The sequence below is a fragment of the Pseudorca crassidens genome, chromosome 18 (assembly GCF_039906515.1).
Source record: "Pseudorca crassidens isolate mPseCra1 chromosome 18, mPseCra1.hap1, whole genome shotgun sequence".
NCBI lineage: Eukaryota > Metazoa > Chordata > Mammalia > Artiodactyla > Delphinidae > Pseudorca > Pseudorca crassidens.
The window spans coordinates 45,937,186-46,009,274 of record NC_090313.1 but is presented as its reverse complement, the minus strand read 5'-3'; the positions used below and the strand labels follow the sequence as shown (position 1 = coordinate 46,009,274).

General features: G+C 38.3%; 1 protein-coding gene and 1 long non-coding RNA gene across 12 annotated transcripts; one reads left to right on the top strand and one right to left on the bottom strand.

Moving 5' to 3' along the window:
* Positions 1–7,895: 7,895 nt before the first annotated feature.
* LOC137211237 (uncharacterized) lies at positions 7,896–25,413 on the bottom strand. Of its 4 annotated transcripts, none has more exons than XR_010936967.1 (6): positions 24,898–25,413; positions 17,591–17,761; positions 15,313–16,078; positions 14,278–14,341; positions 13,877–13,987; positions 7,896–9,527 (listed from the first exon to the last, which is right to left on the bottom strand). It is a non-coding gene; the product is annotated as an uncharacterized lncRNA (long non-coding RNA). The 4 variants fall into 4 exon arrangements; XR_010936965.1 differs by having other exon boundaries at positions 13,881–13,987; XR_010936964.1 differs by lacking the exon at positions 7,896–9,527 and having other exon boundaries at positions 12,395–13,987.
* A 23,750-nt stretch (positions 25,414–49,163) lies between these two features.
* Positions 49,164–62,170, top strand: LOC137210854 (centrosomal protein of 78 kDa-like). Of its 8 annotated transcripts, XM_067712862.1 has the most exons (8): positions 49,164–49,652; positions 50,564–50,620; positions 51,562–51,660; positions 52,771–52,942; positions 56,321–56,529; positions 60,808–60,979; positions 61,302–61,349; positions 61,882–62,170. In XM_067712862.1, the coding sequence occupies exons 6-8, from the start codon at positions 60,827–60,829 to the stop codon at positions 62,131–62,133; spliced, it is 453 nt and encodes a 150-aa protein (XP_067568963.1). In that variant the 5' UTR covers positions 49,164–49,652; positions 50,564–50,620; positions 51,562–51,660; positions 52,771–52,942; positions 56,321–56,529; positions 60,808–60,826; the 3' UTR covers positions 62,134–62,170. The 8 variants fall into 8 exon arrangements, with proteins under 8 accessions (XP_067568963.1, XP_067568961.1, XP_067568962.1 ...); XM_067712860.1 differs by lacking the exon at positions 50,564–50,620; XM_067712861.1 differs by lacking the exons at positions 50,564–50,620; positions 51,562–51,660.
* The last annotated feature ends 9,919 nt before the right edge of the window (positions 62,171–72,089 follow it).

Here is a 72,089-nt window from a genome sequence, read left to right as displayed (position 1 = left end):
AAATTTGTCCTGCCAGTCCCTCTCGCTTGCAGAGTTTCTGCTGAAAGATCAGCTGTTAACCTTATGGGGATTCCCTTATGTGTTATTTGTTGTTTTTCCCTTGCTGCTTTTAGTATTTGTTCTTTGTATTTAATTTTTGATTGTTTGATTAATATGTCTCTTGGCGTGTTTATCTTTGGATTTATCCTGTGTGGGACTCTCTGTGCTTCCTGGACTTGATTAACTATTTCCTTTCCCATTTTAGGGAAGTTTTCAACTATAATCTCTTCAAATAGTTTCCCCATCCCTTTCTTTTTCTCTTCTTCTTCTGGGACCCCTATAATTCGAACGTTGGTGTGTTTAATGTTGCCCAGAAGTTTCTAAGACTGTCCTCAATTCTTTAGTTATTTCCACTATTTTGTCTTCCAGGTCACTTATTTGTTCTTCTGCCTCAGTTATTCTGCTACTGATTCGTCCTGCAGAATTTTTAATTTCATATATTTTGTTGGTCATCATTGTTTGTTTGTTCTTTAGTTCTTCTAGGTGTTTTTTAAACATTTTTTGTATTTTCTGCTATTTCCAAGATTTTAGATCATCTTTACTATCATTACTCTGAATTCTTTTTCAGGTAGACTGCCTCTTTCCTCTTCATTTGTTTGGTCTGGTGTTTTTTTTCCTTGTTCCTTCATCTGCTGTGGGTGTCTCTGTCTTCCTATTTTGCTTAATTTACTGTGTTTGGGGATCTCTTTTCCACAGGCGGCAGGTCCATAGTTCCCATTGTTTTTGGTGTCTGCCCCCAGTGGCTAATGTTAGTTCAGTGGATTCTGTAGACTTCCTGGTGGAGGAGACTAGTGCCGGTGTTCAGTTGGATGAGGTTGGATCTTGTCTTTCTGGTGTGCAGGACTGCATCCACTGGTGTGTTTTGGGGCATCTGTGACCTTATTATGAATTTAGGCAGCCTTTCTACTAATGGTGGGGTTGTGTTTCTGTCTTGCTAATTTTTTGGCTTAGGGTGCCTAGCACTGTAGCTTGCTCATCGTTGATTGGAGTTGGGTCTTAACATTGAAATGGAGATTTCTGGAAGAGCTTTTGCCGGTTGATGTTACGTGGAGTGGGAGGTGTCTTGTGGACAAGTGTCCTGAACTCAGCTCTCCCACCTCAGAGGCAAGGCCTGACACCCGGCTGGAGCACCGAGACCCTGTCAGCCACACAGCTCAGAAGAAAAGGGAGAAAAAAGAAAGAAAGGAAGAATAAAATTAAATAATTTTTAAAATAAATAACAAATAAAACTATTAAAAATAAAGAAAGAAAGAAGAAACAAAACCAAAAAACAAATCCACGAATTATAACCACTGCTAAAAACTATACAAAAAAAAAAAAATAACAAAACAGAAAATGACAAAAAACGGAGAGATAGAACACAGAACAAATGGTAAACACAAAGCTATACAGACAAAAACACACAAAGGAGCATACACATACACACTCACAAAAAGAGAAGAAGGAAGAAAATATAATATCGTTGTTCCCAAATTCCACTGCCTCAATTTTGGGTTGATTCGTAATCTGTTCTGGTATTCCACAGATGCATGGTACATCAATTTGATTGTGGAGATTTAACTTGCTGCTCCTGAAGCTGCTGGGAGAGATTTCTCTTTCTCTTCTTTGTTCACACAGCTCCTGGGGTTCAGCTTTGGTTTTGGCCCCACCTCTGTGTGTAGGTCTCATGAGGGTGTCTGTCCCTCACTCAGTCAGGACGGGGCTGGCAGCAGCTGATTAGGGGGCTCTGGCTCACTCAGACTGGAGGAAGGGAGGGGATGGAATGCAGGGCAAGCCTTTGGTGGCAGAGGCCAGCATGACCTTGCAACTGGCTGAGGTGTGCTGTTTGTTCTCCAGGGGAAATTGTTCCTTTATCACCGGACCCTGGCAGAGGCAGGCTGCACAGGCTCCCAGGACGGGAGGTGTGGATAGTGACCTGTGCTTGCACACAGGCTTCTTGGTGGCTGAAGCAGCATTCTTAGGATTTCCTGCCCATCTCTGGTGTCTGTGTTGATAGCCGTGGCTGGCGCCCACCTCTGGAGCTTGTGTAGGCAGTGCTCTGAATCCCCTCTCCTCTTGCACCCCAAAACAATTGTCTCTTGCCTCTTAGACAGGTCCAAACTTTTTCCCAGACTCCCTCCAGGCTAGCTGTGGCGCAGCAGCCCCTTCAGGCTGTGTTTATGCAGCCAACCCCAGTCCTCTCACTGAGATCTGACCTCCGAAGCCTGAGCCTCAGCTCCCAGCCCCACCCGTCCCGGCCGGCAGATGAGCAGATAAGCTTCTTGGGCTGGTGGGTGCTGGTTGTCGGCACCAATCCTCTGTGCGGGAATCTCTCCACTTTGCCCTCTACACCCCTGTTGCTGAGCTCTCCTCCGTGGTTCTGAAGCTTCCCCCTCCCCCATCCCCACCCCCATCTACACCAGTGAAATGGCTTCCTAGTGTGTGGAAATGTTTCCTCCTTCACAGCTCCCTTCCAGTCGCTCAGGTCCCATCCCTATTCTTTTTCTGTTTTCTTTTGCCCTACCCAGGTATGTGGGGAGTTTCTTGCCTTTTGGGAAATCTGAGGTCTTTTGCCTGCGTTCAGTAGGTGTTCTGTAGGAGTTGTTCCACATGTGTTTCTGATGTATTTGTGGGGAGGACGGTGATCTCCACGTCTTACTCTTCCGCCATGTTGAAGGTTTCTATCAAACTCTTTAACACATTTGTGACTCAGCTTTACAATAGAGATTACAGATTTTATCTGTGAGATTTTATTCATACTTCTACAAATATTTTAATGTAGATATTACCACAGGAGAGCATATATTGTATTGATTGCAATATAAATGTCAGAATCAAAGACTATATTTAGGCTTTCAAAAACCACAGGACTAATTTTACCTGATGTACTTAATCAACTTAAAAATTTAGAAGTAGTTCTATTGCCTTTTCTCTTTTTGTATTCCTCAAAAAATGTGAATTGACTGAGACTTTATTTAGATATACCTAGAGACAACTGAATATCATAAATTTAAAAATTATTTAATGTCATACTATTTGTCTTTCATTACTCTACATTAGCACCTGTCATATTGCTTAAGATAGGGAGGACTTCAATAGATATCTGCTTCTCTAATAAGTGAATTAATAAAGTATATAGTCACATTCATAGAAATTAATTTAGACTTACTCATCATCATCTCATAATTCTTATATGGGCCGAACAAAAAATGAGTGACAAGGAAAATTTGTATTTTAATTATTTGAAAGTCAGTGAGATTTTCTAGAGGAATATATCACCACATCTGTGTGTCACCATTATTATTTGTATCAATTCCTCTTTCAATGTGAGGAAACTGGGCTGAAAATTACTAAGAGTTTTTCTTGTTAAATATAAATCTTGAGCAAATTATCAGGAAATATTTTCTTTCTGCTTGTTTTTCATCAAGGTAATTATTTTATACATGATAAACGATTTGACATTTAGTAAAGCCTCTAGTGCATCAATAGCATGATAATATCATGTGTAAGTTTTACATATTTTATAGCAAATAAGAGTAACTTTTCATTATTCATAAATTTACCTAAATATCAATTAAATTTTCAAATTTACTTCAGTAAATTAGTATATAGATTTCTCATGTGTATGATGACACAAAAGAAACTTAGATAGAAAACAGTGACATTTATCATAGGTGTGTTTAATTTAGGTGACTATGATTATATGTATGAGAGAGAGAGGGAGAGAGAGAGAGGAAGATCTAAACAGAGTGTAGAGGAGAGAGATATTTAAATAGGGTGGACAAGTTGACATGTAAATTACTCAATGAGCTTATGCTAGTGAGTAGGCATGAGAAGGAAGACAGAAAACTGCTTTCTATTGGTTAAATTCAACTGCAGCAAGACCTGTAATGGTTTGAGCATCTCACAATGCAGTGTATAATGTAGAGTGTTCACATGTATGATACAGATTTTTCATATCACTTGCTTACTAATTTTACCTCTAACCATTTTAAGAAACTTCAATGCCAGAAGATAAACTAACTGTACAACCTAATTAATAGGGTTCTTTATGGTTGACTTATGTAGAAAGATTTTGCTTATACTAATTCACTTTCCATACTTAATTTCAAGCTTACTTTCCACCTTTAAACTTGTATTTATAACTCTAAGCTACCTTCTAAGGCAAGTGCATATTTCTAAATTTTAAAAATCTCTTATTTATTAAAAAAGCCAGAATAATATAGTATTATATTCTCTATATCCTTGAATAAAACATTCTATTGTTATACTGAAATGAAAAAAGAGAGAGCTATTTTAAGTAGTGTCTTGATTACTAATTAATAAATTACCATAGTGGTCCCCAAAATTCTTTTCACCACTCTGACAAACTTGAGAAATATTTCACAGTTCCCATCATGCAAGTAATTTTCAAATGGGAATTAAGCACTCTGAAATGAATATTAGAAAAGTGAAAGGACAGAGAACTATAACTAGGGAGGAGACTTCTCAAGTGATTCTTACATATTTTTGGGGAGTTCTCTTAAGAATCATTGACATGAAAAGATTGGCATATATGCTGCATAATTGATTCACACACACACACATTTAAGAAAGAAGAATAACAGTAAGGAGGAAAGGGGACAAAATGCAATGAAAGGCAAAAACACACAAATCAAATATTGAATAGTTTATAGCTTTGTCTAGTGGTAACTTATTTGTATCATCTGACTCATCTCTCTCAGATATTTTATGAAAATGTCTAAAGTGAAGGAATTTATGATAGATTCTTAATTGGAGGCCACAGGCCCAAGGAAGTAACACTGGCTGTGTGGCCCTTGCTGCTTTGCACTTTTCCCTAATACTTGAACTACCCAGTCACTCACATTCTATTTTAAATATCTTATCATACAATTGCAATAAAATACATGAAATATTTCTTCCTGTTAAGTAAATTATTAACAGCAAAACAAGTTAAAAACTCTCCAGGCTTCAAGGCAGATGATATATCCAGGGACACCAAACAATAAGCATAAAATAGAAGACTTTATGCATATGATAATGATGACATTTCATCTTGTCTCTTTAGCATTCAAAATCTTACAAATATTTGATGTCACTTTGGCTTAGGATTTATTAAGATTGCTGTCTTTTCTATTTACCCACAAAAGAATTTGCCAGAATATTAAAATCAACAATGCCATGGATTTTAAACTAACTGCAAGAGATAAAGTCCAAGAAGACCTTAACATTTCTATCAGCTTGACTAAACCTCAGGCAGGCTTCTTGCTGCTGTTAGGTTCCTGACCTTTTCTCATAGCAGCTCTTACAGATTCCAAATGGCCTAACCACAGAGGTCCCTCCTCTTCCATTTCTTAAACTATGTACTTGAGAAAACTTGTCTTTCTTTGTGCCTTGAAGTGTACGTAAATTCTTTCAAAAAGTTTCTTGCTGGTTTTACAATCCAGGAATGTCTTTTTCAAGGACCAAGGAGCCATCACTTTGAAATGTAAATATCGATCAAACAGTGTTCCCCTGTGCCAGTTTCTCTGGGAGGGTAAGGAGCCAAACTCTTATGACAGCCTTGCTTCAATTAGTAAAACTTCCTCCTGTCATGAGATATCTGGATAAGGCCAATTAGCAAACATAGATAGCCTTACAGTTCCCTCCACCCCAGCTCTTAAAAACTCCTGCCCTTTTTTCTGTGGAGTTGAGTTCAGAACACACTCTGGTCTCCCTCTAATTGCAATAACCTTGAATAAGTTCTTCCTTACCTGTTTACTTTTTCCAGTGAAATCTTTTCTTTGATAGTTATTATCAAGGTTTATAGAATACTTTGGTATATTAAAAGCCCAAAAGAAATTAAGTCTTGCTGTCCTCTGAATTCTAATGAAGAACATAATTTATCTGAAACCCATCAATGTTACGATTATTCATATATTTATTTTTATATATTTTGTATTAATATAATTATATTGATTTAAAAATAAATCTTCAGTGAATCTTCAAATTTTAAACAATTTCATTGAATACAAGTATCTGTATAAAAACTGGTAATAGGAGCTGAGATTTAATAAATAATTTGTCATGCAATATAAATTGTGCCTGTTTTCACACATTGCCAAATGGTATTCTTGTATCTCCCTGTAAAGGAGATACTATTATCATTCCAACAGAAAACTGAGGTTTAGACTAGTTAAGAAAATTGACAGAGGTCACACACTTTGTGAATTTTGAGCCTGAACAAACTTGAAGCCTGAAGTTTTCTATGATTTTGTTTATTTGTAGGGGTAATTATGGTATTTTACAATCATTTTTGGTTATTTCTATAATGATTACATCGGAACATATTCATCTCAGAAATGCCATCTCATTAACTGTACACACATTTGTTTATTCTAGGAATGATGTTTTCCACGTATATTCATTCTGCAAATATCTGAAATTGCACATTTAAGGCTCAACTTTGTTTTAATTATTTCTAATTAAAATTATCTTAGTTAAAAATACCTTTAAAAATATGATACAATGATACTTTCCATTTATTCTAGTCATATTTCAATGATATTATTTTTTAATGGTGTGTGATCTTTGATTCATATAAAGTGGTTTGTCCCTACATTAAATGAGTCCAAATTGCTGTTGATGTTTTGCTGTGCAGATTGATAACATATTCAATTTTTCTTCATTTCAGGTTTTATAAGCACTATCAAATAAACATGTTCCAGCTATGAGTCTACCATTCACAATAAGTAGGTTAAGACTGAAAAAGCTAAATAACCATTTTGTGCGAAAGGTAACCCTAATTAATATAATATTAAGTGAATTCCTGTAGTTTAAAACCATCTATGTATTTTCTTTGGCATATATATATATATACATATATATATATATATGTATATATATATAAACCCTAACCTAATTATATACAATACATATAGGCTTGAGGCAAATGAAATTGAGTTTCAATCCTCTCTAATACATAGTTTCATGTGCCACAAATTTTCACAGATACCAAAGAATCTTCCACATAATGGAAGTAAAAATAATAATAAACTTTCTATACAATAAGGTTATTTAAGATTAACTTACAATACAATACTATTCTCTATTTGTTTTTATCTTTACTTACTTTATTCTGCATCATTTTTTTGAATTTGTATAAAAATCAAATATATCTTGTATAGTCAGGCCTCTTTCAATTGCAACTAATGGAAATTCACTTCTAAGAAGCCAAAACAACAGAAGGCAATTATATTTATTAATTAAACAAAAAAGAAAAACAAAACATGATTTCAGAAGTGGCTAGCCCAAAGTTTTTAATGAAATCAGTGACTTTTTATTCTCTTATCTCTGTTTTTCGCTGATGGTTTTATGATCTCAAGTCAGCTGGATTCATGGCTGGCTATTTCCTAGGTTTATATTCTTAGAGTTCTGTGATCAAAGAGGAAAAGGAACGACTTCATCCTCAAAACAATTTGAAAATTCCTAGGAAAGGACACAGACATACTTGGATCATGTCGTATGCCTACAGCTTGAACCAACATCACTGCTGAAGAGGGGATGCATGTTTATCTCTGTAACAGGGATAGAATAGGATGAATGGATGGCTGGTGTGCAAGTCTAAGGGACTGGTTAGTGAAAAACAGTATACAAGTGTTTCATACTCTAGTAACAGAAATAAGTGACAGGGGTATATAGCAAAGAACTGAAATTTCCTCTGAAAAATTATGATGTGCTTAATTTTTATGTTCTTTATCAAGAATTAACATTTCATATACAGCATTGTTAATTGCAAATAAAACAACTTCTCCACGTAGTAATATAAATGACATAGGCTAGCCTCATTAGATTAATAAGCCAATGACTCTAATTTTCTAATTATGCACAATGCACCATTTCTTTCAAAATAAGACATCTTTTAATTAGATAAATATGTCATCTATAGGTCATTGACAGCTAAGATGATCACTGATGATTCAGTTTAGTCCAAGGTAACTTAATACTCCCATGGGATTTCCAGAAAAATTTCATCTTTGAATCAAAAAGTTCTTTTCTAGTAAAGGATAATAGAGAAGTAAAATAAATTTCCAAATCCTTAACTTTTTCATACAGAGTAATGTAACCCAAGAGATAAATGCAACATTTCCCAGAAACACGTGTGAAGATGTCCTTTCAGTGGTGCAAACTAATTGTCTGAAAGAAAGCATATGATTGAAAAAGAAAGATTTTATTTAAAAATAAAATATTTTTTATTGTCAATATTTAATAAAATGTCATTCTTCTTAAGAAGAAGAAATATAAAATGTACTCAAAAGAAAAATATTTGGACCACCAAATAGTCATGGAAAACAATCCTTTCCATTTTTTATGTTCATCTATAAGAATATTAAAATTGATGCTCTGGGAATATTTGCTAAATATATTCTTTTAAAAAGTAATAAAATAATAGTACTTCAATTGAATGATTGCAAGTGGTATAAATATTATTGCAAACACATAACAAATTGTCTATTTAAAACAAGTGTCCTGTAAAGATTACAATTAGAAATAGAACAAAAATTTTTCATTTTCCCCCCAGTCTTCAAGCCAGTTGTCCAAATAGCATAATGCCAAATAATAAACCAAATAGCATAAGGCCAAATAATGAACATGATTATTAATATCATAGAATATTTTCATATCTATAGTTCTTACACAGAATATTATCAAAATGTTTTATATTCTTACTTATGGTGTCTTATCAGATTTGGCATGTAAACTAATCTTTATAAAGTTACTTATTCCACAAATGATATTGCAACAAAACACACTTATTTATAAAGATAAAAACTTTAGATATGAGATTTGGCATAATATTTTCTGTTTGTTGCAAAGGGATAATTTCATTTTTTCTCAGTGTTTTAATATCCTAAAAGAACAAAACCTTATGTTATTTGTGGACTTAAAGTTTAAAAATCAGAATAGGGATACAATACATAGATGTACATCATGTTAATTTTTAATAAACCTCCTTTATAAAAATATTTTGGAATTATTATTCCATTTCCTTATGATATAACTAAAATTTGTTTTTCTGCTAATCTTTTCATTCAAAAGTCCAGTTTATTACCTTTTTTCTGTACTTATAATGCATAAACTTGAACAAAATATTCCTGTAAGAGAATATTGCTATATGTTAGCTGAGTAGATTCTTCAGGGATTTCTGGATTCTAGCACACATTTCCATGGATTTTTATCAAGCATCTCTCTGTCTATATAAAACAGATTTAGATCATATGCTCTCAAAAATAACTGAAATGTGAGAATAATATTTTGTTTTCCCAGTACGCGGGCCTCTCACTGTTGTGGCCTCTCCCGTTGCGGAGCAACAGGCTCCGGACGCGCAGGCTCAGCGGCCATAGCTCACGGGCACAGACGCTCTGTGGCATGTGGGATCTTCCCGGACCAGGACACGAACCCGTGTCTCCTGCATCGGCAGGCGGACTCTCAACCACTGCGCCACCAGGGAAGCCCAAACGTACCGTTATCTAGGATACAAATAATAACAAATTCAAACAATGTGTGAATAGAGAATACATACTAAAAACCTATCATGAAAGTATGATGGCCAAGAACTCTCGCGGTAAAACGTCAGACAAAAACCAAAACAAATGATCATGACTTCTAGTAGTTCTGGGGCTGAACAACCTACTCATTTAAACAAAAGCACAGGTATTAAAAACTATTACATGAAAGGAAACTATCATGAGTCATTTATTTAGGTGTTGAGTGGACCATCACATTAAAATAACTGGAGTCTTTCAACACCCCATGACATACAGAAATAGCAAGTCAGACATATGGATCTGACAGGATATGATACAACCCTTACAAACTCTCACTACAGAAGAATGGACACACGGTGTCATTAACCAACTAGCCAAATGAATACAAACAGCCAGTAAACCTCACCAGGAAATCAAATGAATACAAAATAAAACAAAATGTGGTTATTCTCCTATCAGATTAAGCCAAGATTCTGTAAGAAAAGTCTTCAAAATGTCTGTAATTTTTCCACGTTCTGCAGTACGCCATGGCCAGAAACCAGACACACCAGGTGGTAGAGGTTCAGGACCATAACATTCTTTACCAGCAGAGTGTTTCATTCCATTACTTACAGGTTGCTTTGCAGCCAAGCCTATGTTTGACAAAGCATGAAAAGAAGGAATCAAGATGCACCAAAGGCCTACAGAGAAACTGTCACATGTGTACACCTTGAAAGGAATCAACCAGGCACTTGACAATGATGCCAAGGCCATTAAAAAAAAGAGGATCGTTTTGTACAAAGGTTTTACATAAGCCAGCATCTTTAAAAAATATAAGTTCTCTACAGTAACAAGTTATTTTAACTAAAACAAAAGTATTGAGATGTGCAGAAATGCAAAAATAAATTTTTAAAATAATCCCAAAGTATGATACATTTTATGTATTATGCAGAAACACTCAAGTTTACTGAATCTTAGAACACCTTTGGCATTTCTGAATCTCAAGGACACACAAGCACAGATACACCCATGACTTCTGCCAAACAGAATCTTCAGAATTAGACCAAAATTTCAATTTAAGATGAATTTTTCTATGTAAAGACAATAAAAGTTGTAAGGCTGCAAGTTGCTGGGTGGCAGGTGAGTCAGTGTTACTCTCCTATAAGCCTGTCAACCTTCACTGCTCCTTTGATTTCATATAGAAAATACACAAAAAAACAAATGAAACCCATGGGATAAAAGAGTGAAATGTGGAGACTTATCCTATATTTCAGTAGTAAAGAGGCAAGTATCTTTATATGAAATATTTGGTTGCAAAAACTAGACCTACATGTTAATATTTTATTTAGAACAAGCCACATATTAAAATTCACATTTAAATATTTAATTTGAACTTACTGAAAACAAACATCATAGGTTAAAAGGGTTATATTTATCCTTCAAAGCTACTACATTTTGTGTTATTTTATTTATTTATTTTAATAGATCTTTATTGGAGTATAATCGCTTCACAATTCTGTGTTAGTTTCTGTTACACAACAAAGCGAATCAGCCATATGCATACACATGTCCCCATATCCCCTCCCTCTTGAGCCTCCCTCCCACCCTCCCTATCTCACCCCTCTAGGTCATCGCAAAGCACTGATCTCCCTGTGCTATGCTGTTGCTTTCTACTATATCTGAGCAGCATTAGGATGCAGGGTAAAATGGAGTGTATGTGGTAATATAGGACAAATATTTCATAGAGTGTAGCTTATTGATAATCACCACACGATCCTGTGAGATTTACATGCCTCTTAAAAATATATAGGAGCTCAGTTCATTTTGTGCTGTTTTATTATGTTTTTTAACTTAATTACCATCAAAAAAAATGTTCGTATGCATGTGGTTTGTATGTGTATACCCTTCCTTTACTTTCAGAAACGAATGCAAATACATTTGTATTAAAATTTTTTTTAATTACACTTTTCTTGTTAGGCGATAAAAAAAATTTCTAATAAAAGTTCCCATCTTTTTTTTAGGCATACATAATTACAATATAAATGTGACACCATTCACACCATTATTTCACCCCTATACTCACCTGGATCTAGGTATAGAGCCAGATACTGATTTGGCTTACCTCTATGTCTCCAAATAACTGAGGCAAATACAAAAAAAAAAGCCCAAGAAATAAAATTACTCTTAAAATAGCTCAATGAGTTTGTATATTTCAGTTACATTTCCACTTTGTTGAATCATGCTAAATAAAAAAAAAGTTTAACTGTTTTCTTCTCATTCCATGATGCCCTTTTATATACCGCCAGGTACTAATTCTACAGAATTCCTAATATACATGCTTTATTTATATATATTTCCATTTCTAATATCATAGCAAAAGTCAACTTAGCTATTTTAAGAATACTTTACACGTGATATAAATTTTTAATAATAATATCTAATTAGTGTGATACCACAAATCTTAACTTCTTTGTATGTACTATTTCATTATTAAAATATCACTCTCTTGAAATAACAATTGGCAGATGATCATAAGCTTTTTTTTGACTTCATAAACACTCTTAACAACTTCTATTTAATACGCTATTGTCCAAGCAAGTTGATTAATAGAGAATCAAAAACCTGGATTGAGAGTTGAGAGGCGGTTGAGAGTCCTCCTGCCGATGCAGGGGACACGGGTTCGTGCCCCGGTCCGGGAAGATCCCACATGCCATGGAGCGGCTGGGCCCGTGAGCCATGGCCACTGAGCCTGCGGGTCCGGAGCCTGTGCTCCACAACGGGAGTAGGCCACAACAGTGAGAGGCCCCGTACCACAAGAAACAAAAACAAAAACAAAAATACATCTTTAAGTAGAAAAAAAAAAAGCTGTATTTATGAAGATGTTTACAATAGTTTATTTTAGGTTATTTCCAGTTTTTCACCAATTTAAAAAATTGACCAACTCAATTAAAACCTTGTAAATACAATGTTAAAAAGTATAACTATGAATCACAGAATTTAAATTTAGTATGAAAAGAGAAGAATGGCAAATTATATTGAAGCTACGTGGAATTATGTTTATGGACAGCAGGAAGAGAAAATAAAAATGTAAATATTGCTTGATAGGATAATGGAATTAGAGGTAGTCTTTTAAATTTTTCATTCTTATGCTAATTCAATACCTTTATAAAACCCCCAAATCTTCAAACAACACATTTAAAAAAAATTGTGGTAAACTACACAAAACAGAAAATTTATCATTTTAACCATTTTAAAGTGGACCGTTCAGTGATATTAAGTCAACAAATTTTTAAAACTTTCAGAGGGCACCTGAATAAAAGATGTGTTGTCCATTGGTGATTTTAATGTATCTGGTATATAACTAAAGTCACCACAAAACTCTTTCTGGGAAATTGGCAGATCATAAACATAAAAAAATTTATTTTGCTTTATATTCAACCTTATTGTTCTGCTGTTTCAAAATTCAAAGTTACTCACAAGAAAGAGTTAGTTTCATATTAGATTTGGTTTCACAAATGCTCCTCCTGCTATTCATTCTTATCACCAACAAAAAAGGACAATTTGTGACTAACCATAATATGTTCCAGAAAATAAAAAGTTAAGGTCTCTTAGAAACAATACAAACGTTATCAGTAGAAGTGAATTCTAGGAAATTTATATATTCAGGAGAATGTGAAACTTACACCACTGATTGTTAAAGGCTTTTAAAAGCTTTCTATTACAATTACATTTCGTAACAAAATAATAGGCTTAGTTGTAAAATCCTGGGTTAACTACCATTTGGAAAATTAAATATACATTACAGTAAACATTTAGAAAATTGTTTTCTAAAATGTTCAATCTAGGTAAATAAACTTGTCTATAGAAGTCTTTTATAAGGATCATACCTATTTCAAGTTTTTTTAATCATTCACAGAAACAAGATATTACCTGATTCAAAAATTTAGGTAAGCATTTCTAAGAAAGAAGCAGGAAACAATGGGAAGGTTGGAACTGAGAAGAAATTTTGTTTCTTGTAGCGCAAAAGGTAATTCTGCATTTAAAAAAAATCATTCCTCAAAAGCACCACTACTAAAATTATCATCAAAGTGCACCCCAAATTACAATTGCAAAGTGTCAGAAGTAATTATCAACCAGGAAATATTTTCAAAATAACGAAGTTTTTATGAGATCCAAACAATAATGTTGGTTAATATTAACATCTCTTTAAATTCATTTATTATATCTATATTCTATAAATTCTCATAAGTCTCAAAATAATCATAGGCTTCCTAATATGCATGTGGTTAATATTGGCTGCTTTAATTTTAGCACACCAGAAAACATAAGGGGTATAGTTCAGAAAGAGTTACCAACTCTAATAGTAGCTTTTCCTTTTCGGTCACTTCCCCGAATTAGAGTTCTCTTTTTCTGTCTAGCAGCTTTGGATGGTTCCTTCACGATGGAGAAGTTATCCACTGGTACTGAGACAGAAACGATAAATATGCCATTTAAGTTTCAGGTAATTTAGGAGGGTTTGATCTTCATTGGAAATTAAGATACTTTAAGTTAATAAAAGGTTTTCAATCTGCATTTCTGGAAACCTAAATTAAAGCATCACACAGCATTTTCAAAAACAGAAAAGCCATTTCATTTGACTAAACACTTAGTTTTAAGATGGCAGAAAGTACCTTGATAATTTTCTTTTAAGAAAGAAAGAAAAACAAGCCATTAAAGAGAAATTCTTCCGAGAGAACTGAAATGTGTGATATACCTCTGACTTGGCACTCCTTCCATCTGGAGAACTTTCTGGATAACTGCTTTCATCACACAATGATCTAAAGTAAAATAAATTGAAATTAGAGTAATTAGTTCCCAATGAGTGGCTATTTCCATTTAAAACCAAAAGCCAACTAATTATTGCTTTTCCCATAAACTTAAATATGAAATCTACATTATGTAATTATACACTTATCTCCCCCTTTGTGTATTCTAATTTCTTCCTCAGAAACCTAAGATGCCATCTTGCAGACTGCCTCCAGTGGCTACTATTTTGGCAGCAGCAAAGGTCAACTTTAAACATTTTGCATCTAAAGTGGCTTTAGATACCTTTGGATAGAAAGTACAGTCTGAGCACTGTCCAGACACTTAGATACCTAAAGGGCATCTAAGATAACAAACCAAAGTCCTGATATTCCCTCAAAAGCTGCTCCTCCCATCAGCTCCCTTTTTCTAAGTGATACCACCCAGTTGCACACATAATCATCAACGACTTGTCTCCTTGTTACTATTCCCTTCATACCCCACATCTAATCTATCGGCAAGCCTTGTTAGTTACACCCTCAAAACACAACCTGAATTCAACCACTCTTCACTTGCTCCAAACTTCCAGCCTAAGCTAAGCCATAAACATCTCTTTTTTGGACCACTGTGATAGTCTCCTAACTGGTCTCCCTGTTTCTCTTCTTTATCCTCCCAAGTCCATCCTCTATACCAGGTCACCTTATTCAGATACTATTTGGATCATGCCGTTTTCCAGTTCAAAACCCTCTATTCATTTAGAATAATCCAAATCTTTACTCTGGCCTTCGAGACTTTACAAGAGCAGACCCCTGGCTAGCTCCTTGACCTCATGTCATACCACATCTTCTGCACTCAATCCTCTGACCATGTTAGCCTCCTTGCTTTTCCTTAAATACTCCACCCACCTACCTGCCTGCATATTCATTGCCTCCTTCCTTTTCCTTAAATACTCCACCCACCTATATGCCTGCATACTCATGGGCTACTTGTCCTGGAATGTGCTTACCCCAGATTTTCCATGGCTTGCTCCTCTCTTCATTCAGGTCTCCATTCAAATGCCACTTCTCCAGTGAAGCTGTCCCCTAACAAACCTGTCCAATGGAGTCCTACCTGCCCCCGCTCACTCTCTTTACATTAACATATTTTTGCACCTCCTACTATCTAAAATTATATTACTTATCTGTTTACTCATTTCTATCTGAACTCCTTCACTAGAATGTAAGCTCCATGAGGGCAAGACTTTTGTGTGTCTGGTTCACTGCTTTATCCCTAGTGCCTAAACACGTATCTGGCACACAATAGGTATTAAAATAATTACTTGTGAAACTGACAAACGAATAAAGTACTCCTTCCAAGAATTCAGAGGTTGCACAAGAAAGAAACAATGCTCTTGGTGGAAGCAGGCTTAGTATCTAGGTGCACCTCTTTCTGAGTAGAGATGAGAACAATTTACAAGTATAACTCACTTAAATGAGTAAATTATCTGCTAAAAACATAAGGGACGTACAACATTAGTAAAGTATCGGGGGTTTTTTGTTGTTGTTTTTGTGTTGCTTTTTTTTTTTGCGGTACGCGGGCCTCTCACTGTTGTGGCCTCTCCTGTTGTGGAGCAACAGGCTCCAGGCGCACAGGCTCAGCGGCCACGGCTCACGGGCACAGCCGCTCCGCAGCATGTGGGATCTTCCCGGATCGGGGCACGAACCCGTGTCCCCTGCATCGGCAGGCGGACTCTCAACCACTGCGCCACCAGGGAAGCCCAAAAGTACCGTTATCTAGGATACAAATAATAACAAATTCAAACAATGTGTGAATAGAGAATACATACTAAAAACCTATCATGAAAGTATGATGGTCAAGAACTCTCGCGGTAAAACGTCAGACAAAAACCAGAACAAATGATCATGACTTCTAGTAGTTCTGGGGCTGAACAACCTACTCATTCAAACTAAAGGGATCATCACAAAAGCACAGGTATTAAAAACTATTACATGAAAGGAAACTATCATGAGTCATTTATTTAAGTGTTGAGTGGACCATCACATTAAAATAACTGGAGTCTTTCAACACCCCATGACATACAGAAATAGCAAGTCAGACATATGGATCTGACAGGATATGATACAACCCCTACAAACTCTCACTACAGAAGAATGGACACACGGTATAACTAACCAACTAGCCAAATGAATACAAACAGCCAGTAAACCTCACCAGGAAATCAAATGAATACAAAATAAAACAAAATGTGGTTATTCTCCTATCAGATTAAGCCAAGATTCTGTTAAGAAAAGTCTTCAAAATGTCTATACCCTTTTGATGCAACAACTCTCTTTCTAAGAATTTAACCAAAAGAAATAGTCAGAGATATAGGTAGGGATATATATCAGAGTACAATTTGTAACTGAAAAACTGGACAAAGCTTATATACAAGAAAGGATAAGCTATGTGCACTGTGGCATATTCATATAATGGAATACTGAACAATCACAAAAAATGATGCAGGAGATGCAAATTTACTGACTTGCTAAAATGCTCATACTAAATTAACTGAAAAATGTTATAAAATTTGGAGTAATCCTACTTGCATAGAAAATGGAGAGGTACTCATTTTTGTAGTTTTACATTTTTTTACAAGTGCTACAAGCCAGTGTTTGTGAGAGGCAGGCTTCACATCCACTGTTGGGGTGTACTACAGATTGGCATAGCATTTCTGGATGGTAATTTGGCCATGTGTATCAAAAGTCTTAAAAATATGTCACACTCAGGTCATTCCACTTCTAGTTCCTTATTCTACAGAAGTAATCCCGATGGACACAGAGATGTATATACAACGTATTCACAATGTTTCTGACAGGGAAAAACAAACTGTCTAAATCTAATGGCAAAGAATTGATTAAACTATGGGACATCAATATGATGCTATACTACATGATACATCATTAAATGAAAAAAGCAGGACTATGAAATAGCAAGTATACTACAATTTTATTTTTGTTATCCCTAAGTGTACAAAATATATTCATAGAAAAAAAAGACTGAAAGTATATACACCAAAATGAACAGTGATTATGTCTGGGTATTAAGATTATAGGTAATTGTTCTCTTGTAACTCTGCATTTTCTACAATGAATATATGCAACTCATAGAGAAAGTTTACAAGCAAAATAAAACCTATCAGAAAAATGAGGCTTTAAAAAAAATTCCTATCATGACAGTATCAAGCCAAAAGCTAAGCATGTATCTTATTAAAAATTCAATTATTTTCAATTTTAGAATTTACTTACAAGCCACAAATCCTCACTAAGAGATTCTGCAAAAGCACTTGCACCCAGGTCACCAATGAGCATGTCGCAGTTCAGAGTGATGCGTCTCAAACCAGCCATACAGTCAAGATCAGGTCTCCTGGAATGAAGACTCTCAGCCCAGGTTTCTTCGTGCCTTCTGGTAGTCTGATACTTCAAAGCTTTAATGGGACAAAATTAAGATGCTTCAATAAGGAAACAGGGTGTGCCTACTGAGTATGGCTCATTATGTCAGAGATTTACACACACACGTATCAAGCATATGTGCCAGGAGCATCAAGCTGAGAAATTAAACAGTCAGTTCTGCTTTACGAGTCCAGTGACCCACATTCTAGTCCGTCAGTGATTAGATTCCAGTCACTGGATGACCTGTTTCTGAACAGTTATGTAAAGTTGGACAACTCAATTACAGTCTATGAATTATTTTCCTGATCTTCTAAGTCAGGGAATTGGTTCTAAATTCTATCATTGCTGAGGCTCTAAATGTCATCATTCTGTCCCCCACTGGTCTCCAAACACCTGACTGGGCAACCCATAAGAAAACTTTTTAATATGCATCTTATTTATTAACAAATTATATACACGAAGTTCTATACATATACTGTATGTACATTATAAACCACACAGATATTTTAAAAATGATACAAAGGCAAATAGGTTCTAATATTTTCTTTTCCTAAATCTAAGGCATTATTTTATTATTATTATTTTTTTTAAATATTTATTTGGCTGTGCCAGATCTTTACTTGCAGCATGCCGGATCTTTTAGTTGTGGCATGCGGGCTCTTAGTTACGGCATGCATGTAGGATCTAGTTCCTTGAGCAGGGATCGAACCCGGGCCCCCTACATTGGGAGCGCAGAGTCTTAACTATTGGACCGCCAGGGAAGTCCAAGGCATTATTTTAAAAACTGTATTACAAAATAGATCTCACATGCTACCTAGGGTATGCACACAAACTTTAGAGGCCTGGACTATGCAGAGCCAGCTTGATGTGCCTTGGGAAAATTATGGTTTGACATTTAACCACAAGTACTGTCTTAAAGACATTCAATTCTTTATATTCATAAAATAAATTATGGTAATAGGGAACACTGACTTTAAATGAAAAAAGTCTTATTACATTCTTGAAAAAATAAAAGACTCAAAGTGCCTTTGACACTCTAAAACGAAAATCATTTGTGTCATTTTCCTATTAACAATAACTTATAAAAGCTGCAAGCAGAAATAACAGCAATCACTTACACAGTGCTTATTAAGTGCCAGGCACTATTCATACAAATTAGTTCATTTAAACCTCATAATGAGGCACAGAGGTTAAGTGATTTGTCCATGGTCACTTAGCTATGAAATGGGAGAAAGGGAATTTGAACCTAGGCCATTTGGCTTCGGCACCCAAGTTCTTGACTGTTTTCAACCACAGGGGTCAATGCACTTGCCCTGTATAGGCTCAAAGAATTTTTCAATTTTTAAAATCTAAATTTAAACATTTCCAGCTTTGTGGGCTATACAGTTTCTGTTGCAATTACTCAACCCCACTGGCGTAGGGTGAAAGTAGCCATAGCTACCATGTAAACAATGGGTGCGACTATGTTCCAAAAAAACTTTCTAAACAATGGGTGCGACTATGTTCCAAAAAAACTTTCTTTACCGGGCGACAGGCTGGATCTGGCCCACCAGCCATAGTTTACCTATCCCTGATCTGCACCATCAAACTATTAAAAAGGCTTCATGTCAAATTATTAAATACTTTAGGCCTAAATACAGTCATTATAACCACTGTAAAGTTGGTAAGGCATTATTTTAAAAACTGTATTTACAAATTGCTGGTGTAGTGATTTTATTAGTTTATAAACTACAGCAGCTAATAAACACTTGATTCATTTAAGTCTTGAAGACTATAATGGCATAGTTTTTTGACAGTATCACAATCAGTGTTTTCAGTAACTAAAACTACATAAAAATATTATTATGTATTATATATTAAATCTCTTATTTCTAAAATTAAGTGGACTATCTTTACTAAATGGTAGAATCCCAAACTGAAAACTGGTCATATTCTTTCAACAAAACGAAAGCTGCACTCACAGGTATCAAAAGACAAAAATTAACTGCCATTTGTACCAATATATTAATGTGCTTCAATCACATATGTTTTCATGAAAGTTCAAACATGAAAAAATCACCTTTAAGATCTTGGCCATGTGATCTGCTCCCTGCCATGTCAGATTACACCCCGTGAAGTTTACTGTCTTAAGAGTGATAGAGTTCTTTACACCTTGACAAATAACAGAAAAACACACACACACACACACACACACACACACACACACACACACACACACACTAAGATGAAGAGCCTATACATTTGTCAATCTTGACTTATTTGCTTTTCTACATACCTTTTGAGAGATAGGAAAAAAAAGAAAAACCTAAAAATCTTAAGACTCTTCCTATTTTCATTTCCAATGATACATGCCAATCTTGATGATCAATCAGCGATTTAAATGTCAACTATAAACCCAGTATTTTATTAGCTGCTATGCAGTATACTAGATCAATAGAAGAGAGAGGACCTCAAACCCTCTGTTCCCTCAAATTGAAGGCAGGTTTCCTGACCCCTCCAGACCACTACTGGACACAGGGAACACACACTGTTTCAGGACCCTAACTTACAGTCACCTGCTTTGTGATTACTTCCATGACTCCCCCCCACTAACACCACTGAGTTTGCTGCTCTTACGGGGTATGACATATATTTCCTATTTTAACACATACCACAGTTTATTATAATTATGACTGCAGATACATGTTCTAACAATTTAAAGATCATCATGACTTTTTTGCTCTTTATATCTTGCTATTTCTCTTCCCATAATGTTTCTTGAAGAGAAACATTAAAATACAGACAAACACAAAAAACAGAAAATATACAAAATGTGTGGTTTGTGGCTTAACACAAACTTAAGTAAAATTAGTTCTGACAGTATCCAGCATGACAAACTTCCATGGTACAAATGAGAATGGACCAAGGTTTGAGCAGGCACAGGAGACAACCCAGGCATGAACAACACCAAGATAAGGTAGACAGGAAGTAACATGGTGTGTAGGAAATCACAAGACCAGTCTGATGGGAAGAGACTTAAACAAGACTGAAACTCACTTTCTAAACCTCCATCTCCAAGTGGACAACTCCCAAGACACAGGTGCACCAAAGTGGCCGATTTATTCAATCCATTTAATGGGGAGGAACAGTTTAAAATTTTATTGGTTTAGTTTGCCCCAAAAGCAACTATCAAATGTTGGCAGGACACAATGAAGGCTTACCTTTGTTAACATAGTTAAGTCTCTCACACAACTACCCCACTTAGCTCCAGGTTCCTTAGCGCACACGACGCATTTACACAGCATTTAAGAGCTTTACACAACTAGAAGGTCACATCTTTATTCCTAATCGCAGGAACACGACTTCTGTAAACTTTATTTCTGTCACAACCTAAACCAAAATTATTGTAAAATGAGTGATTTAAACCATATATTTTATCATCATTAAAAAACATCTAAAGGGCTTCCCTGGGGGCGCAGCGGTTGAGAGTCCGCCTGCCGACGCAGGGGACACGGGATCGTGCCCCGGTTCGGGAGGATCCCACATGCTGCAGAGCGGCTGGGCCCGTGAGCCATGGCCGCTGAGCCTGTGCGTCCGGAGCCTGTGCTCCGCGGCGGGAGAGGCCACAGCAGTGAAAGGCCCGCATACCGCCAAAAAAAAAAAAAAAAAAAAAAGCATCTAAATAAAAAACAAAGCATCTATTCTCTGCTAAGAATTAGAAGCGACTCCTGCCCTTAAAGCCTTCATTAAGGAGGGAGATGCATAAACTCAAAATTTCAATCACATGAGATAAAGAACCATAACTTTTATGCACAGAGGTTCCTATGGAGGCAAAAAGTTATATCTAAGTGACGGCTTCATGATAACCCTGAAGTACAATCTAGAAAGATGAGAGTATGCAGACTTGGAGTACAATATGCATTAACTGCACAGGGAATATCTGTGCAAAGACACTCAAGCCTGACACCTGCTGGGCATATTAAATACTGCAGGTGGGGATGACTAAAGGCCAGGGGTCCAAGTGTGAGAAGAGACAGAAAGGAAAATAGAGATGCTGGACGAAGCAAGCCTGGCAGAGAGCATGGCTTCTATCCCACAGGTGATGAGGCCTGGGGCTACCACTGGCTGAGTAAGGGTGCCTCCGCTGATTAGAAAAAGGCACCCCGCTGCTGAAGGACCGATTAGATAAAGGGAGTGATCACAAAAAGCTCCCCTTCCTCAGGGCCAAAGAGCCCCACGAGGCTTGGCCGAGCACAGTTCAGACTAAACGCCTCTGTGCAGAGCACACGCTGAGAGGCTAGTATGCACTAACTCGGTGTGGCCAAGCCATTAGCAGCATTATTTTAAGCATATGTTTTTACGTTAGAAGATCACTTAAGCTGAGTAGGCAGATAAACAGAGGAACGGAGCCCAGGGGCCGTGAAACCACCCAGGAGCTTCTGCCATAGTCCAGGCAAAATGTAATATGGATGAAGAAGCAAATTTACGAGGAGGCCAAAATCTACAAGTTAGACCCACTGGATAAAAAACATAAAGAAAGTTCAGTGAAGGAACTCTGAAGAGAATGGGCTCAACAATAAATTTTTGTTACATTCAATGTAAAATATGTGGCAAAATTAAGTACCATGGCCTTTCAGGTCCCTTCCAGCTATAATTTCTTTTGATTTCTAACTTATTACTCTGCTTAAGTAAAGTCCCTTCAGAGGTACAGAACAGTTCCTACACCTGAATGGGATGCAAAGAATAATGTGACTTCTCTTCACCAAGGGGATGAGTTGAACTGTCCTTGCAGAAGAGATAACAGATGGTGTGAACCCCAGATCCTAGAAAAAGGCCAGGCACACAATAAGTATTCAGCTTTTTGAAAACAAATGAACAATCATTTCCTATCCTAAATCTTCACACCCTTCCTCTGCTGGCTACTTTCTCTCAGCTTATAAACATCCTCAAATATACTCACTTGAGAGGCCCACGCACCGCGATGAAGAGTGGCCCCCACTTGCCGCAACTAGAGAAAGCCCTCGCACAGAAATGAACACCCAACACAGCCATAAATAAATAAATAAAATTTAAAAAATAATATATATACATACACTCACTTAAAAAACTCTCAGACCCATGATTCTTTGTATCGTCTTGTGGGTAACCTAAGTATCTCCCATGCCTTCAAACACCTGTCCTCCCAAAAAGCCCAGATCTGAACCTTGGGCCCAGACCCGTCTACCAGGCCCCTCTACAGCACTGAAGATCAAGTAAGATCCTCTCCCCACCCCCAATCCCTTCCTACTGTGCTCTGTATCTCACAAAAAGATGCAGCTGTAAACTGTCACCCAAGCTTGCTGCCCTTCCTTTTCTAGCTGGTCACCAGGCCCCACCCATTCTCTCTCGGATCTCCAAAATGCAGTCCAACCTTTTATAACTTAAGTGGGACCTTTAGATTACAATTCACCCTGCACCCAATCAACTGCCTTCCACATGGAGGTCCGAGTGAGCCTCTAAACCAGAAGTCCATCTTATTGTTTATTAGGGTTTCCCACAGCCTTCAGGATAAACATCCAAACTTCTGACAGGACAAACAAGGCCCCTTTATGTTTGTCCCCACTAGGTTTCCAGTATCAACTCTCATTTCTTTCCCAAACCCTGAGTTCCAGTCCTGTACATTAGTTTTGCCATATTTTCTTATATTTCTCAACCTTTGACACACTGCTCCCTCCTGCCACCCCAGGAGGTTCTACATATCCTTAGAAGGGATGGCACCTCCTCCAAGAAGCCTACCCTGAACTTTCCCTTTTAAGATTCTGTGCTCTGCAAAGGGGAAAGGTGGCGGAGAGGGATAAATTAGGAGTTTGGCATTAACATATACACACGGCTGTATATAAAATAGGTAATCAACAAGGACCTACTGCATAGCACAGGGAACTCTACTCCATATCCTATAATAACCTGCACGGGAAAAGAATCTGAAAATGAATGGATATATGTATAACTGAATAACTTTGCTGTACACCTAAAACAAACACAATATTGTAAATCAACTATACTCTAATATAAAATAAAAATTAAATTAAAAAACAAAAAGATTCTGTGCTCTGCAGCACCAGAACTCACTTCTTCCGGAGAACTGACTACTGTGCTTGTGTTTACCTGCTGCCCAGTAGAAGGGGAGATTACCTAGGGCAGAAGCATAGTCTCCAGCAGCGCTTGGTTCTAACAACTCATTCAAGCGCCAGGATACTTTACACACATAAGGTGCTTAATTAATTGTAAGAACCCTCAGAAAGAGTGGTTTTTAATGTCATTTTACAAGTGTGGGGATTGCAGTTCAAAAGTAACCTGCACAGGCCACAGAGAGCATAAGCCCTGGAATTCAAACCCTAAGCTGCCTTCACACCGGTGCTCTTTCCACTATATGATATTGACTATTGAAAAAAAGATTTTTGGGGGCCTCCCTGGTGGCGCAGTGGTTGATAATCTGTCTGACAATGCACGGGACACGGGTTCTAGCCCTGCTCTGGGAAGATCCCACAGGCCGCTGAGCAACTACGCCCATGAGCCACAACTACTGAGCCTGCTCGTCTGGAGCCTGTGCTCCACAACAGGAGAGGCCGTGACAGTGAGAGTACCGCGCACCGCGATGAAGAGTGGCCCCTGCTCGCCGCAACCAGAGAAAGCCCTCGCACAGAAACGAAGACCCAACGCAGCTAAATAAATAAATTAAAACGAATTTATAAAAATATATATATATATTTTTTATTCTGAGACCTGTTTTAATGGAAAGGAAATGAAGCTGGGATATATCCATTTCCTAACCGCTTTGGTCTGTACCAGGCAAAGTCATTCAACACACCAGGTAACATCTGTGCAACCATTAAAGACGCTCCAAACTGTGCTAAGTGTTCTACATTGTAGAGTCTACAAGCATTAACAGAGTGAGTCCTTGTAACCGCCACGGAGAGTGGGTCTTCTTAACCCCATGCTACAGATGAGAACACTGAGACCTAGAAGCCTTAAGGCACTCGGCCGGGGTCACCGAGCTGGCAGGAGTCCTAGGCCGCACGCCTCGTCTAGTGCACGCACACCCGGGCACTGGGCACCGGTTCTAGTGCCCAGCCTCCACCTTGCACCATCTAAAACCCCACTTCGCAGCGCCCACACGAGAGCCCCTGGAAGCGGAAACTACAAACCTGTCTCGCCCAGCTGTGCCTGGAAGAAGCTCTGGATACAGATCAGGGGCAGAGGGTGCTCAGGGGCGGCACCCAGTCCACCCCGTGGAAGGGGTCAGCGTTAAGTCCAGTAGGCCCTCCCGCAGGCAGAGAGGCACTGAGTCCTGCAGCGCACACAGGTCCTCACAGCGCGGGAAGAAGTCGGCTGCTGTGTCGCAGCGCAGCTTCACCGAGTGATCACGGCCCGAGCGCGGCTTCGGGGACGCTGGCTGTGGACACGATGCCCACACCCGCCTGGGGTCCCCGGCTCGCCTCCCGGCCCCTCGGGCGCTCACCTCCCGGCGGCTGCGGCCCTGCAGCGTGCGCAGGACCCGCGTCGCAGCCAGACGACGCAGGGCCACGAGCCCCAGCTAGGCCAGCCCCTCCAGGCCGCGCTCCCGCGCCGCCTCCCGCGCGAATCGCCAGCCCTTGGCGCCAGCCTCGTAGCCCTCCGCGCGCGGGGACGCTGTTCAAACCGGCGGCGGCTCCGTGGGGGCGGGGCTCGAGGACGACTGCGCGCTCGCCGTGCGTCCGCACGCAGCCCCGCCTCACATGGGGACGCGGCCTGAGGAGCAGGGGCGGGAGCTTTGAGACTAGCGCAACGCGAAAGGTAGGAGGTGTGGAGAATTTGGGATTTACAAAAAGCGTTTGCTGACTCATCCAGTGAGACATGGTTGTATCAACGCATTTTAAAAGTAGTAAAACTCCCAATAAGTGTCTGTGCTCGCCCCGCCCAGGAGAGAGCGTGCACTCCGTGAGGGACACATGAGAGGCTGAGTGAACGTCTGCCTGTGGTCCCTTACCTGGTGCAAGGGTGTGTGAATTTCTGCGGTGAGCTCTTAATTTCTGTAGTTTCTGCTGACTTGACACGGTGGTTGGCAAATGGTGACGTATTCCATGCATTCACGACATGATCGTGGTTACTAATAATTACTTTGTTCTCTCTGTGCATGTCTGTGTCCTAATATTTTCTTTTTATAAGAACACCAGTCATATTGGATTAGAGCCCACCCATTTGACCTCATTTTACCTCAGTTACCTATTTAAGGGCCTTATCTCCAAATACAGTCATATTACGAGGTATTGGGGGTTAAGACTTCCACATATTAACTTGAGCAGGACACAATTCAGCTGATAATAGAAGGTAAGAGTAATTTAAGCAAGTAACTATTTTTTAAAGTGAGTTGCTTAAAGATATGAATTTACTCAAGAAGAACAAGAAGAAGTTACATAACACTGTATGTTATACAAAGATATTAAATTAATCATCATAACAGCCTGTGAGATGGGCATTAAATTAGACTAAGCAAGATTAAGCAACTTATCCAGAATTGTATAGTTGGTACTTTCCACAATTTAAACCAGACATTTTCCCAGTTCCATTCTACATTATATCTTCCTTTCATTATTTGAAATGAATTTTGAGTCTTCATTTTGCTTAGTTTCTGAAGTTATATGGGGATAGAATGGAGTTGGATATTTTCAGTGACATTCACACATGGGGAAGGAAATTGAGTCCAGAAGCTTCCGTGATGTTTCCATGGAGAACACTAACAACAGAACCAGAAACACTGTTATCATTTTGGTTCAGTCATCTTTCGTAACACACTACAAGAATTAATTTTAAGAAGCCCAATGTTTTCCAAACTTTCACCAATGGGCTCTGTGGGGTCCTCTAATAATATCTAAGAGACTTCTTAGTTTCACATTCCAAGCCACTTAAGACCAGGAGTTCTGATTGTTCTTTGTGAGAAAATCAAGTGACAATCATAGCTCGTAATTTAGGATGGTTTCTTCAGGGCCCAGGCAAAACCTAATACACAGTAATAATCATTGTTAATTGCATCTTTGACAATGATTAATCGGGTATCAAAGAGGTCTATAAATTGGGAGAAATTATGATCAAAGAGAAACATAGGCCACAGATGCTCAATTATTTATGAGTTTAACTTTGGTTAAGCTAATTTTCCTTCTTCTAGACAATTTCCAATTCATCTCTGCAAAGAGACCAGAATAACCACCTTCCAATACAAGATTTATTGTGTTCCTTTAATTAAGAGCCTACAGTGACTTCGATATTCACTCCACGAAGTTTTGCTATGAGAGAAAAGGAGCCATTATATTTTGTCTTGAATTAGATATGCCACCATACTTGACTTAGCTCATCTTACTGGAAGCACGTTGAGGGCAGATCCTACAGTCTTGTCTTATTACATCCTCTACAGAATAAAACCAAGGGAATCACACATAGTTACAGCTGGAAAAACACTTGTTCTGGGTTGATATTTTTAGCCTTTACCACCAAGGCTTTATCACCAAGACCTACCTTTAGAGTCTCTAAACAGAAGACCTTCTTGCCTTCCGTTTTCACATTGACTAGGAATGTAAAGGGAAGAACTGAGAAGTAGCCATAGTCTGCTAGCAGCCAGCCCACATAACCCATCTACGGAGATACTGTTTCTTTCAAAAGATATAAACCTAAGAGGTAGTCCTAGAGTTTGTAACAATTGTGCGTAATAAAATTCCATGAAAACCTAGAAATCCAGATGCAGATCAGTAACATATTGGTTAAATAAGCTGTTATGTTCATGCAATGGACAAGTGTACAGACATTAAGAATGAGATACTCTTTTCTATGAGCTTCTCTTTTCACTGAACTCATCAGTGTTGCAAAGACAATGTTACATAATACTTTTTCTTTAAGATTATATCAGGCATCTTCATCTTGTCCTATATTTATTGCCAGTGTTACTAAAGTTTATCATTTACCTCTTTCTCTTTTAAATATATAATTTTCTCTTACTATGGAAGCATTCATAAATCCCTATTTTACTATTTCATTTAAATTAGAAATGAATATTGAATTTATAAAATACCTTTGGGGGATATTTCAAGTGATTGTATAGTTTTGTTCTCTTTTGACCTTGTTATATGGTAAATTATATTTTGTTATTTTATATTATGCTATTTATTATATATGGTATTATGTTTACTAATTACATTTATTATATTATAATTACATTATAATTAAGGTAGCATTTTGTTTCAGATAGACAAAACAACCAGTGGGATAGGAAACATCTTAAAATTAGATGCAAGAGCATAAGGGATTTGAGATTAAAATAAAATGGACATTTTGGGTCAGTAGCAAAACTTATTCAACAAAAGTGGGAAAATATGGCTATCATTACTAAATTCTAGATACAGCAACTAGTTAAAAGTAAAAAGATAATGAAACTGTAAATGTATCAGAAACTTGGTAGACTTGAAATAAATTATTTATGAGGAACACCTTTCTAAGATTCAAAGAAAAAAAGGATACATTTAATTATATAAGAATTAAAATTTTCCTCATGGCAGAATGCACTACAAAGGTCAGAAAACAAGCAAAAGAAATTGGGAAATATATTTAGAAATAGATATGCTTTCTTTACAACTTTTGAGAGAAGCACATGTTTCTTTTTCCTTTAACCTGTTATGTGGGTATTAATCTATAATGTAAGTGCATGGTTCCTTTCCTTTAACGTGTAATGTGAGATTTAATCTATATGGTAAGTGCATGCTTCCTTTCCGTTCATCTGTAATGTGAGTGTCAATATAGGGCACTCCTTTCAAGCGCAGACTTTGGATGTTCCTGTACTGGTCCCATCACTGACCATTCACAAAAACTTGCAAATGTTACTTTACTTTTCTGGGGGTTAGAGTCTTACCTAAGAAATGGAAGGAAAATAGAACCTTCCCCCAGGGATAATAGAAAGTTTAAAGGAGTAAATATGTAAGTGACTTAGCACAGTGCCTAGTACAAGAGAGATCAATATAAGTACTTATCAATTTTTTAAAGAGACTGATGAAATAAAGAAAATGTGGTGTTTTCAATCTATTGATGTATATTCTTGACATTAAACTACCTTTTCATTCATTGGATGACCTAACTTGCTCATGCTTTTTCTTACTCTAGTGAACTTGGGTAGCTAATATCGTAGATCAAAATTTTTGCCTTTATACTTACAAGTAAATTTGACCTGTAAATTTCTTTTTCTTTACAGTCCTAATCTATTTTCAGTATTAGGATTATATAGACTTCATAAGATGAATAAAGGAGCATTCTTTCTTTGCTACTCTCTAGAAGTTTTTCTTTATTAATACTGATGTTATCTGTTTAATAGAAGTTTGATAGAATTCCCCACCCAAACGATCTGGGTGGGTCTGTTATTTTCTTGGTGAAAGATTGTAAACTATTGACTTAATTCCTTAGTGGTGAAAGAACTCCAGCTATAATTTCTTGTGTCAGTTTTGGTAAACTCTAGGAGCTAGGAAATTGTCCACTTTACATAAATGTTAAAATTTACTGGCATTTCATATGTTCTCTGTTTTTACTCTCTGCTATAACATTGTCCTGATTCTTTCTGTGTATTATTTACTTTTGTTTTTGTTTTGCTTAATCAAAGTGTGTTTTTAAAACATTTTCAAAGAATATTTTTTGACTTACTAAATCACCTCAATTTTATACTTTTTTCTGTTTTATCAAGTTCTCATATCTTTATTATCTATTTTTTCTATGTTCTGAGGGTTTATTGTTTTGCTCTTCTGATGTCAATTAAAACACTTGGTTATTAATTTTAAGAAATCTTTTTAGTTATAAATAGTTGAACTTTTTGAAGATTCCAGCTTAGTTGTAAGTATCTAAGGGTCAGCTCCTCCACATTGTTGCTGGCCTAAGGCTTACTTCACCCTATAGCAATGTATATATTTACATTTTTTCCCCTCGACTTTTTGTTTTGCTACTTCTCACTTTTCTTTGGAGAGAAGCCCTTTGAAATACTCTTAACTTATTTTACAGCCAATAAGTCTTTAAAATAATGGGTATTTTTTAAAGATAGATCTACTTATATAATTAGGCAGAAAATCTGATCTGCCATATTTATAAAAACAGCATAATTTCACTCTTCTCCATGATTAATCTGCTGTATTGCATGACCTTCGAGTTTTAGCTTTATCAATGACATGTACTTTAAAAATGTTTTAAAGATCCTACCCAGTCTTTTAAAACACCCTTGTTCCTTGTTTCAGTTCTAGTTTTATGTATATTTTCTGCCTTGCGCCTGAGTATTCCAACATCTGATGGATGGCCTTGGGAATCTAATTCTGGTATTGATTGCTTTTGCTGATTCTCTCCCATTGTAGCTGATTTCTTCATTATTGTGTAAATTTAGATCATGAGCTCATGTTTAGCTAAACTTTTTCTGTGGGAAGGCTATAGGCCTGGGTTGAAGGTCTACTTCTCCAGAGAGTGTTTAGTTCTGTGTTTGGAATACCACCGATCTGGGAGCATTTTAAGGTAATTTCTTACCTTCTGTTTGCAAGACCACAAATAAATTTGCAACACAAACACTGTGAACACAGATCTGGGGTTCAGAATTCTCAAGATTTCCTACCTGTTTCCTACCCAGAGCAGAGGCCAAGAGAATCTGGGCTTAGTCTCCCTTTGCCAGCAGATACATTTTTTACTGGCACACCCTTTCATTAAAGGTGAAGCCAGGGATAGATAGATTTAGTTCTAACTTCCCATCTAGTAGGGATGGAGTCTTATCTCCTGCCTCCCATGTGGTCATGGCCATTTTAACAACAAGTCTCTATGTCAGGTCAGGTGTGTCATTAAACTATGGCCTGTATTCCAAATCCAGACAGATGCCTATTTTTTATGGCCTATGAGCTATGAATAATTTTCACATTTTAACTGGTAACATTTTAAATGGTTACCTAAGTACCTAAATAATATCCTCAATTTTGCCTCTTTGGTCTACAAAGCCTAAAATATTTGCCATTTGGCTCCATAAAAACAGGATTTCCAGCTTCTGTTCTAAGCTATCAAGATCTTCAATCCACTCCTAATATAGCTATAACTCTGACACATGTACCACCCTTCTTTCATGGGTCCTGGAAATTTCTACTGCACACTTCAAAAATCAACCACGCACTTAAAAATAAGTTGTGTACATTTAACCTAGCATACGTAACCCTTTTCCTTTAGGAGACTTTTTCAAGTAATCTTGCCCACCGTATTCTTCAGAGCCTCATTAATAATGGCAAAAATTAAAACAGCTTAACATTCAACAAATGGGAATTGTTCATAACAATTATAGAAGCACATACAGTAGAAAATTATAACCTGTTATTGAAACAGTGAGACATAACTACTTTTATTCTTAGAGAACTATGCTTATTTAGGTCCCTTTTGTTTAAATTAGTATATTTCTGTGTATGTATGTATATAGTCATGAATTTATATACACATACATTATTTGTATGATATATTTATATAAATATATGAAATACATACCTATACACATACCTTTGATTTATATTTGTTTATATACACAGGAATATAATTATATGTATTATATAGTTATATACATTGAACTGGAAACTGGTAGTATACATATATATGGTGTATAAATGTGTGTATATGTGCATATGTAGAAAAGCATGTTGAGAGATATGTAAGCATGAGTTAGACAGGGATCAAGATTTTAAAAGTAGTTATGTGTAGGTAGTGAGGTTAAGGCCCATTTGATTGAAAATATTGCATATTTTTACATCTTGTTATGATGAACAGATTTCTATGTAAATAAAATTATAAATAGCTACACATACTCATATATGTAATTAAAATATATATAGTTTTATATATGTATTATATTTATATTATATAATACAATTGTCTTATACTAATACATTATATATTGTGTTATATAGAATATATTAACTATAGTGTATTATATCAGATAATAATAATTATATATTTATATATTATGATATAATTGTATAATCAATATTACAGTATATATCATATTAATATTATTAACCATATAAATACATTTCATTACTCATATATTTTGTATATAATATATGCTAGGCAAAAGTATATATTAATATAATACATAATTGTTATACATTAATATAAATATTAGAATATTACATTTATACATCAATATAATATTTAATATTGGTATATTTATATTATATTTAATATATACATAGCTAATGCTCTTTTAAGCCATCTGCTACAAGTAGAATAAGACCAGGACTATGGCCAAAGCAAATTCTAAAAATATTAGGTTACTTATATTCATTTATATGTCATTTTCCTGGAATCTGCATCTGGCTATTAGAGAGCACACACAGCAAAATCAACAAAACGTGCCCAGGAGGATATAGGATCCTTTATTTATTGGAACCTCAAAGGAAACACAGTGCTATTCAGTCCCCCATCAAAGAGCCAAGAGCAAACCTTGAAGCACCCAGTAAAAGCCAATTCAAACAGAAAAGCTTTTCCACTTAAACTGGAAAAAGTTAAGTTCCCAAGAGAACCCCTACATCAACCACCGAAGCTCATTTGGCAGTAAAAACGATAATGTTCACCGAACAACAAGAAACCCAAAACAATAGGTGTTTTACCAAAAACAAAAAAAAAAGCAGCTAATTAGTGTCTCTCCTGTTTGAAAGGAGGGGGTGGGAAGTGGGCAGAAGTCCTGATAGAAAAGGAAAAGGAAAATAAAAGTTTCCAGTTTGACAATCAAACTGTCTTCTGCATCCATTTCGTCAAGACCACCAAGTCAATGTGGAGGCTTTTTCCTCCTTCCCTTTTCTTTTCATGAGACTGATCACAACCAGCACTGCAGAGTCCATCGAATTAAGGAATGCTGTTGCCTGCATGTGTGAATGAGCTGTGAGTAAAGTACTGAAGTAGAGGAGACATAAATGAAAACGTCCTAATGAATGTCCATGTGGCTGAGCAGGAAGGTAACCTGTCATAGATGTGCTAAAGAAGAAGAGTTGGGTTTTATTTTATTTACTTTTCCCTGGACTGCGTTGAATGACTATCATCTACAGGTTCAGGCTACTTTTTGCTGAGGATTAATGCACTGGGAGAGCTGAGAGAAAACTGAACAGTAGAGCTGTCTTTTTCTTGACCGGTTCACCTTAGTTTCCCAAACTCTAAGTCTTTCCCTAATTCTTTCTCCTTTTTATGGTAGTAAAATGAACATGACACAAAATTCACCATTTTGATCATTTTACAATTCACTGTACCATTCAGTGGAATTTAGTAATGTCACAATGTTGTGCAACTATCACCACTGCCCAGCTGCAAAACATTTTCATCACCCCAAGAGAAAACGTACACCCATTTTAAGGAGTCATTCCCTATTTCCCTCTGTTCCAAACCCCTGGCAAACACTAATGTATAATATTGTCCATGTGTATGGATTTGCCACTGCTGGACATTTCTTATAGATGGAACCATACAATATGTAGCCTTTCGTGCCTGACTTCTTTCACTTAGTTGCATCCATGATGCAGCATGTATCAGAAATCCATTCATTTTTATGGCTGAATTCCCTGATCCTGTTTTCTTCATACTGTTTGAATACAAACTTAAAAATATGTTGAGAGTGGGGCTTCCCTGGTGGCGCAGTGGTTGAGAGTCCGCCTGCCGATGCAGGGGACACGGGTTCGTGCCCTGGACCGGGAAGATCCCACGTGCCGCGGAGCGGCTGGGCCCGTGAGCCATGGCCGCTGGGCCTGAGCGTCCGGAGCCTGTGCTCCGCAACTGGAGAGGCCACAACAGTGAGAGGCCCGCGTACCACAAAAAAAAAAAAAAAAAAAAATATGTTGAGAGTGAAGCTCTGTTTTAATGGCACATCTATGAGGCCAATTTATTTAAAGAAGGTGAAAATGGAAATATTGTTGTGAAATGATAATCGTTGAGAAGCCTCAGGCAATTTGATAATGAAAAGTTTGGGAAATGTTGCAAAAAATTATCTGCTTTATATTAAAAGCCTTTTAAACAAGGATTCAGGAGACTGTCTTTTTCTTGCAGGGAACTTAAATGAGTCAGAAGGAAATAACTGCCCTTTAAAACAGATTTTGAAAGGATTCTATTTATTCTTAAGAGACGAATGGAAGTACAGGTAGTTCACATCCAATATGGACCCCCTAAAAAAAAATACTCCCTCCGAAATTTTGGGGCTTCCCTGGTGGCGCAGTGGTTGACAGTCCACCTGCCGATGCAGGGGATAGGGGTTCGTGCCCTGATCTGGAAGGATCCCACATGCCGCGGAGCAGTTGGGCCTGTGGGCCATGGCCGCTGAGCTTGCGCGTCCGCAGCCTGTGCTCTGCAATGGGAGAGGCCGCAACAGTGAGAGGCCCGCGTACTGCAAAAAAAAAAAAAAAAAAAACTCCCTCCAATATGGACTCCCTGTCCAAACACTGTTTATCGTTCTAGCCACCACTATCGAATTATATTTCTTGAGAGTAAGGCAGCTCAATTCATGCATATTTTTAAAATTCATCTATCAAATCCATTAATACAGTATAAACAAGAGATGTTCATGTTTCAGTGCAGTTCAAATACCAGGTATAAAGAATCCCCAGTAAGAAAAAGAATCCTATATCTCTTGCCAGAATGTGGTCAGCTCTGGGGTGCTCTGCTAGCTGAAAGACACTTTCATTGTTAAGAGGATAGAGGCTGTTTAAGAGGGATGAGAGCCAAAAAATTTTAACTACATGTATGTGTTAAGAACAGTGCTAGGTTATCTCATGTTCTATATCAGTCAAGTCTCACCATTTTACATATGTGAAAAGCGAAGTTAAAGGTGTTTTAGTAGGGCTTCCCTGGTGGCGCAGTGGTTAAGGATCCACCTGCCAGTGCAGGGGTCACGCGTTAGAGCCCTGGTCCGGGAAGATCCCACATGCCACGGAGCAACTAAGACCATGCGCCACAACTACTGAGCCTGCACTCTAGAGCCCGTGAACCACAACTACTGAAGCCCACACACCTAGACCCCGCGGTCAGCAACAAAGAGAAGCCACTACAATGAGAAACCCGCGCACTGTAACAAAGAGTAGCCCCGCTCACCACAAATAGAGAAAGCCCGCGCATAGCAAGGAATAGCCAACGCAGCCAAAATTAAATCAATCAATCAATTAAAAAAGTGTTTTACTAACTTACTAAAAGGCACGCAATCAGTAAATGTGAGCAAGAATTCAATCCCAAATCTGTCACACTGAAGTATAAGCTAATACTTGAGATTAATAAAAACAGCACTAAATTAAAAGTTCAGAGATATTTTTTATTTCATACTTTCACTAACGCTCTTTGGAGATAAATCATTTCATTTATATGGGTCTTAGTTTTCACAACTATAATAGTTGGAAGCTTGACTAGATGATCTGTATGTAGTCTTCCAATTCTAAAATGTTCCACTAATTTGGGTTCCTACAATAATTGCCCTTGCAATACATGCATGCTGCCACCAAGTAGCAGTAGAGACTACTAGTTCCTTTTTTATCCCTAGTGGGGAGTGCATTTTGACATCAGACTTATCCGTCAATAGTACAGCCTGTTAATATAACTATAAAATGAGAAAATAATCTGGTATTCTTTCCTGTAAAGCAGAAGCTTTACGTTGTCTGTGAATCATATCAGAATCACCTGTAGGTTTGTTTTGTTGTGGTTTTTTTTTAACATCTTTATTGGAGTATAATTGCTTTACAATAGTGGGTTAGTTTCTGCTTTATAACACCTGTAGGTTTTTAAACATAGAGGAAATCCAGAACCGATTGAATGAGAATCTTCAGAGACAGGTCATGGGCATCTGGATTTTTGGGCTCCCATCATCTGTATATTTTATTTTATTTTATTTTTTGCCTATGTACAATATTTGTCACATCCTCTTGAATCTTTAAAAGTTTCCTTTTGTTTTAAAATTTTAGAATATTCAATAATCTTCACCTACTTTTCATAAGGTGTTATCTGTTATGTTCATTCGATCTTGTGCTTCTCCTGGTTAAGTCTTCTTTTTTTCCTTTTTTTTTTTTTTTCAGGGCCCTGCCTCATGGCTTGCAGGATCTTAGTTCCCTGACCGGTAATTGGACCCCAGGTCCCCAGCAGTGAAAGCGCCAAGTTCTAACCACTGGACCACCGGGGAATTCCCAAGACTTCTGTTTTAAATGACATTTTTTCCCACTCTTATTCATTCCTGGGATCAGTTTCATGTTTTAACATTAAACCAACCTTGCATTACTAGAATAAAGCTACTTTGATTGTGATATATGATTGTTTTACATATCATGGATACAGTTTGTGCTTCTGTTTACACATTTTGCATGCATGTTCAAAAGAGAAACTGGCCTGTGACTCTATTCTTGTAATATTCTTTTTAGTTTTGATCTAAAGCTTATGTTGGCCTTATAAATATTTTGAGCAATATATAGTTTTCTGTTTCCTGGAAGATTTTTATGTAAGATTACCAATATTTCTCCCCTAAATATTTGGAAGAATTTACTTGGAAAGCCATTTATCCCTGGAAATCATTTTCTGTAGAGTTACTTAATTATACAAACAACTTTTGGAGTAGATATAGGTTTTTTAGATATTTTTTCTTTCTTGGGTTATTCTTGTTAGGTTGCATGTTTTAAGAATTTGTCATTTTGGATGAATTTTCAAGTTTATAAATATAAAATTATCATAATTTTAACAGCTTTATTGGGATGTAATTTACATACCATAATTTCAACACTTTAATGTATACAATTCAGTGGTTCTCAGTGTAACCACTAAAAGACTTGTGTAACCATCACAACAATCCAATTTTAGATTTCTGTCCCCCCACAAAATACCCATTACACATTAACGAGGTTTTTTCATTCTCCTCAACCCTCTCAGCCCTAGGCAACCACTAATCTACTTCCTGTCTCTACAGATTTGCTATTCTGGTCATTTCATATAAATGGGACCAAACAATATGTGATCTTTTGTGAGTGGCTGATTTTACTTTACATAATGCTTTCATGGTTCATCTATGTTGTTACATGGATCAATATTTCATTCCATTTTAGAGCTGAATGCTATTCTATTGTACGGATATTCCACATTTTGTTTATTCATTTATCCAATTGATATTTGAATTTTTTCCACCTTTTGTTTTTAGAAATATGCTTCTATGAACATTCATGTACAAGCTTTTGTGCAGACATAAGTTTTTATTTCTCTTAGGTATATATTTAGTAGTGGAACTGCTGGGTCATAGGGCAACTCTATGTTTAACACTTGCAGGAACTCTCAAGCTGTTTTGTAAAATGGCCGCACCATTTTACATTCCCACCAGCAATGTATGTGGGTTTCAATCTCTTGTCTTACAGCCTAGCATGTCATCTATGCTGGAAAACGTTTCACATGTAGTTGAGCAAGATGAGTATTTTACTGTTCAGTTGAGTGTTCTGTAGACATTTATTAGGTCTCGTTAATTCATAGTCTTATCCAAGTCTTCTATATCGTTGTTGATCTTCTGCCTAACTGTTCTATCCATTATTGACCGTGGAGTACTGAAGCCTCTACCTAATGTTGTGCAATTATCTATTTCTTCCTTCAATTCTTCATGGATTTCGGTATTTTCTTCTTCATGTATTTTGGTTTTATCTTATTCAGGGCACGTATGTTAAAAATTTTTGTATCTTCCCTTTTTTTTTATCATAAAATGTCCCTTTTCATATCTAGTAACTTTTTTGTTTGTTTTAAAGTCTATTTTTTCTGGTATTAGTATAGCCACTTCAGCATGCTTATGGTTGCTATTTGCATGATGTATATTTTTTCATCCTTTTACTTTGTACACATTAGACTTTTGAATCCAAGGAGTGTCTCCTAGAGAAAACATTTTTTAAAACCCAGTTCGACAATATCTGCCTTTTGATTGTATTGTTTAATTCATTTACATTTAGTTTTTATTATTGATATGGTAAGATTTATTTATGTCTATCATTATACCTTTGGTTTTCTACATGTCTCATGTTTTTGTTTTTTTGTTATTGTTGTTGTTCCTCCATTTCCCTTTTATAGTAAGTAGATCTTTTCTACTGTAACATGTAATTCCTTTAATGATTTTTAACCACATTGTTTGAGTAATGGCTGCACTAGGGCTTATGTAATATACCTTCTCAGAATCTCTTCATATTTTTACTAGCTTAATTCCAGTGAAAAACAGAAACTGCACTTTTATAGAGCTGTATGCCTTCCCCTCTTTTTTGTTTTTATTACATTTATATATGTTACATACTTAAGCTTAGAGAAGAACGTAGAGCAAATAAATATTTTTGAGTTTGTTGGGTTAATCTATTTACCATTTCTGGTTCTCTTCCTTTCTTCCTGCAGATTCAGCTTATGATCTACTGTTATTTTTATTCTAACACAGCTTTTTTTCTCACTGCCTTCTTTGTGCCATATCATCAAATATATGATATTTCTTTATGTTATATACAGAACAATCCAAATATAGTCATATTGCTTATGCACTTTTTAAATTAGCTAAGAGAAGAAAGGAGAAGAAATTTGAAATTACATTATCTTTTATAATTCCCTACACAACTGCTCTAGTCAGCATTCTTTGTTTTGTTTTTATGGCTTGAGTTACTGTCTGCTATCATTTGAAGACCTTCCACTAGTACTGCTTGTGAAGCCCGTCTGCTAACAAAGAATTCACTCAGTTTCTGTTTCTGTGTTATGGTACAGTATTGATGATAAGTTGTGCAGTGGTAGGAAAAACTAAAATGTGATGTACTGTATGATGTATGTTTTATTGAAGTGGCTTGGTCAGATTTTAATGATTTATGATAGAAATCACGTAAAGCAAGCATCACAATTCTCCAGGAATGTTCTGTAGAATGCTAATGTTAATTATGAATATGTGAATCCCAAATCTTTCATTTATATTGACCTTATCTCATTAATTCTTCTCCCAACAATGCCATAACTAGAGTTGAGTTCTAAAATGTACCTTCCTCTTTTCCCATAGAAATTGTCTCACAATTTCAAAAAGTTTTCAAAGGTGAAAAAGTGCACACGACTTTTATCACGTTTGCAAATGCCAATGAAAATGCTAAGGTAACAACTGTCCAAAATGCAATATTCTTCTGTGAGAGCACCCAACTTTAAACAAATACACATATTCTAAATACAGCTTAGATCTGTGACATGTTTTGGCCACTGAAGTATGAGCAGACATGATGGCCTTAAATGAGCAGAAGAGGCCTTAAATGGGCTTGTGCGGCTGGGCTCACCTCTTATGTTTCAGTGAACTTTGTGAGAAGACAGGGCCTGGGAGCTGTGGCCTCACAGTTGGGCTCCAGAGGAAGATGTGTGTGACAGACCTCAAGCTGACCCAAAACACGGAGCAAAACCAGCCATCTAGAGGTCTAAAAGAGAGCCACTGCAGCTAGCCCATAGGTACAAGAAAAATAAATTCTTGTTTATGTAACTGAGTTTGGTGTGATTTGTTCCAAAGCATTATCACAGCAAGAGCTGACTAACACAACATCCTCCAAATCATTGTTATGTAAATGGCTGCCACCATGCCTACATGTAAGGCAACTGTGTACTCAAATTGTGAGAATTCTTGAACTCTTGGTGCCTCTCCAACACAAAGTACATGGCTAAATTTCCACAAATAAGTTCACTAATATACCACAAAGATCTCCCTAAACTTTTATTAAATGTAATGCAAAGTTCTTTCTTTTCATTGTCTGCTTCTACATGGTTAAAATGCTTTTTATCAATGTAAAACGGCTCTTGCCGTTTGGCTTCTGTCGTTAGAGTCTTTTGAACTCTTTGGCTTTTCAGCTCCTAGGCTGTAAGATTTGAATCAGCAAATGCCCCAAGGAGAAAACCTGCACCAAATGTCAAGCTTGCGTCTGTGTTTCCCTTTTCTCCAGAATTTGGCCCACATGTCTTGGTGTCTCTCTAACATTCAGATGCCAGTGAACAGAAGTTTTCTTACTCTATCCAGGTTTTCTAAAATTTCTTTAGACTTCACCTGATCTTATGTTATTATTCAACTATCATCTCAATTACCCCTAGGAAGAAAATTTACAATTTTTAGAGAAAATGGAACCCTGGTACACTGTTGGTAGGAATGTAAACTGGTACAGCCACTGTGGCAAACAGTATGCGGGGTTCTCAAAAACTAAAAATAGAACTACCATATGACCTCACAACTCCACTCCTGGGTATAAATCCAAAAAGAACAAAAACACGTGTTTTCAAAAATATGCATTTGAAAAGATACATGCACCCCAATGTTCGGAGCATTAGTATTTACAATTACCAAGATGTGGAAGCAACCTAAGTGTCATCAAGAGATGAATGGAGGGACGAGGGGAAGATGGAGGACGAGTAAGACGCGGAGATCACCTTCCTCCCCACAGATACACCAGAAATACATCTACACGTGGAACAACTCCTACAGAACACCTACTGAATGCTAGCAGAAGACCTCAGACCTCTCAAAAGGTCTGAGTTTCTCAAGAAACTCCCCACGTACCTGGCTAGGGCAAAAGAAAAAAGAATAAACAGAGACAAAAGGATAGGGACGGGACCTGCACCAGTGGGATGGAGCTGGGAAGTAGGAAAGGTTTCCACACACTAGGAAGCCCCTTTGCGGGCGGAGACTGCGGGTGGCGGAGGGAGAAAGCTTCGGAGCCGTGGAGGAGAGCACAGCAACAGGGGTGCGGAGGGCAAAGCGGAGAGATTCCCACACAGAGGATCGGTGCCGACCAGCACTCACCAGCCCGAGAGGCTTGTTTGCTCACCCGCCGGGTAGGGCGGGGCTGGGAACTGAGGCTCGGGCTTTGGTCGGAGCGCAGGGAGAGGACTGGGGTTGACGGCGTGAACACAGCTTGCAGGGGGTTAGTGCACCACGGCTAGCTGGGAGGGAGTCTGGGGAAAAGTCTGCACCTGCCGAAGAGGCAAGAGACTTTTTCTTCCCTCTTTGTTTCCTGGTGCGCGAGGAGAGGGGATTAAGAGCGTTGCTTAAAGGAGCGCCAGAGAAGGGAGCGAGACGTGGCTGAAAGCGCAGACCCCAGAGATGGGCATAAGACGCTAAGGCTGCTGCGGCCGCCACCAAGAAGGCTGTGTGCGAGCACAGGTCACTATCCACACCCCTCTTCCGCGGAGCCTGTGCAGCCCGCCACTGCCAGGGTCCCGGGATCCAGGGAAAACTCCCCTGGGAGAACGCACGGCACGCCTCAGGCTGATGCAACGTCACGCTGGCCTCTGCCGCCGTAGACTCGCCCCGCACTCTGTTCCCCTCCCTCCCCCCAGCCTGAGTGAGCCAGAGCCCCCGAATCAGCTGCTCCTTTAACCCTGTCCTGCCTGAGCGAAGAACAGACGCCCTTAGGTGACCTACACGCAGAGGCGGGGCCAAATCCAAAGCTGAGCCCCGGGAGCTGTGAGAACAAAGAGAAAGGGAAATCTCTCCCAGCAGCCTCAGAAGCAGCGGATTAAAGCTCCACAATCAAATTGATGTACCCTGCATCTGTGGAATACCTGAATAGACAACAAATCATCCCAAATTGAGGAGGTGGGCTTCGAGAGCAAGATTTATGATTTTTTCCCCTTTTCCTCTATTTGTCAGTGTGTATGTGTATGCTTCTGTGTGAGATTTTCTCTCTATAGCTTTGCTTCCACCATTTGTCCTAGGGTTCTATCCATCCATTTCTTGTTCTTGTTTTTAATTTTTTTCTTAACAATTATTCTTTATTTTAATAACTTTATTATATTTTATCTTATTTTATTTTACTTTATCTTCTTTCTTTCTTTCCTTCCTTCCCTCCTTCCTTCCTCCCTCCCTCCCTCCCTTCTTTCCTTCTTTCTTTCCTTCTTTCTTTCTACTTCAACTAATTCATTCTTTCTACTTTTTCTCCCTTTAATACTGAGCAGTATGGATGAAAGGCTCTTGGTGCTCCAGCCAGGAGTCAGAGTTGTGCCTCTGAGGTGGGAGAGCCAACTTCAGGACACTGGTACACAAGAGACCTCCCAGCTCCACATAATATCAAACAGTGAAAAGCTCCCAGAGATCTCCATCTCAACACAGCACCCAGCTTCACTTAACGACCAGCAAGCTACAGTGCTGGACACCCTATGCCAAACAACTAGCAAGACAGGAACACAACTCCACCCATTAGCAGAGAAGCTGCCTAAAATCATAATAAGTCCACAGACACCCCAAAAGACACCACCAGACGTGGACCTGCCCACCAGAAAGACAAGATCCAACCTCATCCACCAGAACACAGGCACTAGTCCCCTCCAACAGGAAGCCTACACAACCCACTGAACCAACCTTAGCCACTGGGGACAGACACCAAAAACAACAGGAACTATGAGCCTGCAGCCTGCAAAAAGGAGACCCCAAACACAGTAAGATAAGCAAAATGAGAAGACAGAAAAACATACAGCAGATGAAAGAACAAGATAAAAACCCACCAGACCTAACAAATGAAGAGGAAATAGGCAGTCTACCTGAAAAAGAATTCAGAATAATGATAGAAAGATGATCCAAAATCTTGGAAATAGAATAGAGAAAACGCAAGAAACATTTAACATGGACCTAGAAGAAATAAAGATGAAACAAGCAACGATGAACAACACATTAAATGAAATTAAAAATACTCTAGATGGGATCAATAGCAGAATAACTGACACAGAAGAACGGATAAGTGACCTGGAAGATAAAATAGTGGAAATAACTACTGCAGAGCAGAATAAAGGATAAAGAATGAAAATAACTGAGAACAGTCTCAGAGACCTCTGGGACAACATTAAACACACCAACATTCGAATTATAGGGGTTCCAGAAGAAGAAGAGAAAAAGAAAGGGACTGAGAAAATATTTGAAGAGATTATACTTGAAAACTTCCCTAATATGGAAAAGGAAATAGTTAATCAAGTCCAGGAAGCACAGAGAGTCCCATACAGGATAAATCCAAGGAGAAATACACCAAGACACATATTAATCAAACTGTCAAAAATTAAATACAAACAAAACATATTAAAAGCAGCAAGGGAAAAATAACAAGGCCAGAAGGGACTGTCAGGACATATTTAAAGTGATGAAGGAGAAAAACCTACAACCAAGATTACTCTACCCAGCAAGGATCTCATTCAGATTTGATGGAGAAATTAAAACCTTTACAGACAAGGAAAAGCTGAGAGAGTTCAGCACCACCAAACCAGCTTTACAACAAATGCTAAAGGAATTTCTCTAGGCAAGAAACACAAGAGAAGGAAAAGACCTACAATAACGAACACAAAACAACTAAGAAAATGGGAATAGGAACATACATACTGATAATTACCTTGAATGTAAATGGACTAAATGTTCCCACCAAAAGACACAGATTGGCTGAATGGATACAAAAACAAGACCCATATATATGCTGTCTACAAGAGACCCACTTCAGACCTAGAGACACATACAGACTGAAAGTGAGGGGCTGGAAAAAGATATTCCATGCAAATGGAAACCAAAAGAAAGCTGGAGTAGCAATTCTCATATCAGACAAAATAGACTTTAAAATAAAGACTATTAGAAGAGACAAAGAAGGACACTACATAATGATCAAGGGATCGATCCAAGAAGAAGATATAACAATTGTAAATATTTATGCACCCAACATAGGAGCACCTCAATACATAAGGCAAATACTAACAGCCATTAAAGGGGAAATCGACAGTAACACATTCATAGTAGGGGACTTTAACACCCCACTTTCACCCATGGACAGATCATCCAAAATGAAAATAAATAAGGAAACACAAGCTTTAAATGATACATTAAACAAGATGGACTTAATTGGTATTTATAGGACATTCTATCCAAAAACAACAGAATACACATTTTTCTCAAGTGCTCATGAAACATTCTCCAGGATAGATCATATCTTGGGTCACAAATCAAGCCTTGGTAGATTTAAGAAAATTGAAATTGTATCAAGTATCTTTTCTGACCACAGCACTATGAGACTAGATATCAATTAAAGGAAAAGATCTGTAAAAAATACCAACACATGGAGGCTAAACAATACACTACTTAATAACGAAGTGATCACTGAAGAAATCAAAGAGGAAGTTAAAAAATACCTAGAAACAAATGACAATGGAGACACAACGACTCAAAACCTATGGGATGCAGCAAAAACAGTTCTAATAGGGAAGTTTATAGCAATACAATCCTACCATAAGAAACAGGAAACATCTCGAATAAACAACCTAACCTTGTACCTAAAGCAATTAGAGAAAGAAGAACAAAAAAACCCCAAACTTAGAAGGAAAGAAATCATAAAAATCAGATCAGAAATAAATGAAAAATAAATGAAGGAAATGATAGCAAAGATCAATAAAACTAAAAGCTGGTTCTTTGAGAAGATAAACAAAATTGATTAACCAGACCCATCAAGCAAAAGAGGGAGAAGACACAAATCAATAGAATTAGAAATGAAAAAGGAGAAGTAACAACTGATACTACAGAAATATAAAAGATCATGAGAGATTACTACAAGCAACTCTATGCCAATAACATGGACAGCCTGGAAGAAATGGACAAATTCTTAGAAATGCACAGCCTGCCAAGACTGAATCAGAAAGAAATAGAAAATATGAACAGACCAATCACAAGCACTGAAATTAAAACTGTGATTAAAAATCTCCAACAAAAAAATGGCCAGGACCAGATGGCTTCACAGGCGATTTCTACCAAACATTTAGAGAAGAGCTAACACCTATCCTTCTCAAACTCTTCCAAAATATAGCAGAGGGAGGAACACTCCCAAACTCATTCTACGAGGCCACCATCACCCTGATACCAAAATCAGACAAGGATGTCACAAGAAAGAAAACTACAGGCCAATATCACTGATGAACATAGATGCAAAAATCCTCAACAAAATACTAGCAAACAGAATCCAACAGCACATTTAAAGGATCATACACCATGATCAAGTGGGGTTTATTCCAGGAATGCAAGGATTCTTCAATATATGCAAATCAATCAACGTGATACACCATATTAACAAATTGAAGGAGAAAAACCATATGATCATCTCAATCGATGCAGAGAAAGCATCTGACAAAATTCAACACCCATTTATGATAAAAACATTGCAGAAAGTAGGCTTAGAGGGAACTTGGCTTAATATAATAAAGTCCATATATGACAAACCCACAGCCAACATCGTCCTCAATGGTGAAAGCATTTCCGATCAGGAAGACAAAGTTGCCCACTCTCACCACTCTTATTCAACATAGTTTTGGAAGCTTTAGCCACAGCAATCAGAGAAGAGAAGGAAATAAAAGGAATCCAAATCGGAAAAGCAGAAGTAAAGCTGTCACTGTTTGCAGATGATATGATCCTATACATAGAGAATCCTAAAGATGCTACCAGAAAACTACTAGAGTTAATCAATGAATTTGGTAAAGTAGCAGGATACAAAATTAATGCACAGAAATCTCTGGCATTCCTATATACTAATGATGAAAAATCTGAAAGTGAAATCAAGAAAACACTCCCATTTACCACTGCAACAAAAAGAATAAAATATCTAGGAATAAACCTACCTAAGGAGACAAAAGACCTGTATGCAGAAAATTATAAAACACTGATCAAAGAAATTAAAGATGATACAAATAGATGGAGAGATATACCATGTTCTTGGATTGGAAGAATCAACATTGTGAAAATTACTACCCAAGGCAATCTGCAGATTCAATGCAATCCCTATCAAACTACCACTGGCATTTTTCACAGAACTAGAGCAAAAAATTTCACAATTTGTATGGAAACACAAAAGACCCCGAATAGCCAAAGCAATCTTGAGAACGAAAAACGGAGCTGGAAGAAACAGGCTCCCTGACTTCAGACTATACTACAATGCTACAGTAATCAAGACAGTATGGTACTGGCACAATAACAGAAATATGGATCAATGGAACAGGATAGAAAGTGCCGCGATAAACCCACGCACATATGGTCACCTTATCTTTGATAAAGGAGGCAGGAATGTACAGTGGAGAAAGGACAGCCTCTTCAATAAGTGGTGCTGGGAAAACTGGACAGATACATGTAGAAGTATGAGAGTAGATCACTCCCTAACACCATACACAAAAATAAGCTCAAAATGGATTAAAGACCTAAATGTAAGGCCAGAAACTATCAAACTCTTAGAGGAAAATATAGACAGAACACTCTATTACATAAATCACAGCAAGATCCTTTTTGACCCACCTCCTAGAGAAATGGAAATAAAAATAAACAAGTGGGACCTAACGAAACTTCAAAGCTTTTGCACAGCAAAGGAAACCATAAGCAAGACCAAAAGACAACCCTCAGAATGGGAGAAAATATTTGCAAATGAAGCAACCGACAAAGGATTAATCTCCAAAATTTACAAGCAGCTCATGCAGCTCAATAACAAAAAAACAAACAACCCAATCCAAAAATGGGCAGAAGATCTAAATAGACATTTCTCCAAAGAAGATATACAGACTGCCAACAAACACATGAAAGAATGCTCAACATCATTAATCATTAGAGAAATGCAAATCAAAACTACAATGAGATATCATCTCACACCAGTCAGAATGGCCATCATCAAAAAATCTAGAAACAATAAATGCTGGAGAGGGTGTGGAGAAAAGGGAACACTCTTGCACTGCTGGTGGGAATGTGAATTGGTACAGCCACTATGGAGAACAGTATGAAGGTTCCTTAAAAATCTACAAATAGAACTACCATATGACCCAAGCAATCCCACTACTGGGCATATACGCTGAGATGACCATAATTCAAAAAGAGTCATGTACCAAAATGTTCATTGCAGCTCTATTTACAATAGCCCGGAGATGGAAACAACCTAAGTGTCCATCACTGGATGAATGGTTAAAGAAGATGTGGCACATATATACAATGGAATATTACTCAGCCATAATAAGAAACGAAACTGAGCTATTTGTAATGAGGTAGATAGACCTAGAGTCTGTCATACATAGTGAAGTAAGTCAGAAAGTGAAAGACAAATACCATATGCTAACACATATATATGGCATTTAATAAAATAAATGTTATGAAGAACCTAGGGGTAATACAAGAATAAAGACACAGACCTACTAGAGAATGGACTTGAGGATATGGGGAAGGGGAAGGGGAAGCTGTGACAAAGCGAGAGAGAGGCATGAACATATATACACTACCAAACATAAGGTAGATAGCTAGTGGGAAGCAGCCGCATAGCACAGGGAGATCAGCTCGGTGCTTTGTGACCGCCTGGAGGGGTGGGATAGGGAGGGTGGGAGGGAGGGAGACGCAAGAGGGAAGAGATATGGGAACATATGTATATGTATAACTGATTCACTTTGTTATGAAACAGAAACTAACACACCATTGTAAAGCAATTATACTCCAATAAAGATGTTAAAAAAAAGATGAATGGATAAGAAGATGTGGTACATATAACAAATGGCATACTACTCAGCCTTAAAAAGGAAAGAAATTTTGCTATTTGCAGCAACATAGATGGACTTGGAGGGCATTGTGGTAAGTGAAATAAGTCAAACAAAAACAAACACTGTAGGATATCACCTATATATGGAATCTAAAAAATACAACAATCTACCAAATATAACAAAAAAGAAGGGGAGTCACAGATACAGAGAACAAACTAATGGTTGCCAGTGTGGAGGGGGAGGAGGGGGCAATACAGGGGTGGGGAAGTGAGAGATCTAAACTACTGGGTGTACGATAGCTCAAAGATGTATTGTACAACACGGAATATAGCCAATAGTTTGTAATTACTGTAAATATAAAGTAACCTCTAAAAAGTATATAAAATTTTTTTAAAACAGAAATCATACTGAAAATTGGAAACAATTTAAATGTCCATCAACAGAAAAATGCACATATAAATTATTGTATTTCCCTACATGGGAATCCTACATAGTGAGGAAAGTACATGAACTAGACAGATCTTTACGTGTCAGCATGGATGAACCTAGCAAAGATAACACTAAAAAAAAAGCAAGTAAGAAGAGAAAACATAGTAGAATACTATATGAGGTTTAACAATACTTAAAAATGTAGCCTAAACAGAAAGACATCCATGACAGTGCAGGAGACCAAGTTCAGAAGAGTGGTTACCCAGGGTCAGCTGGGGAGTGGCTGTGATTGGGAAAGTGGTCACACCAGGCTCTTCAACAGGAATGGTAATGTTTCACTTCACACGCTGGCTGGAGGACAGAGGAGTGTCTGTGATGTTATAATGTGAGCACGCTGCATGTAAAAGCCATTGCTGACCACATCTAGGGGATCTGATGCGCGGGAGCTGGTAAGTGGGTGGAGGCATCCAGGTGGTGGTAGAAGAGGAACGTTGTACGCATAACGCCTAAGGTCTGACCAGAGGACGACCACTGTTCTAGAAACTGGACACAAATCCAACTTCTACAGCCAATGTTAAAAGTCAATCTGAGGCATATTTAAAATTTTAAGACTTTACGTGAGCAAAAATAGATTTAATTCAGGCACCACGAAAGCAGAAGAGGTGAGGAGCACTCCAGCCACAGGAGCTGCAGAGATGTTTCTTTTAAAAGGGCAAGAAGCAAAGCAAGGAAATGACTGACTTGCTATAGCTTTAAAGCCTAGTTGGTGGTTTGTGACTGGTTGTCCTCAGCGGTTTTCGTCACCCTGAGGCGATGACAGGCTTAGATTTTTGTTGATTTACCTAGGCAACCGCATCACTAGAGCCACTGCAGGCTAACGGCCTCCTTGCAGGGTTAATTTACTAACACAAATTGTCTGAGTCCTTCCTCTTACTCATTCACTTCACTTCCTACGCCTCAGTTTTTCTTCTGTAAAGTGGATATTCAGTAGTAAATTCTCTGTGGAGTTGTCAGTACAAAACAGAGTGATTATTACTAACCACGATCATGTCCTAAATGCACGGAACACGTCACCATTTGCCAACCACCGTGTCAAGTCAGCAGAAACTACAGAAATTAAGAGCTCTCCGCAGAAATTCACACACCCGTGCACCAGGTAAGGGAGCACAGGCAGACGTCCACTCAGACTTTCCTGTGTCCCTCACGGAGTGCACGCTCTCTCCTGGAGGGGCGAGCACAGAGACTTATCGGGAGTTTACTTTTAAAATGCGTTCATATAACCATGTCTCACTTTTGTTTGGATGAGTCAGCAAACGCTTTCTGGAAACGCCATATTCTCCACACCTCCTTCCTTTCGCGCTGCCCTAGTCACAAAGCTCCAGCCCCTACTCCTCAGGCCGCGTCACCATGGGAGACGGGGCTGCGAGCGGACGCACGGCGAACGTGCTGACGTCCTCGAGCCCCGCCCCCACGGCCCCGCCCTCGTGGCTTAAACCCCAGCCCCGCGGCGTGCAGGGCGTTGATGCCGGCGCTAGAACCAGACCAACCGGGGGCTCCAGAGCGCGGCATGGAGGGGCTGGCCTAGCTGAGGCCCGTGACCCGATGTCTTCTGGCTGCGACGCCGGTCCTGCGTACACTGCGGGGCCGCAGCCGCGGAGCGGTGGGCGCCCGAGGGGCCGGGAGGCGAGCCGGGGCCCCCAGGAGGGTGTGAGCATCGTGTCCTCAGCCAGCGTCTCCGAGGCTGCGCTCGGGCCATAATCATTCGGTGAAGCTGCGCCGGGACAGTGCGGCCGACTTCTCGCGCTCTGAGAATTGTGCGCGCTGCAGGGCTCGGTGCCTCTGCCTGCCGTGCGCGCTTCCCTGCGGAACGCCCTGCTGGAGTTAAGGCCTCCGCGGGGTAGACTGGGTGCCGCTCCTGAGCACCCTCTGCCCCTGATCTGTATCTAGAGCTTCTTCCAGCCACGGCTTGGCGAGACAGGTTTGTATTTCCCGCTTCCGGGGGCTGTCGTGTGGGCGCTGCGAAGCGGGGTTTTAGATGGTACAAGGTGGAGGGTGGGCACTAGAACCGGTGCCCAGTGCCCGGGTATGCGTGCACGAGACAGGGCATGCGGCCTAGGACTCCTGCCAGCTCGGTGACCCCGGCCGAGTGCCTTAAGGCTTCAAGGTCTCAGTGTTCTCATCTGTAGCATGGGCTTAACAAGATCCAGTCTCTGTGGCGGTTACAAGGACTCACTCTGTTAATGCTTGTAGACTCTGCAATGTAGAACACTTAGCACAGTTTGGAGCATCGTTAATTGTTGCACAGATGTTACCTGGTCTGTTGAATGACTTTGCCTGGTACAGACCAAAGCGGTTAGGAAATGGATATATCCCAGCTTCATTTCCTATCCATTAAAACAGGGCTCAGGAAAAAAAAATTTTATTTCAATAGTCGTATCATACAGTGCAAAGAGCACCGGTGTGAAGGCAGCTTAGGGTTTGAATTCCAGGGCTTATGCTCTCTGTGGCCTGGGCAGGTTTCTTTTGCACTACAATATCCACACTTGTAAAATGACATTAATAACCACTCTTTCTGTGGGTTCTTAGAATTAATTAAGCAGGTTATGTGTGTAAAGTATCCTGGCACTTGAATGAGTTGTCAGAACCAAGGGCTGCTGGAGACGATGCTTCTGCCCTAGGTAATCTTCCTTTCTACTGGGCAGCAAGTAAACACAAGCACAGTAGTCAGTGATCTGGAAGAAGTGAGTTTTGGTGCTACAGAGCATAGAATCTCTTTTTTCTTTAATTTAATTTATATTTTATATTGGAGTATAGTTGATTTACAATATTGTGTTAGTTTCAGATGTACAGCAAAGTGATTCAGTTATACATATATCCATTCCTTTTCAGATTCTTTTCCCGTACAGTTTGTTACAGGATATGGAGTAGAGTTCCCTGTGCTATGCAGTAGGTCCTTGTTGATTACCAATTTTATATATAGTCGTGTGGATATGTTAATGCCAAACTCCTAATTAATCCCTCCCCCCCATCTTTCCCCTTTGCAGAGCACAGAATCTTGGAAGGGAAAGTTCAGGGTAGGCTCCTTGGAGGAGGTGCCATCCTTTCTAAGGATATGTAGAAGCTCCTGGGGTGGCAGGAGGGAGCAGTGTGTGTCAAAGTTTGAGAAATATAAGAAAATATGGCAAAACTAATGTACAGGACTGGAACTCAGGGTTTGGGAAAGAAATGAAAGTTGATACTGGAAACCTAGTGGGCCCCACAGAAAGGGGCCTTGTTTGTCCTGTCAGAAGTTTGGATGTTTATCCTGAAGGCTGTGGGAAACACCAAAGAACAGTGAAATGGAATTCTGGTTTAGAGGCTCACTGGGACCTCCATGTGGAAGGCACTTGATTGGGTGCAGTGTGAATTGTAATCTAAGGGTCCCACTTAAGTTATAAATGGTGGGACTGGGTTTTGCAGATCTGAGAGAGAATGGGTGAGGCCTGGTGACCAGTTAAAAAAGGGAGGGCAGCAAGCGTGGGTGACAGTTTACAGCTGCATCTTTTTGTGAGATAAACAGAGCACAGTAGAAAGGGATTGGGTGTGGCGAGAGGATCTTACTTCATCTTCAGTGCTTTAGAGGGGCCTGGTAGAGAGATCTGGGCCCAAGGTACAGATCTGGGCTTTTTGGGAGGACAGGTGTTTGAAGGCATGGGAGAGACTTAGGTTATCCACAAGAAGATCCAAAGAATCATAGGTCTGAGAGTTTTTTAAGTGGGTATATTTGAGGATGTTTATAAGCTGAGAGAAAGCCAGCAAAGGAGGGGTATGAAGATCTAGGAGAGGAATTGATTGTTCATTTGTTTTCGGAAAGCTGAATGCTTGTCGTGTGCCTGGCCCTTTTCTAGGATCTGGGGTTCACACCATGTGTTATCTCTTCTGCAAGGACAGTTCAACTCATCGCCTGGTGTAGAGAAGTCAGATTATTCTTTGCATCCCACTCAGGTGTAAGAACTGTTCTGTACCTCTGAAGGGACTTTACTTAAGCAGAGTAATAAGTTAGAAATCAAAAGAAATTATAGCTGGAAGGGACCTTAAAGTCCACGGTACTTAATTTTGCCTAATATTTTACATTGAATGTAAGAAAAATTTATTGTAGAGCCCATTCTCTTCAGAGTTCCTTCACTGAACTTTCTTTATGTCTTGCATCCATGGGTCTATCTTGTAAATTTTGGCTTCCTCGTAAATTTGCTTCTTCATCCATATTACATTTTGCCCGGACTATGGCAGAAACTCCTGGGTGGTTTCTTGGCCCCTGGACTCAGTTCCTCTAAGTTCATCTGCCTACTCGGGTTAAGTGATCTTCTACCATAAAAAGATGTGCTTAAAATAATGCTGCTAATGGCTTGCCCACACAGAGTTAGTGCATACTAGCCTCCCAGCGTGTGCTCTGCACAGAGGCGTGTAGTCTGAACTGTGTTCGGCCAAGCCTCATGGGGCTCTTTGGCCCTGAGGAAGGGGAGCTTTTTGTGATCACTCCCTTTATCCAATCAGTCCTTCAGCAGTGGGGTGCCTTTTTCTAATCAGCGGAGGCACCCTACTCAGCCAGTGGTAGTCCCAGGCCTCATCACCTGTGGGATAGAAGCCATGCTCTCTGCCAGGCTTGCTTCGGCCAGCATCTCTATTTTCCTTTCTGTCTGTTCTCACACTTGGACCCCTGGGCTATAGTCATCCCCACCTGTAGTATTTACAGTGCCCAGCAGGACTCAGGCTTGAGTGTATTTTGACAGATGTTCCCTCTGCAGTTAATGCACCTAGTACTCCAACTCTGCATAGCCTCATCTTTCTAGATTGTACTTCAGGGTTATCATGAAGCCGTCACTTAGACATAAGTTTTTGCCTCCATAGGAACCTCTGTGCATAAAAGTTATGTTTATTTATCTCATGTGATTGAAATTTTGATTTTATACATCTCCCTCCTTAATGAAGGCTTTAAGGGCAGGAGTCGTTTCTAATCCTTAGCACAGAGCAGATGCTTGTTTTTTTTATTTAGATGCTTTTTAATGATGATAAAATGTATGGTTTAAATCACTCATTTTACAATAATTTTGCTTTAGGTTGTGGCAGAAATAAAGTTTACAGAAGTTGTGTTCCTGCGGTAAGAAATACAGATGTGACCTTGCAGTTGTGTAAAGCTCTTAATTGCTGTGTAAGTGCATCCGTGCGCTAAGGAATCTGGAGCTAAATGGGCTAGTTCTGAGAGAGAGAGACTTAACTATGTTAACAAAGGTAAGCCTTCATTGTGTCCTGCCAACCTTTGATAGTTGCTTTTGGGGCAAACTAAACCAATAAAAGTTTAAACTGTTCCTCCCCATTAAAGGGATTGAATAATTGCCTTCTTTGGTGCACCTGTGTCTTGTGAATTGTCCACTTGGAGATGGAGGTTTAGAAAGTGAGTTTCAGTCTTGTTTAAGTCTCTTCCCATCATACTGGTCTCGTGATTTCCTACACACCATGTCTGTCTACCTTTTCCTGTCTACCTTTTCTTGGTGGTGTTCATGCGTGGATTGTCTCCTATACCTGCTCAAACCTTGGTCCATTCTCATTTGTACCATGCAAGTTTGTCATACTGGATATTGTCAGAATTAATCTTACTTAAGTTTGTGTTAAGCCACAAACCATGTGTTTTCTATATTTTCTGTTTTTTGTGTGTGTTTATATTTTTATGGTTTCTCTTCAAGAAATATTATGGGAAGGGAAATAGCAAGATATAAAGAGCAAAAAAGTCATCATGATCTTTAAATTGTTAGAACATGTATCTGCAATAATAATTATAATGCACTGTGGTATGTGTTAAAATAGGAAATATATGTAACATCCCATAGGAGCAGCAAATTCAGTGGTGTTAGTGGGAGTGTGTCATGGAAGTAATCACAAAGCAGGTGACTGTTCCTTGGGGTCCTGAAACATTAGTGTGTGCTCTTTGTGTCCAGTAGTGGTCTGGAAGGTTCAGGAAGCCTGCCTTCCAATTTGAGGGAACAGAGTGTTTGAGATCCTCTCTCTTCTATTGCTCTAGTATACTGCATAGCAGCTAATAAAATACCGGGTTTATAGTTGACATTTAAGTCGCTGATTGATCATCAAGATTGGCATGTATCATTGGAACTGAAAATCAGAAGAGTCTTATGCTTTTTAGGTTTTTCTTCTTTTTCCTTTGTCTCAAAAGTATGTAGTACTTTACTGAGTGGTTGGCAATAAAGTTTGCAGTATTCAGTGTATTCAGTTTTAGGACCTAAATAGAATTAAAGTGTTGCTGTAAACTGGAATAAGACTTTGTTACTGACAAGTTTTAGAACGCATCAGTTCATCAATTACCTCTTTGGGAAGATTGTAGTTAATGATTTTAAAAATGTGGCTGTAAACCTCCAATTGACTCAAGAAAAGCAAATAAGTCAAGATTGACAAATGTATAGGCTCTTCATCTTATTGTGTGGGGGTTTTTTATTTTTCCTTTTAGTTATTTGTCAAGGTATAAAGAACTCTATCACTCTTAAGACAGTAAACTTCACGGGGTATAATCTGACATGGCAGGGAGCAGATCACATGGTCAAGATCTTAAAGGTGATTTTATGTTTAAACTTTCATGAAAACATGTGTGATTGAAGCACATTAACATATTGATACAGATGGCAGTTAATTTTTGTCTTTTAATACATGTGAGTGCAGCTTTTGTTTTGTTGAAAGAATATGACCAAATGGTAATGTGAATTGCTGTTGCATAAAGTATAGTGTTGAATCCCCAGTCTTTGCACTTGAGTTTAACAACTCTGTGGTTTTCTATCTTCTTCCTGAGACACTTAATCTCAGGTCCATCCTCGTCACACAGAGTGGTAAATTAGAGAACGATTAATATCACCATTTACAGAAGTTAGACTGAAATCTCAACCATCCTGAACATAGGAGCGGAAGGGGCCTCTCAGCAGTTCAAAGAGTCATTACGAAACCAGTCGGTTGAATTCTGTTCACTTTTCTCTGTAGCAGAGCCTTCCCCGTCCTTCTTTTGAGCTTATTTATTTTTGTACACAATTCTATATGGATACTGTACATAATACTAAATAGTTGTATTAACTGGGTTTAACTGGTGATGTATTTACATCAAGATCTAACTTCGTTTTGTTGATATCTTTTTAGGGGCTTTGCATTCATCAAAGCTCGTGATGTATGTAATCAGTTGCTGGTGTGTAGCTATCATATTTATGATACATAGGACTTGAATTGGGAAAGGTGGATGGGCATTCTCCTTGCTTTTTAAACGGACAGAGCCTTACAAGAAGCATTTCCCTCTCTGAAATAAATCCATGGAAAATATGTTTGGTCGCTCTCCCAATGCAACTGTGTAGTTGTGTGGATTTGGCACACAACTGGCAGCCTTGTGGTTATGTCTGTAAACAAGGAAGCCTGTTCTCCAGTCTGCAAATCAGCTGTTACCCAGTGAAACGAACTTGACTGCCATTTCTGACCCCTCACATGGAGCTCTCATACTCAAGAACGTTCATATGTTTGCAAGAAACGTTGTTTGCAGGCTATGTGTACAAATTTCCTGATCTGAAAGCCAATATAAAGCAACATTTCCCACACTTCTGCTCTCTCACCAAGGCCACAAACATTCCCTCGCTTATGGCCTCATGGCAAGCTAATACTGTCAGTATCAGATTCTCCTTCCCAGTGGTTCTGGGAGACTGCATAGTTGCTCTGTGAAAGGCACCACTGCTGAGGTTGAGAGAAGAGCATCTTGGGTGTCAGTCCTGCCCTTGCATGCACAGAGAGAGGGGTGTGCACCTTGTTCTCCTGTTCGGATTTTCCTATGCTGCAGGTTTGCTGCTTGTTGTCAAAATGATGTCCTAGTGACTTGTCTTCTGCATAGTTACATAACCCCAGCACACTTCTTTATGATCTGTAGACTTTTATGGGGTTGTGGCCAGGTCAGGTTTTAAATGTTTGGAAATGTCCAATTGAACAACATTGCAGTGGCAGTGAAGCTTGATAGAATTGTATTACTGTTACCCTAGTTTTGGCTTCAGGGTGATGAGAAGATGAAATTTTTGATGGGTCAGTTTTAGTTATGTATGTGTATGTGATTTACTTTTTAAAATTCTAACATCTATTATACACAGCTTAGATATGTTGACTTTCTGATTATTCTTCTGATTCTTTATCAGTCCCTTTACTGGTGTATTTTCCTCCAAAAAACTACATTTTCTTCCAGACTGTTTTTGTCTGATAGTGAAAAATAAATTTTTCATTTGCAGTCTAAAGTTGATCTGAGAAAAAATGGTTACCTTGGATCTTCACTTGGCTTTTGTGAAAGAAAATAAAATAATATGGACAATTCCCATTACTAATCCTAACCATGTACAACAGAGGTCTGTGCAGTAACATAGTGAAAATAAGTTCCTGTAATTTTACTTAGTCATTGCTTGTTTTAGACTAAGGAGCAGTGAGAGACATTTATAAATAATGATGCCTCAGATCACTTTTGTTAAATGTCCTCTAATATTTGGATATTTGGTATATGGCTTGTGTTGTCTTTTATACAATCTTGTTTTCTTTCTTTGCACTTTAGTTTAACAACTCTGTGGTTTCCTATCTTCTTCTTGTGACACTCAGGTCTATCAGAATTTCCTGTGACTGTGACAGTAGAGAGTCCTTCCTCCTCAGAAAATGAAGAGGTCAATGAGTCCTCAGAAAGTGTTCAGGAAGAGCCAGAGAAAATCAGTTTGAAACAAGAAGCATTGCCGGGACAAAGTTATCACTTGAAAGCTATAGAGAAGATTATTTTTCAAACGGAAGCCTGATTGCAATACGGCAAAGCTTGTGTGAGGGTTCTGTTTTCTCTTCCCATCTGCATTGTATCCCCTTGAATGGTTCCTTAAGCTTAGACCAGGGTGAATGGTGGACATTTGAACTCTAGGAAATAAAAATCAAAACATGTCATTAGTAATATATTTTCCTTTCCTTAGAACCGTAGTATATTAGATTTAGGGAGAACCTTAGTGATCATAAGATAAAGAAATAGAGTTCTGAATGAATGTAGTCAGCTGATTCAGTGCTCTTGTTTTACAGGTGAGAAAATTGACAGTTCTAGTTGAACTCTTTTTACAAGAGGAAAATATGGCCTCATTTTAAATAAAAGTAAAGTTGAAAAAAGTTTTCATGTTGATATTCTCCTTTCCTAAAATAAAAAAATATCAAGAAGCTACATTCTTTTACCAAATAAACCTGACCTCTAATGTCATTCCATACTTTTGTTTGTAATGGACAGAAAAGAAAAATTGATTTTCATAAGAAATTTTTGCACCTAAAAAATAATATATTTATTTTATTTCAACTTTAATGAAGAGCTGAACATTTCTAGTAAATAAAGGAACACCATTTGTGGGGGACCTTGTCTTTGTGCTACAAAGTGCATGTTTAATTTTTAAAAATTATTTAATATGATTTTCTTTTCGTATGAAACATGAAACTTGACCGGTTTCAGAACTAATTATCCCATTATTGTAGGACTATGGCAATTAACTCTTTGATTTTCAAAAGTTAGATTTTTATTTTTTTAAGTAAAATTAATGATAATATAGAGAAATTTTAAGAAAAAACTTAGAAAATTATGAAATGTTAGAGTAGGAGAAATCTATAGTTCATGTAGAGTTACCCTCTTTCATTTTATAAATGAGCACCTACAATTTTTAGCACATAAGTGGGTTATTAGTAAATGGCAGAGTACGACAAGACCCTAGAGCATCTAACCGCCTTCCTTGTCATTTTAGATGTGCTGTATTCATTTCCTTCACGAGTAGACCAGGAGATTGTATTTCTAGTAGTAATGATAGACACTGGGGAAGACCAAGAAGTTTACACACTGGGACCACAGAATAGCAGATTCAGAATGCACTGAGAACCCTTTCAGCTCTTCTCTGTTTTGACAAGGCACTACAAGGATGGTATCAATGTGTTTAAGTATATAAGCCCACAACAATCAAGAGATTTCAACATAGTTTTGAAAGACGGAAGACAAGTGGAAGAGTGTGAAACTGAAGCAGTAGAACAGAGGAAAAGCATCCCTAGAGTATGCACAGGGACCACCTGCAACTGAGGAGGATTCTGACTCCACCTGCAGAAGTATTCCCATGCTCAGATGTGCATGTAGAAGAGAGGGTGGAGTTAGTTAAAAGTATGACTGAAATAGGGGAAATCATTGAAGGGTTGTGTGTGGAGGAGTGGACTCCCAGCCCCGCCCTCACACTCCTGAAATGAGATGCTTTCATTTTGAAAACAGTGAAACTGGCGAGAACTAGGGCAGCTAGTGTTGAGTTTTTATAACCTAGAAAATTGTGTTTGGGGGGGATCCTATTACAGTTACTCCCCGCTTCTTCCTGCATAAGAAACCAATCAATTGTTGACTTCAGGGAGCTTTCTGCACTCATTCCTTAATAGAAAATAACTGTCATTTGCCTGATAGTTGAGTAAAGCTTACAACATGAGAGAGGGGGAAAAAGTGTGAAAACATATCCTGGTAGGACCGGGGACAATTTAGGGAACAAAATAATTTAAGAAAAAACCCTAATTAGTATCCTGAGAGAGGTTTAAAAAGAGCTAGCAACTATAAAATAAGACTAGGGTGTTAATTAAAAAGAGAATGGTCAGGGCTTCCCTGGTGGCGCAGTGGTTGAGAGTCCGCCTGCCGATGCAGGGGACACGGGTTCGTGCCCCCATCCGGGAAGATCCCACGTGCCGCGGAGTGGCTGGGCCCGTTAGCCATGGCCGCTGGGCCTGCGCGTCCGGAGCCTGTGCTCTGCAACGGGAGAGGCCACAACAGTGAGAGGCCCACGTACAGCAAAAAAAAAAAAAGAGAATGGTCAGAAAGCAAGAGAGGTCTCTTGGAAATGAAAATATGGTTGCTGAAATAACTTCAGTAGGAATTTTAAAAATTTCTCATTATATAAAAAAGAAAGACAATGGAAAATGTGATAGCAATATGTTAGAGAGACTGCATCTGGGAGATACAACATGTTACTATTAGAAACTCCAGACCCAGAAAAAAAATGGAGGGAAGCTGTCAAAGGGCAACAAAATCCCCCACAGCTGAAAGTAGACATCAGGCCTCAGATTGAAAATAGTTACTCAAGTTTTGAGCAAGATGAACAAGAATAGACTCATACCTAGGCACCCTTCATTACGAAACTTTAAAATGCTGAAAAAATAAATTAACATAGAATAAAATACTGACAGGATACATCCATTCCAGAGAGAAAAGTACTGGTCACCTAAAAAAGAAAGTTAAAATCTGACTTTATCATACTTGTCATCAGCACCATGGATCCTGGAAGGCATTAGAAAGATACCTCCAAAGTTTTTCAGGCACATAATTTTCACCCTAGTGGTTTGTATCCAGCCAAACTATCAGTCATAAGTGGAGGCTGAAGAAGATATTTTGTACACAAAGAAATTTGAAAAATTGACCTCCTGTGCTACACCTTAAGCTATTTATAGAAATAATCCAGCAAAATGAGGCAATAAACCAAGAAGGAAGGTAATAGGGGATTCAGTGCAGAGAGCAGCTAGTCTAGATTGGAGAGGCTTCTATTGATTGTGTGATTGAGAGCTTAGAAACACCTTGAGGCATATTGTACTTACTAGGTATTAGGCACTGTTGGAAGGGAGGAGGGAGAGGAAGAGGAGAAGGAACTTGAACTCCAGAGGAGAAAAGGCTGTACTGACATAAACCTGAAGCAAACTAAGCTATGGTTGATTTTTAACCTACCATTGGTGAGCAGGAGAATAATCCACTTAAACTTGACACTATAGAAGTTCCCCTTTTCAGCGACACATATGGGTAATGACCACCTATCTAATTTGTTGTCCAAACCAGAACTTGTCCAAACTCCTTACACTTCAATAGTGTAAGGAGGCGCTCTAATGCTGTAACATCAGGACAACAGGTATAAACTGGAACAGCCCAAGGCGGCTTGGGGTATGTGGTCACCCTGCACCCTCCACACCCTGCACCCTGGCACAGTATGGATCGAGGTGTAGTCTATACACAGAGGCACAGTACATCTGCAGTGGGCAATATTAATTTCATTGTAATAATGGCAATACTGTCTTGATTTGCAGCTTTTATTGTCAACTTGCATGTAATAACAAATAACTAACCTAAACTATACTTAGTATGTATTAGTATTAACTTGGTATGTACTGAAATGTATTGTGTACTAGTATGTATTTAGTATATATTAGGCTCTAAGTGTTTTTGCATATATTAGCTCATTTAATCCTCTCAATAGCCTTATGAGGTTGGTGCTAATATCATTCCCACTTTTGAGAAAAGGAAGCTAAGACAGGGAAGGAACTTGCCCAGGCTGTACCTAATTTAGGGTTGGATCGAGGCTTTGAGTTTAGGCTCTCCACCTGTTCTCTTAAACCTTACTCCCTACTGACTCTCAAGTAACGGTAGACTTAACTGCACACAGAACAGAATATAAATTTCAACTTTGACAACGTAAAAGCTAGGTTTGGAAGGTAGACAGGAGGTAGAAAAAAGGGAAGATGGTATGAATGTCCTCATTTTACAAAGCGTGACGTTGAGAGAGTTTATAGTTGATCAACAATGTAGGTTTTTAAGTATATCACTACAAGTCAAAGAGATCATCAGCAGTGGAATAACTAATGATGACATAACTTTACTGAGCAGTGTGGACATAGGAAAGAGTGTAAAGGAACTAAACCCTTACTTAGTAAAATAGAAAGTGAACAGATAATGCCTCAAATTTAGTGAGAAAATAGTCATGTAAGAGTATTACTTGTAAATGGAGAAGAATTCAAAATAACAATAGTTGGACCTCCCTGGTGTCGCAGTGGTTAATAATCTGCCTGCCAAGGCAGGGGACACGGTTTCGAGCCCTGTTCCGGGATGTGTCCTAGAGGATGAATCTGGGAAGGGCTGAGAATTTAGGGGAGAGAGAGGCTTGTAGTCTGGAGTAGGATGTTGGCTTTTAAGATTTTAGAAGTATTTCATGATTGTAGGTCTGGGGAAATCTAAACTGCTCTTATGTGATTATAATAACCTTTGTCTTTTCTCCTTTCCTCCTCTGGTCCAGGCTTGGGCAGCTGGCCACAATGGCTGGTATAGATCAGTCAGATTTTCATTTACTAGGTCATCCCCAGATGAATTCTACTGTTAGTAGTCCACGTAAAGAAGAAAAGAAGGCACTTGAAGAAGAAAAATCAGAATCAAAACAGGGTGCCCCAGGACAAATGCAAAACATCCAAGTAAGTGGACAGAACAGCACTTAATGATTCTAAGAGTGATTAGCAAAAAGGAAATGACCAAGTCAGGGAGAAAACAATAATGATCAGTCTCTAATAGTTCATATGCTCAGGAGCTAGAAGACTCTGGAATCCTTTCCAAATCTGAGATTAGTAAATGTGTGCCCATTTCATGACACTGTATTGTTGTAAATAAGGAGACTGGAAGTTCTTTAGAAAATTTATGAGTTAAAACGAACTATCCTTAATGAAGAAAGAAAACATTAGAGAAAATATTCCAGATTTTAAATTGTATAAATGTCTATTCTATTCATATTTTATCTAGGTTTCTATTTGTATGCAGTCAGCTTACAATGAAGGAACACTAATGAAGGTACACATACTGATATAATTTTTAAAATAAGTAATCCAGACATAGCTAATAGGTAACATATTATAGTGAATCACCTGGTTATGGGAATGGGAGGGGAAAACCTGTCAGCTTTTCCTCTAGCCTTACTTGGAGCCCCCATCAACCAATCTCAGACTGGTCTTGGGAACTGACAGCTTGAGAACACAGTCTGGTCACAAACTATATACTGTTTGCATGTGCCTGGAGGATAGAAAAGAAATTAATTATCTTACAGAATAGGGTTTTATTTTTAGTGAGGGAAAGGAAATGGGTAATAACTACCCCAGTCACCAAAGTCTGAAAATGTAGTGGACATAGCCTTGGATATAGCTAGGTTAAACTGAGAATCACTTGGCAAGATATAATTAGAAAAAAACTGGCTCTGAAATCTTCTGAATATTGACTGTGTTAATAATAAGATTACAGAGTAACATTGAAGTTTTGAACTCTACTTTTTAATGGTTGGCTTTGTTCATCACTGAATTTTTGTCTTGTCTTTTGTTTTTCCCTCCAGTTTCAGAAAATTACAGGTGATGCTAGGATTCCTTTGCCTCTTGACTCCTTCCGTGTCCCAGTGTCTACTCAGGAGGCCTTAGAAACTTCCAAAGACAACCTGGGGGTCCCAGTCACAGAGCAGCAACAGGAGTCTTTGAAGATTTCATTGTTAGAACATGTTCTCCTTCAGCAGACGTCATTTCTGGAACTGGAAGTCAAAGAAAAGAAGAGGAATTATCTAGAAATAGCAGGTCTTCTTCAGAGAAAATGAGCAAAGCAGGTGAATATACCAAAAAATACTCTGCTAAGAAACAACCTGGGAAGGACCTGCATTCCTGCTCTGATTCACCTGTAAAGCAGAAAAGCAAAGGAATTGGGCAAAATAATTCTTTGGTTAATAAACCAATTAAAAGTGAGTCTTCGAAAAAACACATTTCTGTTAAGAAAGAGAGTAGAATAGTGACTGTTTCATCAAAGACAACTAAAAGTAAACTCAATCTACTAGAACATTCTGAAAGTGACTCTTGGATCTGATTGTGTATTTCAAGAAAGCATCCATACTCTATCATGCCTAACATAGGTCTAAATCTTTTAAAATTATGTTTTTGCCTTCAAGTTTTAATAAATTACTTATGTTTTTATTATAGCATATGGTGTTTTCAGTTACTTGACTGGAAGCCATTAGAGAAAGATTTATCTATACTTTTTTATTATAATGAAAGTTTTGGTGTACTTTTCCTCGTGACACTTTGCACCATTCATTCAGCTAGTATTTACTGAGGGCTTCATATGTACAGTACTTTTCTGGGTGCTATTGCTTTCAGCAGTGAACAAAATAAAGCCTTTACTCTCCTGGAACTAGCACTTTGTGGTGGGAGAAAACATAAACAACAAAGCAGGGTAAGGGTAAAAAGAGATGGGAATAATAAATGGAATAGTTTTACCATTTGGTTAAATGTCAAACTATTATAAATCACATGGCCAGAAGACATTGATGTATTTCAATTCACAATAACCAAAGAGCCTCAAACATTTACCAAGGCCCTTAACCGTGTTTATGGATTACAGCAACGCTCTGAGGTAGGGAACTGTTACCATTCCCATTTATAGATGAGGAGTATGAGGAGACATTATGTGAGTTGCCCAGAATTACACAGCTATAAGTAAGTGGGAAGCTGCGATTTGACCCGAACCCATGCTCTTTTTTTTTTAAAATGTATGGACTTTATTATGTTTCATCTGTTTCTGATTTATGTGAATTTTTTCTTTAAAGATTTTTTCTGATGTCGACCATTTTTAAAGTGTTTATTGCATTTGTTACAGTATTGCTTCTGTTTTATATTTTGGTTTTTTGGCCACAAGGCATGTGGGATATTAGCTCCCTGACCAGGGATCGAACCCTCACCCCCTCCATTGGAAGGTAAAGTCTTAACCACTGGGCCACGAGGGAAGTTCCCCTTATGTGACTATTTTTCTGGCAATTTTTTTAAATTTTATTTTTTATTGATGTACAGTTGAATTACAGTGTTGTGTTAATTACTGCTGTACAGGAAAGTGACTCAGTTACACGTTTATTTACATCCTTTTTCATATTCTTTTCTGTTACGGTTTATCACAGGATATAGAATATAGTTCCCTGTGCTCTACAGTAAGACCTTTTTGTTTTTTTAAAAATAAGTCCACTTTATAAAAAATAAATGTATTAATTAATTAATTAATTTATTTATGGCTGCGTTGGGCCTTCGTTGCTGCACACGAGCTTTCTCTAGTTGAGGTGCACAGGCTTCTCATTGTGGTGCTTCTCTTGTTGCAGAGCACGGGCTCTAGGTGCCTGGACTTCAGTAGTTGTGGCATCGGGCTTAGTTGCTCTTTGGCATGTGGGATCTTCCTAGACCAGAGCTTGAACCTGTGTCCCCTGCATTGGCACGCATATTCTTAACCACTGCGCCACCAGGGAAGTCCCATGTAGGACCTTTTTGTTTATCCATCCTGTATATACACCACTTTGCATCTGCTAATCCCAAACTCCCAATCCAACCCTCTCCCACCCCCTCCCCCTTGGCAACCACCAGTCTATTCTCTATGTCCTTGGTTATGTTTCTGTTCACAGATAGGCAGAACCCAGGCTCTTAATTACTTTGTTATCCTGTATCCTTGTTAAGAGAAGAAGGGTTTAAGGAAGGCACCGAGAGAGAAGGCAGTGAGCACTGGAAGTGCATAACAGTGGGGCTGTCAGAAAGCACACCTGTCTCCTTCCCCCATCGTGAGCCGAATTTTTAAACGGCAGAGTATGTAACAGTATGTGATGACACATCTCTGGATTAAATTATGTCTCCCTGGTAAAACATGTACAGATAAGTCTTTAGTTCAATCAGAGTGAAAGGTGAGATCAGAGAAAAGCTGGAGTGTCAGATTTCTTTTAGAAGGTCCTGCCTGATTGTTACTAAGAGGGCTGCCACAGTACTAGTTAGTTCATTAGTCATGGATTGAGTGTTTGGGGAGTAAAACAATGAGCAAGATGTAGCGTTGGCCCTTTAGCAGTGGGGTGAGAGGGGAAGACGCACAGCAGATGTCTCATCCTGCACGTGACATGCTGTGACGGGCATATTCAGGGCGTTGGTCAGTGTTTGTGGAAGAAGAGGGGGAGCTGTGAGGCAAAGAAAAATCATCGAAAGAGGCAGACCCTAAGCTAAGTCTTAAAGGACTCGTGGAAAACTGGTGAGTCAGCCGGTGAAGGGCAAGGACACTCAAGGCAGAGAGGACAGCAGAAGTCCAGAGCCATGAGTGTGCGAGGGGTGTGTTACGGAGCCACAGTCACAGGCTCTGGAGGATCAGTGCAGTGTCCCCAGGCAGTGGCAAGTGCCCCTAACGGAGGCAGCGAGGAGGAGGAGAGCGGGTCTTAATTAACCACCCATGTGCGTGGAGCTGGTTTCCTCAGAAAACAGCTAAGAATGGAAAGGACAAGTTCAGGTGGCATTTTAGGCCACTGACGTCAGTATGGATGAGGAATTTGAAGAAGCCTGGAGACAATTATGCCCCACTCTTCTGAGGAGCAGTGTTTTTTATTTTCAAGTGGGACTTTCACGCTGCCACCTCCTCTCCTGTCCCTACTGAAAGGTTTATAGGCCGGCAGAAGGGAGAACCTGGCTTAAGTAAAGTTAATCAGGTTTCTTTACTGTACAGCTCCTCGGGGCTGCTGTAGGCTAGTGTTCATTCTGGATTGTCACAGCAGGAGTATGGTACACAGCCATCCTCAAAGCTATTTGACTCTAGAGTCCTTTTTTAACAAAAGTGTCTAACAACTGGTTCCACCAAACAGCAATTTGGTAACCTCTAGACCAGGTAATAGCAAGAAGAAAGGGGTCTGAAATAAGGTACAGATGAAGGGAGGAAATAAGTTCTAATTGTATTTAGGAAATTACAAGCAAAACTTGATCTTGGGAAATAAGGAAGAAGTAGGAGGTGGAGGCTGAACCCCCATCTGTGTGACTAAGGTTGGGTAGTGGTATCATTGAGTTTGGAAATAGGGGATAAAGAACTGAATTGGGGAAAAGACTTTAGTTCTGGACATGTAGAATTTTAAAGCACCTGTAGAATTCAGGAGACAAACTGGTAGATAACTGGACATGCACGTGAAGACATGGAAAGATAAAAATTTGAATGTCATCAGCACATATCAGCAGTCATTAAAATCATGAAAATGGATGAGATTTCAGAGAATTGTGAGTACTGACAACGTTTAAGTAATAAGCAGAGAAAGAATTCTGGGAAGGAGAGAGGTGATAGAGTTTCAAGAAGGAGGAAGTAGATGACAGTGTCATCCTTCAGAGAATGTGAGTGTCCATTGGATTTGGGCAGTTAGGTCCCCAGTGACCTTAGAGCAGTTCAGTGAAGTGGTGGACAAAAAGCCAGATGGCAATAAATTGAGGGTGTAGGGCTGCCAGTGGGGGCCAGGCGGGGCTAGTGAAGACAGTGGGAATAGGCTACTCTCAAGGAGTTTGGATGAAAAGAGAAAATAATTAGCAAAAAAGAATTTTTTAGAATGAGAAGGACTTATATTTTATATGTTGAAATGAAGGAACCGATAAAGGAGATCCTGAAGATGTAGATAATAATTTAGAGAATTGGGGAAACATGGACATATGAATAAGAAAAAAACCTTGCACAGTATATAAATATCACTTGTATCCTTTGAGTTGGATGGATACTGGTAAGTTTGGGAGGAAATAAAGGTAAGAAGAGATAGAAGTTAAATGAGTTTATACTGATAGCCTCAGTTTTCTTTGACATAGATTTTTCAGAGACACATATATACACTTACATAATTACAGTTTTAAAATTCTTTCATAGTTACATGTTTTATTAATCATGTCTGAGAAAAGTCATTGATTTTCATTTTGTACAGCATTATCTTGTAAGGACAAGATACAGTGACAACTTCCAAGCTTTTTGCATATCAAAGCTGAAACGGAAAGTATCTCCATAATGGAATTTTCACTTATTTGTAATAAGTTTATCCTTAGGAGGATACTTTCATAGTGTTTGATCACGGATGAGTTTGGGCATTGCTATCACTCAATAATGTTAAGCATCTGTCAGGTTCTCTCCTCTACTATATATTAATTTTTTCTCTGTGAATATTTATTGACGGCCTGTGGGAATAAGATACACCTAGGTCCTCTTTCCTTGGTATATTCACAAAAGCCTCTGAAACTAAATTTCCAAGTCAGGCCATACTAAGGCCTGGCATAATAAGTTTTCATCGTTAACAGTTTTTTTGTGTTTGTGGGGTTTTTTTTTGTTTTTATTGTTTTGAGGCAAGGATAAGACACTGTCTTAACACAGTAGTTGTCCATTCCTTAATAAGTCAAAGAAGACATTGATGAAGCATGGTATTTTGAATATCCTTTCCACAGAATAGGTAATGGGCCATCCTGAAACTCTGGTGAGATGCTTATCATTTTCGGATTTTGGAGTGGCTGAGAAAACCCTATTACATCTTGAATTATCACTAGAAACATGAATTCAGCCAAATAAAAACAGTGCCTCTGCCTACTGAGGTTGTCAATTTCCATCTCAACAAAAGTGAACATTTCTCCTTTAAAGTCAAGAAAATCCCCTCTGTCCAGGATGCAATAATGGGGTGTACAAAAGAGGAAAACTGAAGCTATTCCCTCTTTACACCTGAACAGTGAATTCATTCTGATATCAAATATTTGTTATGATTCTGTTATGACCAGGTGCTTTATTGTTTAGAGATCAAGTTACTGTTCATTCTTGGTAAGTAAGAAAAATCCATGTTTTAGGACTCTGAATAGTAACTTTATATATTTTATATATATATTAAAAATAAATATATATATTATATGCAATATATATTCCACCTATTCAACAAAATTGTAATTTTCATCATCTCTTACGATTGATGAACTGTATTCACTCTTTGGAAAGAGCTTATAGGGAATTAAAGTCTCCATATACTTTTTATATAAGACCATGGAAACCAAATTCTCAACTGGGAGCAAACTTAGGTTTTGCTATGAAGGTTTATGCTTGCCTGGCCTTAGAGTGGTAGGCCAGGAACTCAAGGTGGAGTTTTTTTCCTCTAAGTTACTTTCATTGATGCCACCGTGAAAAAATGTGGAGGGAGTATTTTTTGAAAGAGCTTTATCTCAGTAACCCTTTAAAAATGCTTCAGGGTATGGGGAACTTAACTGTCAAAACGTTCAAGCAACTCTTGTTGATTTAAGTGTAATTGATCAGGAGCAACACAGGAAGGAGCTGGGTACAAAAGACAAAAGACCCGAGGCTATTTCATGTATTGTTTTTGGCTTATTGTACAAAACAGAGAAAGTCTCATACACTCACGCAGCCAAGGTCCCCTACTGTTCTCTCCTTTCAGTAAAAATAAAAGAGCTAGTTTCTCAATAGTAGCATTCTATCCTTAAGTGGGTACACAGTGATATTCTAATGGTCTGTGGAGCAGAGAATAATTCTGTCGCAGCTCTGACCTCCAGTCACCGGGTTCTCTGTAACTTAGTCTTTCATGGCCAAGGACTATAATCATTATTTCGATTTATATTGAGCATCTCAAAATTGAAAGCATTCCATGGACAACAAAATAGGAAGTGATTTCATGAAGTGTTTTAGTATGGATAAAATAATAAACTATAAAAATACAAATCATCAGTAAAGCTTTTTCTTTCTGGAGAACTATATTCAGAAATTAATGTAAGCAACTAAGGTGCGCGTGTGTGTTTTCACCCATGATGTGTGTGTGTGTGTGTGTGTGTGTGTGCATTCCACTGCTACAGGAGACATGAAAAATAATATCAGATTTGCTACTATATGAAGTACTGCTTTCTCCCAAGAACTGTGTGCTCGCATGGTTCGTTCAGGAAGGTGAGTGCCCTACCACCATATCACAGTCATATCTCATTACCTTCGGCAGGAATAATTTACACTTTAACCTTACATGCTGGTGTATTAAATTAGTATTACTCATCAGAACTTGCTTATTAATAAAACAAGCTGAATTAGCCACTGGAGAATCATATTTGGAAATTCAATGACAATTTTACATTTTTAATAAAGGCTCAGAAATATTATTGCAGAGCAGGTAGTACAGAAAACTGTGGTCAAATTTGACATTCATTAATAATTGTAGTGTGGAACGTGACAGGTGAAAATTGATTTCTTTCCTCTAATATTTGGAAGAGTTCTAAAAGGTAAATAAAATGAGATAACAAGACATATCAAGTCTCACTGATTTCATTGATCACCTCCTCCCTACATATCACTCCTTCGCCTACCATGTTTTGAATAATTCAATGCCCATAGTCTTTCCAGTTCAGTGCATTATAAAACACACTCAAGCTGGGTTTCAATCATATTAGACTGAAAGCTGAACTTTATATGAAGGATTATTTAAAACCAAATGCGTCTTGAGCCCAACAGCCTTTGGAACCAAACAATCCTGGGAGTTCAGTAAGGAAATGTCAACACTGTGGAGAACATTTAGATTCAGAAAATTCAGTAGTCCTATTTGATGTATGTTAACCGTATCAATATTAACAACCTTCTGCTTGATTTCAGCACTGATTTGAGAGCTGAGTTACTACTGGTCTTGTATTTTAACTAGTTGTGAAAGCACTGAGAGAGTTGTTATTGGGTTGAACTTGACCTGCCTCTGGGAATGCTCTTTGTTCTATCCATCTTGAAAAGCTTTATGCAAGTGCATTTCTCTGCCTTCCTTCTTCTCATCTGCACCCCTTGGGAAAACGACAGATGCTCAAATATAGATGTGAACACTGCAGATGCTCTGTTTGGCAATGGTGTCTTTCAGCTTCCCAATAAAAAATTATATTGCTGACAACCCATTTGACTGAAAAGTGACTCACTTTACTGACAGATATCTGGCTTGAGATGCCGAAAGAAATAGGTCATTTCAAATTTCCTTTTTAATTTTAAGTCATAGCTTTGTGTTGCAACACTACTTGTTCAAAAGTTAGATCATGAAGGTACCTTCCTATGTCCTCCAAATAATCAAAATGTTCTTCAATGGGCTATATAAAAAGCAAGCAGAAAATTCCTAATTATCAATATTTCTCTTGAGTCATATAGTTCTTGTAATTTCAAGGAAGAGAAACTCAAATGTAAAGTGTTACAATAGCCAAGCATACCAGCACTGTTACCTAACCATTCAGCAATTTTCTCTGCCAAGTCACTCTGAACCTTAGACTACTGAGAATGTGTTTTTAATTAATTTTTAAGGTTCTCCTCTTTTGAGATAAAAAATGGTCACAATTTTATAAGTAAAATTAAAGAAAAAACACAAAATAGAACATCTGAGATATTTCCATTAGGCATTATATATATATATATATATATATATATATATATACACACACACACACATAATTTTAATATATATACATATACAAATGCACTAGGATAAATCTCCATCTTCTGTGTCAGTCGGACATAGTTCCATTTTCTTAGGAATAGGGAACTCCTTTCACAATGGTAGTGAGGAATTTGGCTTGACCATCCTTTTTTTTTTTTTTTTAACATCTTTATTGGGGTATAATTGCTTTACAATGGTGTGTTAGTTTCTGCTTTATAACAAAGTGAATCAGTTATACATATACATATGTTCCCATATCTCTTCCCTCTTGCGTCTCCCTCCCTCCCACCCTCTCTATCCCACCCCTCCAGGCGGTCACAAAGCACCGAGCCGATATCCCTGTGCCATGCGGCTGCTTCCCATTAGCTATCTACCTTACGTTTGTTAGTGTGTATATGTCCATGACTCTCTCTCGCCCTGTCACAGCTCACCCTTCCCCCTCCCCATATCCTCAAGTCCGTTCTCCAGTAGGTCTGTGTCTTTATTCCTGTCTTACCCCTAGGTTCTTCATGACATTTTTTTTTTCTCTTAAATTCCATATATATGTGTTAGCATACGGTATTTGTCTTTTTCTTTCTGACTTACTTCACTCTGTATGACAGACTCTAGGTCTATCCACCTCATTACAAATAGCTCAGTTTCGTTTCTTTTCGTGGCTGCATAATATTCCATTGTATATATGTGCCACATCTTCTTTATCCATTCATCCGATGATGGGCACTTAGATTGTTTCCATCTCTGGGCTATTGTAAATAGAGCTGCAATGAACATTTTGGTACATGACTCTTTTTGAATTTTGTTTTTTTCAGTGTATATGCCCAGTAGTGGGATTGCTGGGTCATCTGGTAGGTCTATTTGTAGTTTTTTAAGGAACCTCCATAGTGGCTGAACCAATTCACATTCCCACCAGCAGTGCAAGAGTGTTCCCTTTTCTCCACACCCTCTCCAGCATTTATTGTTTCTAGATTTTTTGATGATGGCCATTCTGACTGGTGTGAGATGATATCTCATTGTAGTTTTGATTTGCATTTCTCTAATGATTAATGATGTTGAGCATTCTTTCATGTTTTTCTTGGCAATCTGTATATCTTCTTTGGAGAAATGTCTATTTAGTTCTTCTGCCCATTTTTGGATTGGGTTGTTTGTTTTTTTGTTATTGAGCTGCATGAGCTGCTTGTAAATTTTGGAGATTAATCCTTTGTCAGTTGCTTCATTTGCAAATATTTTCTCCCATTCTGAGCGTTGTCTTTTGGTCTTGTTTATGGTTTCCTTTGCTGTGCAAAAGCTTTTAAGTTTCATTAGGTCCCATTTGTTTATTTTTGTTTTTATTTCCATTTCTCTAGGAGGTGGGTCAGAAAGGATCTTGCTGTGATTTATGTCATAGAGTATTCTGCCTATGTTTTCCTCTAAGAGTTTGATAGTTTCTGGCTTTACATTTAGGTCTTTAATCCATTTTGAGCTTATTTTTGTGTATGGTGTTAGGGAGTGATCTACTCTCATACTTCTACATGTATCTGTCCAGTTTTCCCAGCACCACTTATTGAAGAGGCTGTCCTTTCTCCACTGTACATTCCTGCCTCCTTTATCAAAGATAAGGTGTCCATATGTGCGTGGGTTTATCTCTGGGCTTTCTATCCTGTTCCATTGATCTATCTTTCTGTTTTTGTGCCAGTACCATACTGTCTTGATTACTGTAGCTTTGTAGTATTGTCTGAAGTCAGGGAGCCTGATTCCTCCAGCTCCTTTCTTCGTTCTCAAGATTGCTTTGGTTATTCGGTGTCTTTTGTGTTTCCATACAAATTGTGAAATTTTTTGCTCTAGTTCTGTGAAAAATGCCAGTGGTAGTTTGATAGGGATTGCATTGAATCTGCAGATTGCCTTGGGTAGTAGAGTCATTTTCACAATGTTGACTCTTGCAATCCAAGAACATGGTATATCTCTCCATCTATTTGTATCGTCTTTAATTTCTTTGATCAGTGTTTTATAATTTTCTGCATACAGGTCTTTTGTCTCCTTAGGTAGGTTTATTCCTAGATATTTTATTCTTTTTGTTGCAATGGTAAATGGGAGTGTTTTCTTGATTTCATTTTCAGATTTTTCATCATTAGTATATAGGAATGCCAGAGATTTCTGTGCATTAATTTTGTATCCTGCTACTTTACCTAATTCATTGATTAGCTCTAGTAGTTTTCTGGTAGCATCTTTAGGATTCTCTATGTATAGGATCATGTCATCTGCAAACAGTGACAGCTTTACTTCTTCTTTTCTGATTTGGATTCTTTTATTTCCTATTCTTCTCTGATTGCTGCGGCTAAAACGTC

Excerpts from the sequence above, each read along its gene's own strand:
- LOC137210854 (XM_067712866.1), top strand. The coding sequence starts at position 60,827 with ATGGCTGGTATAGATCAGTCAGATTTTCATTTACTAGGTCATCCCCAG. Across the intron at positions 60,980-61,301 it reads GACAAATGCAAAACATCCAA|GTTTCTATTTGTATGCAGTC; the intron begins GTAAGTGGACAG and ends TATTTTATCTAG. Across the intron at positions 61,350-61,881 it reads ATGAAGGAACACTAATGAAG|TTTCAGAAAATTACAGGTGA; the intron begins GTACACATACTG and ends TTTTCCCTCCAG.